Source organism: Neofelis nebulosa, chromosome X, assembly GCF_028018385.1.
Source record: "Neofelis nebulosa isolate mNeoNeb1 chromosome X, mNeoNeb1.pri, whole genome shotgun sequence".
In the NCBI taxonomy this organism is placed as follows: domain Eukaryota; kingdom Metazoa; phylum Chordata; class Mammalia; order Carnivora; family Felidae; genus Neofelis; species Neofelis nebulosa.
This window is the reverse complement of record NC_080800.1, coordinates 82,230,160-82,302,248: the sequence shown is the minus strand read 5'-3', so window position 1 is coordinate 82,302,248 and position 72,089 is coordinate 82,230,160. Positions and strand designations below refer to the sequence as shown.

At 40.0% G+C, this 72,089-nt stretch overlaps 1 protein-coding gene across 4 annotated transcripts; it reads left to right on the top strand.

The window, feature by feature from the left end:
- The first annotated feature begins 17,784 nt into the window (after positions 1-17,784).
- LOC131502689 (nuclear RNA export factor 2-like) lies at positions 17,785-63,351 on the top strand. 4 transcript variants are annotated; one of them, XM_058713587.1, is made up of 21 exons: positions 17,785-17,880; positions 53,443-53,626; positions 53,860-54,013; positions 54,301-54,384; positions 54,505-54,609; positions 54,728-54,808; positions 54,929-54,998; positions 55,146-55,234; positions 55,355-55,462; positions 55,640-55,749; positions 57,628-57,664; positions 58,054-58,122; positions 58,208-58,263; positions 58,389-58,496; positions 58,618-58,676; positions 58,791-58,906; positions 58,999-59,041; positions 59,598-59,670; positions 60,178-60,360; positions 62,890-62,950; positions 63,090-63,351. In XM_058713587.1, exons 1-21 carry the CDS (start codon positions 17,811-17,813, stop codon positions 63,132-63,134), a joined length of 1,905 nt encoding a protein of 634 aa, XP_058569570.1. In that variant the 5' UTR covers positions 17,785-17,810; the 3' UTR covers positions 63,135-63,351. The 4 variants fall into 4 exon arrangements, with proteins under 4 accessions (XP_058569570.1, XP_058569569.1, XP_058569572.1 ...); XM_058713586.1 differs by having other exon boundaries at positions 55,619-55,749; XM_058713589.1 differs by lacking the exon at positions 17,785-17,880 and adding an exon at positions 50,472-50,615.
- The last annotated feature ends 8,738 nt before the right edge of the window (positions 63,352-72,089 follow it).

The following is a 72,089-nucleotide window of genomic DNA, read 5'->3' as shown; positions in this document are numbered from 1 at the left end:
TGGGATGAGCACTGGGTGTTGTATGGAAACAAATTTGACAATAAACTTCATATATTGAAAAAAAAAAGAACAGTAGGCACAGTGCTTAGGTATCATGGCACTTTTAGGGATCCATGGAAATGGCTTAATTTAGGGAAGTGATGTCACTCAAAATGGCAGAGTAGCTGACTCCAGGGCCTGACCCATCTACAAAAACAACTAAGCTGCAAAGGGCTAGTATCCAAAATCTATAAAGAGCTCATCAAACTCCACACCCGAAAAACAAATAACCCAGTGAAGAAATGGGCAGAAAACATGAATAGACACTTCTCTAAAGAAGACATCCGGATGGCCAACAGGCACATGAAAAGATGTTCAACGTCGCTCCTCATCAGGGAAATACAAATCAAAACCACACTCAGATACCACCTCACGCCAGTCAGAGTGGCCAAAATGAAGAAATCAGGAGACTATAGATGCTGGAGAGGATGTGGAGAGACGGGAACCCTCTTGCACTGTTGGTGGGAATGCAAATTGGTGCAGCCGCTCTGGAAAGCAGTGTGGAGGTTCCTCAAAAAATTAAAAATAGACCTACCCTATGACCCAGCAATAGCACTGCTAGGAATTTATCCAAGGGATACAGGAGTACTGATGCATAGGGGCACTTGTACCCCAATGTTTATAGCAGCACTCTCAACAATCGCCAAATTATGGAAAGAGCCTAAATGTCCATCAACTGATGAATGGATAAAGAAATTGTGGTTTATATACACAATGGAATACTACGTGGCAATGAGAAAGAATGAAATATGGCCTTTTGTAGCAACGTGGATGGAACTGGAGAGTGTGATGCTAAGTGAAATAAGCCATACAGAGAAAGACAGATACCATATGGTTTCACTCTTATGTGGATCCTGAGAAACGTAACAGAAACCCATGGGGGAGGGGAAGGGAAAAAAAAAAAAAAAGAGGTTAGAGTGGGAGAGAGCCAAAGCATAAGAGACTGTTAAAAACTGAGAACAAACTGAGGGTTGATGGGGGGTGGGAGGGAGGGCAGGGTGGGTGATGGGTATTGAGGAGGGCACCTTTTGGGATGAGCACTGGGTGTTGTATGGAAACCAATTTGACAGTAAATTTCATATATTAAAAAATAAATAAATAAATAAATAAATAAATTAAAAAAAAAAAAAACAAAAACAACTAAGCTGGCAAAGCTCATTAAACTCAACTTTCACAGAATTCTGCAATCTAGTCAAAATCTTAGAAAAACCAGGGGAAAGCTTAATTAAGAAAGAAGCTGCCATGTTTTAGTAAGAGAGAATAGTGGCATTTTAAATACCTCTTCTACTATTCCCATTCTCTGAATCAGCAGCAGCCATGAAGACTACTGGTACAGATTACTAAGTGGCAGAGGGAACAGTACTGACCTTATTCTCAAAGAATGGTGGTTATGTGTTTTGGCTAGACTTGAAGCTCCTTGAAAGACCATCTCAAAGGCTTATTTTTGTTTCTTATGATTTGAGTTCCGAGTTGGAGTGACTTCCCAGGCAATATTTGTTGACAGCAGTTGTGATGGTTCATTTTAGGTACAAACGTGGCTGAGCCATAGTGCCCAGATATTTGTTAAAACATTATTTTGGATGTTTCTATGAATATTTTTTGAATGAACTTAAGATTTAAAATCAGTGAGTTTTGAGTAAGGCAAAAACCCCTCCATATTGGTGGGCCTCATCCAATCAGTTGATGGATTTAGTAGAACAAAGACTAATCTTCCAGAGCAAGAGGGAATTCTGCCAGTAAACTGACTTTGGATTCAAACTCTAACTCTTCCCTGGGTCTTCAGCCTGCAAACCTATCCACATATTTTTTACATACCAAGCTTCCACAATCAAGTGACTTAATTCCTTAAAACAAACAAATAAACGAACATCCTGTTGGTTTTGTTTCTCTGGAAAATCCTAATACAAATTTTGGTACTGAGAAGTGAGGTGCTACCTTAACAAATGCCTAAAAATGTGGAATTGGCTTTGGAATTGGGGATGAGTAGAAGCTGGGAGAGTTTTGAGATGTATGCTAGAAAAATTCTAGATTGCCTTGAAGAGACTGTTGGTAGAAATGTATACACTAAAAGTTGTTTCTGGTGAGATTTCAGAAAGAAAACAGGAACATGCTATAGGAAACTGGAGGAAAGGTGGCAAAAGACTTGGCCAAATTGTGCTCTAGTATTTTGTGGGAAGTAGAAATTATAAGTCTTGAATTTGAATATTTAGCATAGGAGATTTTGAGCAAAATATTGAAGGCATTTCTTGGTTTCTTTTTAATGATTATAATAAAATGTAAGAAGAAAGAAGTAAATTGGAGCAGGAACCGTTAAGCAAAAAGCACCAGAACTTGACGATTGGAAAATTCTATCCATCTCATTTTGAAAAAATGAGGAAGTGTGTTCTGGAGAGAACACCAAAGATATGATTGGACAATCACTTCATAGGAGAGATTATGGGTATGACTCATAGTGTAACCAGCCATCTCAGCAGAAGCCAAAAATAGAGGTGGGGTTATACCAGCAGAAACACTTCCAGCTTTTACTGAAGAAGACAAAGATGGGACATAATGAAGAAAAGGTATTAGACTTCTGGGATTCTATAGGACAGAACAATAGACCTATCCAGCTCTGAACATGTGTTATCCCTCAAGAAAAAAAATAAGAATGACCCCAAAGATGGGGCTGTCTCTCCCTGGGTTTCAGAGGACAGGGCCACCTCTTTGGTTTCAGTTGGCAAAGCCTTGGGCCTTGGGAGTGGAGCTGCCACCCAGGGACAAGGGGGTGGAGCTACCACCTCAGTGTGCTCAGAAAGTGAAACTTCCACCTCTGTGGGCCTGGAAGACAGAGCATCAAGTCGAAGATAATTATTCTTGAGCCTCAAAATGAACTGGAATTTTCCTGCTAGGTTTTGGACTTGTTTGTGATATGTAATCCATTTCTTCTTTCTGATCTTGTCCCTTTTGGAATAAGAATGCCTGTCCCACCATTGTATTTTGGAAAAAGATTAACTTATTTTATTTCACAGATTCACTACTTAACAGGACATTTGCCTCAAGATGAATCATCTCCTGAGTCTCACGCATTTTTGATTTAGATAATATTTAGGTGAGATTGGGGACTTAGAGTTAATGCTGGAATAGGATAAGACTTTTGGGCTGTTGAAATAAGGGTCAATGTATTTTGCATGTGAGAAAGAAATGAATTTTGGGTATCCAGAGTGTGGGTTGTTATGGACTCAATCATGTGTCCTCAAAATTTATATATTGAAGTCCTAATACCCAGTACCTCAGAATTGACTGTATTTGGAAATAGGATCTTTAAAGAGGTGATTGAGCTAAAATGTGACTTTTAAGACAAGCTCTAAACTGATTTGGCTTGTGTCCTTACAAGAAGAGGAAATTTAGACACACACAAGAGATACCAGGTATATGTGCACACAGAGTAAAGACCATGTGACAACAGAGCAAGAAGATGGCCACCTGTGAGCCAGGAAAAGAGGCCTCAGAAGACACCTTGATCTTGGACTTCTAGGTTCCAGAGCTGTGAAACAATAAATTCCTGTTATTTAAGCCACCCAGACTGTGCTATTTTGTTATTTCAGCCCTAACAAACTAATACAGCATACAAAAGGAAAGTACTGACTGCATTAGGCCAGACTAAAGGGCAAAAAACAGACTGATAAGGCTGGGAGAAAAAGTGGCTGGGAAAAAAACATGTGAGGAAACAAGGGCTTTTAAAAGCTCTTGTGTATATCAAGAAATCCAGAACTTTTTCTAATGCCACTGGCATCAGCACTGTATTTTTTTTCCAGTCAAAAGAGGGCTAGTTAATATAATCTAAAATGTTAATTCAGCTTATAGCTTTCTACAACCTGTTGAAAATTCTAGAGATTTATTTAATATCTTTAGTAAAGACCCACCTACAGTCGTTTTCACATTTCATGCTTTATGCTTGTCTTTTAATTTTTTCGGGAATATGTAGTGATACTTTCATAATTACCTGATAAAATAATCAATTAAAAGGAAGAAGTAGCCTTATCATCATTTCTTCAACCCTTCTGTTAGACCACTCTCATTCTCACAAATATACTATTCCTTCCTTACTGCTGAAAATCTATTTGTGTAGATGTTTCATATATGCACCTGTATTTAAAACTAAGACTGATCCACCTGAACCCTGGGTTTCTAGAAAGGGACTGGAAAACCATGTTCCCATCCATATGTATTAGGAAGTTATGATTCCATTGAAATAGAAACAAATTAGCAGCACAACAGGATCTTATAATAGCATACATTTGTGGGAAAATTTCTTGTGAAATTACCTGAAGTGCTAAGAAGGTTATGAGAGGAAGATTTTTCACCATGAGTCAGACATAAGTTTAGATCTATCATACAACAAACACCATGCCTGACACATAACACATACCTAAAGATCCTGAGATTCCTTAGAAGTGGGAACATGTCTCACAATCTTGCCATGCATCTATAAAAAAGTTAATTAATTCACTCAACAACTATTTCTTGAGCACATTCTAAATACAGATAATATAGGCATTGAGGATATAGTAGTTAAGAAAAAAGACAGAAATCTCAGTTTTTATAAGGGATGAAGACAGAAAATAAATTAAGTACAATATTAGTGGGATAAAGAGTGATAAATGCTAAGGAGAAAATAAGGAAGGAGGAGAGTGAGAGTGGGGGTCAGGGAATGAATAGGGAATCGGGAAGTAATAAATAGAGAATATGAATAAGGAAGCTAGGAAAGGCTTCGGTGATAAAACAATGTTGAAGCAAATATCCTAAGGAGGTCAGGGAGAGAGCCAAGAGGGTATTTTGGAAATAGTATTCCAGGTAGAGAAAATAGCAAATGCAAAGGTCCAGAGGACACAGCACAAATGGCATATTCACAAACCACAGAGAGGCCAGGTTGGCTGGAATAAAGTGAGGGAAAAGAAGCATATTAAGGATGAAGGTCAAGAAGGAAACTGGGGATGAACTCATGTTGAACGATGTTGAAGGTGCTGGCCTGAAATCATGTTCCAGCACTTCAGCCACTCACCTTCTTATTTTCCTCAATTTCCCCACATCCTCCTTGTTCCAATCAGTGATCAGAAATTCCCATCCAACTGTTTGTTTTTTGTCATAGAAAACTTGGAAACAGTGATTTCTGCCAGGTAAATTCCAGAAATGGTACAGTTCAAAGGGCCTATAGATTTAAAATAATTAAATGAGAAGGAATGAAATATGGCCTTTTACAGCAACATGGATGGAACTGGAGAGTGTTATGCCAAGTGAAATAAGTCATACAGCGAAAGACAGATACCATATTTCTTCACTCTTATGTGGATCCTGAGAAACTTAACAGAAGACCATGGGGGAGGGGAAGGAAAAAAAAAGAGAGAGGGAGAGAGCCAAAGCATAAGAGACTTTTAAAAACATAGAACAAACTGAGGGCTGATGGGGGGTGGGGGAAAGGGTAAGGTAGGTGATGGGCATTGAAAAGGGTATCTTTTGGGATGAGCACTGGGTGTTGTATGGAAACCAATTTGACAATAAATTTCATATATTAAAAGAAAACACTGAGGGGCGCCTGGGTGGCTGAGTCGGTTAAGCGTCCGACTTCAGCTCAGGTCATGATCTCGCGGTTCGTGAGTTCAAGCCCCGCGTCAGGCTCTGTGCTGACAGCTCAGAGCCTGGAGCCTGTTTCACATTCTGTGTCTCCCTCTCTCTGACCCTCCCCCATTCATGCTCTGTCTCTCTGTCTCAAAAATAAATAAATGTTAAGAAAAAAAACACTGAGAATAAACTGAAGGTTGATGGGTGGTGGGAAGGAGAAGAGGGTGGGTGATGGGCATTGAGGAGAGCACCTGTTGGGATGAGCACTGGATGCTATATGGAAACCAGTTTGACAATAAATTTCATATTAAAAAATAAATAATAAATACATAAAAATTAAAAAAATAAAATTAAATGGAATAATATCCTTCCTATTTTGTGGTATGACAATTTTCCCAATATAAAAAAAATCCTGGATGCCTCAGTGGTTCAGTCAGTTGGGCGTCCAAGTTTGGCTCAGGTCATAATCTCACAGCTTGTGAGTTCGAGCCCTGAGTCAGGCTCTGTGCTGAAAGCTCAGAGCCTGGAGCCTGCTTTGGATTCTGTGTCTCCCTCTCTCTTCCCCTCCCCACTCACACTTTGTCTCTCCCTCTCCCAAAAAAATAAATAATAACACATTTAAAAAAAATTTAATCCCTATTTGGTATGCACATGATTTATAGCCAAATGACTATGTTACAGACACAAGAAAAGTGGTTTGGGTTCAGAAGGGCCTCAACTCCAATATGATTTTCTAGATTACAGCTGAACTTGGTAGTGTCTTGGGGGGAGTACAGGGTTGGCAATCAGAAAGGCATTTGTTACCACCTCTGTCTTTATTTTCAGTGGCTATATATAAGTCATATACTTCTTGTTTCTCAGTTTCCTCATCTAGAGCATGGAAATGATCATTATCTTCCTCATAGGAATAAATGAGATAACTTATAGGGGGCACATGGTCAGATATTCTTTGGTTCCCCACGGGGAAGGAACTAGGGGACCCACCTACAAGGAGCCATATGCCAGTGGACATTTAAATAACAATAGTATTGATAGCAATGAATTACTAGATCCAAGCCCCTAAACATGTGTAAATTTTAATTATTGGTATAAACTTAGGCAATAATTTTAATGTTTCTATAAAAATAGGAAAATATAAAGAAGCAAATAAAAGTCATTATAAGTACCTCTAATTAGAGATAATTAATTTTTCTTTTAACTTTTATTGATTGTAAACTTGACAATACATATTACTTATTGCCTACTAACTATGGCATTGTGCATGAGCATTTACAAAAACTACATGATCAACTCAATGGAAGCAGAAAAATCTTTGGACAAAATCCAACACCCATTCAGGATAAAATCAAACCAGAAATAGCAAAGAACTTCCTCAACTGGATAAAGGGCCACTTCTATCAGAAAATCCTAAAACTAACATCCTATTTAGTGGTGAAAGACTGAATATTTTCCTTTATTATTAGGAAAAAGGCAAGGATGTTTGCTCTTATCAGTCTTATTCAACATTCTACTGCAGATACTAGCCACTGCAAAAAGGTATGAAAAAGAAATGGAATGCATATAGATTTCAAAGGTGTAAATAAAACTATTTTATTTGCAGGTAACAAAATCTTGTTTGTAGAAAATCCTAATATCTATAAAAGAAATACTGGTGGGACCAAGGGAAGATGGTGGCGAAGGAGGACGCTGGGATCACCGCGCATCTTGCTGATCACTTAGATTCCACCTACACCTGCCTAACTAACCCAGAAAACCTCCAGAAGACTAGCAGAACGGAGTCTCCGGAGCCATGCACAGACGAGAGGCCCACGGAAGAGGGTAGGAAGGACCGCGAGGTGGTGCCCGCTCCACAGACTGGCGGGAGGGTGCCGGGGTGGAGGGGCAGCCTGCCGGCCAAGCAGAGCCCCCGAGTCTGGCTTGCAAAAGCGGAGGGCTGGATGGAGTGTGTTCCCACAGGAAGAGCGACTTAGCATCTAGGAGGTCATAAGTTAACAGCTCTGCTCAGAAAGCAGGAAGGCTTGAGGACAAAGGGAGGGAGAATTGCTGAGCCCCCGGACGACAGAGCTCAGTTTGTTGGGGAACAAAGGCGCTCACCAGCGCCATATCCCTCGGCCATCCCCCAGCCAAAATCCTAAAGGGAACCAGTTCCTGCCAGGGAACTTGCTTGCTCCACACAAACACCCAACACTCTGCTTCTGCAGAGCCAACCCTCCAGCAGCGGGTCTGACTCCCTCCCACTGCCACAGGGCCCCTCCTGAAGTGGATCACCTAAGGAGAAGCGAGCTAAGCCTGCCCCTCCTGCCCCCATGCACCTTGCCTACCCACCCCAGCTAATATGCCAGATCCCCAGCACCACAAGCCTGGCAGTGTGCAAGTAGCCCAGACGGGCCACGCCACCCCACAGTGAATCCCGACCCTAGGAGAGGGGAAGAGAAGGCACACACCAGTCTGACTGTGGCCCCAGTGGTGGGCTGGGGGCAGACATCAGGTTGGACTGCGGCCCCGCCCACCAACTCCAGTTATGCACCACAGCACAGGGAAAGTGCCCTGCAGGTCCTCACCACTCCAGGGACTATCCAAAATGACCAAACGGAAGAATTCTTCTCAGAAGAATCTCCAGAAAATAACAACAGCCAATGAACTGATCAAAAAGGATTTAAATAATATAACAGAAAGTGAATTTAGAATAATAGTCATAAATTAATCGCTGGGCTTGAAAACAGTATAGAGGACAGCAGAGAATCTCTTGCTACAGAGATCAAGGGACTAAGGAACAGCCAGGAGGAGCTGGAAAGTGCTTTAAACGACATGCAAAATAAAATGGAAATGACGATTGAAGAGACAGAGGAGAGAATAGGTGAACTAGAAGATAAAGTTATGGAAAAAGAGGAATCTGAGAAAAAGAGAGATAAAAAAATCCATGAGTATGAGGAGAAAATTAGAGAACTAAGTGATACACTAAAAAGAAATAATATACACATAATTGGTATCCCAGAGAAGGAAGAGAGAGGGAAAGGTGCTGAAGGTATACTTGAAGGAATAATAGCTGAGAACTTCCCTGAACTGGGGGAGGAAAAAGGCATTGAAATCCAAGAGGCACAGAGAACTCCCTTCAGATATAAATTGAATCGATCTTCTGCAGGACATATCATAGTGAAACTGACAAAATACAAGGATAAAGAGAAAATTCTGAAAGCAGCAAGGGATAAACGTGCCCTCACATATAAAGGGAGACCTATAAGACTCGTGACTGATCTCTCTTTTGAAACTTGGCAGGCCAGAAAGGATTGGCACGAGATCTTCAATGTGCTGAACAGAAAAAAATATGCAGCCGAGAATCCTTTATCCAGCAAGTCTGTCATTTAGAATAGAAGGAGAGATAAAGGTCTTCCCAAATAATCAAAAACTGAAGGAATTTGTCACCACTAAACCAGCCCTACAAGAGATCCTAAGGGGGATCCTGTGAGACAAAGTACCAGAGACATCGCTACAAGCATAAAACATACAGACATCACAATGACTCTAAACCCGTATCTTTCTATAATAACACTGAATGTTAATGGATTAAATGCGCCAACCAAAAGACATAGGGTATCAGAATGGATAAAAAAAACAAGACCCATCTATTTGCTGTCTACAAGAGACTCATTTTAGATCTGAGGACACCTTTAGATTGAGAGTGAGGGGATGGAGAACTATTTATCATGCTACTGGAAGCCAAAAGAAAGCTGGAGTAGCCATACTTATATCAGACAAACTAGACTTTAAATTAAAGGCTGTAACAAGAGATGAAGAAGGGCATTATATAATAATTACAGGGTCTATCCATCAGGAAGAGCTAACAATTATAAATGTCTATGCGCCGAATACCAGAGCCCCCAAATATATAAAACAATTACTCCTAAACATAAGCAAACTTATTGATAAGAATGTGGTCATTGCAGGGGACTTTAACACCCCACTTACAGAAATGGATAGATCATCTAGACACACGGTCAATAAAGAAACAAGGGCCCTGAATGATACATTGGATCAGATGGACTTGACAGATATATTTAGAACTCTGCATCCCAAAGCAACAGAATATACTTTCTTCTCGAGTGCACATGGAACATTCTCCAAGATAGATCATATACTGGGTCACAAAACAGCCCTTCATAAGTATACAAGAATTGAAATTATACCATGAATAGTTTTAGACCACAATGCTATGAAGCTTGAAATCAACCACAGGAAAAAGTCTGGAAAACCTCCAAAAGCATGGAGGTTAAAGAACACCCTACTAACGAATGAGTGGGTCAACCAGGCAATTAGAGAAGAAATTAAAAAATATATGGAAACAAACGAAAATGAAAATACAACAATCCAAACGCTTTGGGACGCAGCGAAGGCAGTCCTGAGAGGAAAATACATCACAATCCAGGCCTATCTCAAGAAACAAGAAAAATCCCAAATACAAAATCTAACAGCACACCTAAAGGAAATAGAAGCAGAACAGCAAAGGCAGCCTAAACCCAGCAGAAGAAGAGAAATAGTAAAGATCAGAGCAGAAATAAACAATATAGAATCTAAAAAACTGTAGAGCAGATCAACGAAACCAAGAGTTGTTTTTTTGAAAAAATTAACAAAATTGACAAACCTCTAGCCAGGCTTCCCAAAAAGAAAAGGGAGATGACCCAAATAGATAAAATCATGAATGAAAATGGGATTATTAAAACCAATCCCTCAGAGATACAAACAATTATCAGGGAATACTATGAAAAATTATATGCCAACAAATTGGACAACCTGGAAGAAATGGACAAATTCCTAAACACCCACACTCTTCCAAAACTCAATCAGGAGGAAATAGAAAGCTTGAACAGACCCATAACCAGCGAAGAAATTGAATCGGTTATCAAAAATCTCCCAACAAATAAGAGTCCAGGACCAGATGGCTTCCCAGGGGAGTTCTACCAGACGTTTAAAGCAGAGATAATACCTATCCTTCTCAAGCTATTCCAAGAAATAGAAAGGGAAGGAAAACTTCCAGACTCATTCTATGAAGCCAGTATCACTTTGATTCCTAAACCAGACAGAGACCCAGTAAAAAAAGAGAACTACAGGCCAATATCCCTGATGAATATGGATGCAAAAATTCTCAATAAGATATTAGCAAATCGAATTCAACAGCATATAAAAAGAATTATTCACCATGATCAAGTGGGATGCAGTGCTGGTTCAACATTCGCAAATCGATCAACGTGATACATCACATTAATAAAAGAAAAGAGAAAAACCATATGATCCTGTCAATAGATGCAGAAAAGGCATTTGACAAATTCAGCAACCTTTCTTAATGAAAACCCTCGAGAAAGTCGGGATAGAAGGAACGTACTTAAAGATCATAAAAGACATTCACAAAAAACCCACAGCTAACATCATCCTCAATGGGAAAAAACTGAGAGCTTTTTCCGTGAGATCAGGAACACGACAGGGATGTCCACTCTCACCGCTGTTGTTCAACATAGTGTTGGAAGTTCTAGCATCAGCAATCAGACAACAAAAGGAAATCAAAGGCATCAAAATTGGCAAAGATGAAGTTAAGCTTTCACTTTTTGCAGATGACATGATATTATACATGGAAAATCCGAAAGACTCCACCAAAAGTCTGCTAGAACTGATACATGAATTTAGCAAAGTTGCAGGATACAAAATCAATGTACAGAAATCACTTGCATTCTTATACACTAACAATGAAGCAACAGAAAGACAAATAAAGAAACTGATCCCATTCACAATTGCACCAAGAAGCATAAAATACCTAGGGATAAACCTAACCAAAGATGTAAAAGATCTGTATGCTGAAAACTATAGAAAGCTTATGAAGGAAACTGACGAAGATATACAGAAATGGAAAGACATTCCCTGCTCATGGATTGGAAGAATAAATATTGTCAAAATATTGTCAATACTACCCAAAGCTATCTACACATTCAATGCAATCCCAATCGAAATTGCACCAGCATTTTTCTCAAAGCTAGAACAAGCAATCCTAAAATTCATATGGAACCACAAAAGGCCCCGAATAGCCAAAGTAACAGTGAAGAAGAAGACCAAAGCAGGAGGCATCACAATTCCAGACTTTAGCCTCTACTACAAGGCTGTAATCATGAAGACAGCATGGGATTGGCACAAAAACAGACACATAGACCAATGGAATCGAATAGAAACCCCAGAACTAGACCCACCAACATATGACCAACTAATCTTTGACAAAGCAGGAAAGAACATCCAATAGAAATAGACAAGTCTTTTTAACAAATGGTGCTGGGAGAACTGGACAGAAACATGCAGAAGGTTGAAACTAGACCACTTTCTCACACCATTCACAAAAATAAACTCAAAATGGATAAAGGACCTGAATGTGAGACAGGAAACCATCAAAACCCTAGAGGAGAAAGCAGGAAAAGACCTCTCTGACCTCAGCTGTAGCAATTTCTTACTTGACACATCCCCAAAGGCAAGGGAATTAAAACCGAAAATGAACTACTGGGACTTTATGAAGATAAAAAGCTTCTGCACTGCAAAGGAAACAACCAACAAAACAAAAAGGCAGCCAACGGAATGGGAAAAGATATTTGCAAATGACATATTGGACAAAGGGCTAGTATCCAAAATCTATACAGAGCTCACCAAACTCCACACCCAAAAAACAAATAACCCAGTGAAGAAATGGGCAGAAAACATGAATAGACACTTCTCTAAAGAAGACATCCAGATGGCCAACAGGCACATGAAAAGATGTTCAACGTCGCTCCTTATCAGGGAAATACAAATCAAAACCACACTCAGATATCACCTCACGCCAGTCAGAGTGGCCAAAATGAACAAATCAGGAGACTGTAGATGCTGGCGAGGATGTGGAGAAACGGGAACCCTCTTGCACTGTTGGTGCGAATGCAAATTGGTGCAGCCGCTCTGGAAAGCAGTGTGGAGGTTCCTCAAAAAATTAAAAGTAGACCTACCCTATGACCCAGGAATAGCACTGCTAGGAATTTACCCAAGGGATACAGGAGTACTGATGCATAGGGGCACTTGTACCCCAATGTTTATAGCAGCACTCTCAACAATAGCCAAATTATGGAAAGAGTCGAAATGTCCATCAACTCCTGAATGGATAAAGAAATTGTGGTTTATATACACAATGGAGTACTACAGGGCAATGAGAAAGAACGAAATATGGCCCTTTGTAGCAACGTGGATGGGACTGGAGAGTGTGATGCTAAGTGAAATAAGCCATACAGAGAAAGACAGATACCATATGGTTTCACTCTTATGTGGATCCTGAGAAAGTTAACAGAAACCCATGGGCGAGGGGAAGGAAAAAAAAAGAGGTTAGAGTGGAAGAGAGCCAAAGCATTAGAGACTCTTAAAAACTGAATACAAACTGAGGGTTGATGGACGGTGGGAGGGAGGTGACGGCGGGTGATGGGTATTGAGGAGGGCACCTTTTGGGATGAGCACTGGGTGTTGTATGGAAACCAATTTGACAATAAATTTCATATATTGAAAAAAAAGAAATTTTAATTATGGGTGTAATTTTTTCTATTTGTGTTTTCAATGTAGATGTAATTTTTTCTATTTCCATGCTGTGGAAGTCCTCAGGAATAAGCTCATTATCTGTAGCTGTTGAATTATACATTATGTTGGGGAAGGGGAGCATATTGAGCACTTCGACACTGAGCATTATCTACAACTGGTTCTCTTCTTTCCCATTGCTTGACACTGACAGTAAAGTTAGTTCAAGTTAAATAATAAATTTCTTAAAGGAACAAAGAAAACATGTTTTGATTACAATTTCTATAAAGATATCTCCACATCTGATTAATTCCCTTGTATAATGTTATCAGGTAGTCAATTTTACTTTCTGAAAGTAAATTCATACTTCTAGTTCAGTTGTACCTATTTGTTTTGAACCAAAAGAATTTGAGTATTTATGTTTAATTTAACTGATCACAACTGTTATTCCCCTTTCCCATCTTTCTGTGTTAGGTAAAGCCACTCCTCCAAAAGCCACTAGCACTAACCTCCAAAATGTTCACCACAAAACAGAAATCTAAAAGAAGTAAGAGTTGTTCCCAGTAAATCTTGCCAAATAATGTTCAAAAAGAATAGTTTATCAATCTGATTCACCTAAATAAATTCAGCACCTGATAAATGCAGTGCATAAACTGCCTAGCACATGTAAGCTGTGTTCATATAGATGTTTATCCACAGGCTTAGCCCTCTCCCCAGTGTACATTTTAGAGAGTGCTGACAGGCACCCATTGATGTAACTAATTCTTTTAATCCTAAAAATTCCTGGTAGTAATTTCAGAGAAAAAAATAAATTATATGACTATCAAGTCTGACAGGAGAAAATCTGATTTTTCTGAGGAAAAGCTATAATTAGAACTATAGTGTTTGTCTTTGAAAGACAACTGATCTGAACAACTTTTACTGAAAGGTGAAAGAAGCTGATCTCAATCACCATCAACATGTGTAATTCTCATTTGAGCATAAATAGGCTAGATTTAATTCTTCTGTGTCTTAGACCGTGATTCATCTATCTATAGATAATTATAGAAACTAAGGTTGGGACAAGCATCAGGTCTTGATGTCAGATTCCATCCTGTGACTGTATATAGATGCTTCCTAAATCCAATTTGAAGTGTTATAATAGGTTCTATTGTAAATACATGGCTCCACTTTCATAACCTGCATTTACATGTGTCCCATAAATTTTCAAAATTATCTACAGTGCACCAATTTGCACAAGTATAGTCACTCAAAAAAATCACAACTTCCTTCAGTAATCTTAGAACTACAAACACACAGTCTGTTGTCCTTTCTAAAATATTCAAATTTACCCATGGTGCAAAATTTGGTCTGTTAAATTTTCTTCAGTTTATTTATGTAACTATGCTACATTACAAGGACCCAGCAAAATAATTCCATTGCTTTCATAGCATTAAGATTGCTTTCCAGCAAACTGGAAAGATCACATCAAATTGTCTGTGGATATACATACAAAGCTTCAGTTTTACACAAATCAGCAAAAATGGTATTCATAAAACTGCAAAAAAAACCTACATTGTATATTCTTCTTCCCCTCTCTCTGTTCTTTCTAGGAAAGCTAAAAGTATAAATGCAGTAATACCTAATTCAGATTCCACTCATTTTTAATTTTTGTAATTCAGGCAAGAGCCAGGCATGATTTTTAAACTCTGCAATATTTCTCTTTTGGGTTTTATTTAAAAGATGTTTTCAACTTGCATGTACCATTTTATACCACCTATTATATAAACAAATATTTCATATATTAATACATTTTTATTTCTGTATTAAAATAAATCTAAAGGCCTTAATTAGCTTCAACTTTCTTTGATTAGTTCTAGTAACTGGTAGTACTTGAAATTATTTCAATGGAATTTCCTCCATTATCTCAACTTTTGAGAAACTGTGGATGGCTTTCCAGATAGTCTGAATAAGGAAGATTGAATTAATATTAACTTTCTTTTGAGAATCTGGTGGGTGATCAGAACACAAACTCTGGATGGAGAGTTCCTGGGAGCAATCCTTGTCTTGATACATATAAATTCTGATTTTTTTTAATGTTTATTTATTTTTGAAAGAGAGAGAGCACACACCAACAGGGAAGGGGCAGATAGAGAGGGGGAGACACAGAATCTGAAGCAGGCTCCAGGCTCTGAGCTATCATCACAAATCCTGACATGGGGCTTGAACTCATGAATTGGGAGAGCATGACCTGAGCCGAAATCGGATGCTTAACTGACTGAGCCAGCTAGGTGCCCCTAAATTCTGATTTCTTAAGCAAGTGATTTAACACATCTGTGCTTCAACTTCCTCATCAATGAAAACTGGAATAATATAGTACCTACTCCATACAATTACCCCTATTAAATGAATTAACATTTAAGTCCTTGACATATAGTAATTATTATGCCTTTTTCTCAAATTCACAGCTAAAACTCACCTATTAGGTTTGCTCTCATTTCCTTTACACTTGAATAAAATTGTCACCAATGCTTACCTGTAACCACTCCTTACGCTTTTGAAGTAATCTGTACAATATGACAATTGTTATGGTTTTGTGGAGGACCTATTTCATTGTTATGTATTAACTTATGTGTTAAATTTCATATATTAGAAAAATAACATAGAATTAGCATATTAAAAAGGGATGAGGCAGGTAAAAGCCCAAGCTTGTGTGCTGAGGAAGGTCACTTGTCATCACCACCATCACTAGGGAGCCGAAAAATGTGGGCAATCAGATCTCCAGGTCTCATGAAGAGTATGTTCTCCTGAAACATGCAGATTGGGAGACACTTACTGTCATTGTGCCCAACTGTCAAAAAGCAGTGATCATCGTGGGTTCCTGAGGCTGTGGTCACGTGAATGTTGTCATCATGTGGACACTACAATTATGTGGCAAGCCCAAACCTACTGGTAATGTCAATACCATGGGCTTCTAAACCCTGAGTTTACCCGGTCTCTCTGGACCAGTTGCCACTATGATCATGTGGTAGATTCAGCTCTTCAAGTCACTACAGCATCATGGACTCCTAAATCCTGCCCATCACGTGTATTCTCACTGTCATGTGACCCTGTGTAGCTAATGGCATGTGGAAGCCTAAGCTCTGGAAGTCATGTGGGCATCCTGCTTCCAATGGTCAAATGGAATGCTATGGTCACATGTCCGGTTTAGTTGTCTCTATCACACAAGTTCATGGACTACCAAACTCTTCAGAGCTATGAGTCAGCAGCCATGCTGCTCCTACCATCACATGACAGGCAAAGCCCTTGCAGTCACGTGAACACTGCAGCTATCCAATCACTGTTGGTCGCTTATATCCGATTGTCACGTGAGGCTCAGCGTTCTCAGTCGCGCGAAAATCGAGGGCTCCTGAACCTGAGGTTGCTTAGATTTTTCCGCCAAACGGACCCTGCCAGTCAAGGCCCTGGAAGTCAGGTAGACCCCAACAGTTGTGGGTTACAGGGATCCTGCAGTCATGTGATCCCCCTACGGTCGTGTGCGAGTGTCTGTCTGTGCTTTTAAGTGTGTGAAGAATCTCCTGAAGTGTTATTCAACTTAGCTTTCTGAGAAGTCAGACCTATACACGCAGAAGTCTTTTAAAATTGTGGTTTGCACCCTGACAAATGGGAAACTTTTCGGGAGACTCTGGTTCAGGTCCCAGTGTTTCCCCCAACTTGTATACCGTGCCATGGCGAAAAGTACTCGGGTAGGTGGGGCAGCAGCAAGTACTAGATGTTTACTCGGAGAATTGAAACGAAAGGATGCGGCAGGGGTTCATGGACTGCTCTCAATGGCTACTCTCTAGAAACGCAGTGGGACCTCCTTCACGTTCCTCTTCCCCACCCCCACACCAAAGCCATACTCTTGATTATCGCCCTGCATATTAACTGTGTGTGCAGTGTAATGGATTCATCTGCCATCATCTGACCATATTGTTATCAAAGACCCCGGAGACCTCCTACATGCTAATTTGTATAGACAATTCCAAATCTGATTTTAATTTCTGTCTGTTACTTGATTCTCTAGAAAAGAGGGAAGGAGACTTCTTTTAAGAATTGGACATTTTTTTTAATAAAAGTGTGAAAGATCAAGTATAATCAAAAATATTTTTAAGTGTGAAAGTAGCCACTATATGAAGTTTTAAAATATATTTCTTATATTTATTTTGTAGTTCAGCCGTTTTTCAAAATACATATTGGGCACGTATGTTTTTGTGCTAGGACTTTCTAAATGGCTTAAACTAATCTAACCAGACACTATTAACTTCTGATTTTCCTCCTGATTTTCTATCCATTGCTTGTTAGACTCCTTGAAAACCCTCTCCCTCCCTCGTTTTCTTCATGTAGAAACAACAATTTATTTTAGAAAAGCATATTAAGTAAAATTACAGGTGAGACATTTCATAAAGACAATGTAGGTGTTAGTTAATGAGTTGAATTCAGCAAATAAAGGATTGTGTTTACATTTATGGAGTTTTTAAGTATTGTTTGATAGATGGTTAAAGAATATCTTCACGTGTAATATTTTTATCATAGTATATCCACTTTATTTTCTCTCTCATTTCAGCACTTCCAAGTTTGATCTACAAAACACTATGTCTGAAAGACAGCAACAACAAAAATGTGTTCTTCCATTAAAGAAATGTGAGACATACAGAAATGAAGGTAAAAAGATTTTTATATTGACATATTTTTAGGATAACTATGCTAATATGCAATTTGGTGTTTTTTTTTGTTTTTTTTTAATATATGAAATTTACTGTCAAATTGGTTTCCATACAACACCCAGTGCTCATCCCAAAAGGTGCCCTCCTCAATACCCATCACCCACCCTGCCCTCCCTCACACCCCCCATCAACCCTCAGTTTGTTCTGTTTTTTAAGAGTCTCTTATGCTTTGGCTCTCTCCCACTCTAACCTCTTTTTTTTTTTCCTTCCCCTCCCCCATGGGTTCCTGTTAAGTTTCTCAGGATCCACATAAGAGTGAAACCATATGGTATCTGTCTTTCTCTGTATGGCTTATTTCACTTAGCATCACACTCTCCAGTTCCATCCACGCTGCTACAAAAGGCCATATTTCATTTTTTCTCATTGCCACATAGTATTCCATTGTGTATATAAACCACAATTTCTTTATCCATTCATCAGTTGATGGACATTTAGGCTCTTTCCATAATTTGGCTATTGTTGAGAGTGCTGCTATAAACATTGGGGTACAAGTGCCCCTATGCATCAGTACTCCTGTATCCCTTGGATAAATTCCTAGCAGTGCTATTGCTGGGTCATAGGGTAGGTCTATTTTTAATTTTCTGAGGAACCTCCACACTGCTTTCCAGAGCGGCTGCACCAATTTGCATTCCCACCAACAGTGCAAGAGGGTTCCTGTTTCTCCACATCCTCTCCAGCATCTATAGTCTCCTGATTTCTTCATTTTGGCCACTCTGACTGGCGTGAGGTGGTATCTGAGTGTGGTTTTGATTTGTACTTCCCTGATAAGGAGCGACGTTGAACATCTTTTCATGTGCCTGTTGGCCATCCGGATGTCTTCTTTAGAGAAGTGTCTATTCATGTTTTCTGCCCATTTCTTCACTGGGTTATTTGTTTTTCGGGTGTGGAGTTTGATGACCTCTTTATAGATTTTGGATACTAGCCCTTTGTCCGATGTGTCATTTGCAAATATCTTTTCCCATTCCGTTGGTTGCCTTTTAGTTTTGTTGGTTGTTTCCTTTGCTGTGCAGAAGCTTTTTATCTTCATAAGGTCCCAGTAATTGACTTTTGCTTTTAATTCCCTTGCCTTTGGGGATGTGCTGAGTAAGAGATTGCTACGGCTGAGGTCAGAGACGTCTTTTCCTGCCTTCTCCTCTAATGTTTTGATGGTTTCCTGTCTCACATTCAGGTCCTTTATCCATTTTGAGTATATTTTTGTGAATGGGGTGAGAAAGTGGTCTAGTTTCAACCTTCTGCATGTTGCTGTCCAGTTCTCCCAGCACCATTTGTTAAAGAGACTGTCTTTTTTCCATTGGATGTTCTTTCCTGCTTTGTCAAAGATTAGTTGGCCATACGTTTGTGGGTCTAGTTCTGGGGTTTCCATTCTATTCCATTGGTCTATGTGTCTGTTTTTATGCCAATACCATGCTGTCTTGATGATTACAGCTTTGTAGTACAGGCTAAAGTCTGGGATTGTGATGCCTCCTGCTTTGGTCTTCTTCTTCAAAATCACTTTGGCTATTCGGGGCCTTTTGTGGTTCCATGTGAATTTTAGGATTGCTTGTTCTAGTTTCGAGAAGAATGCTGGTGCAATTTTGCTTGGGATTGCATTGAATGTGTAGATAGCTTTGGGTAGGATTGACATTTTGACAATATTTATTCTTCCAATCCATGAGCAGGGAATGTCTTTCCATTTCTTTATATCTTCTTCAATTTCCTTCATAAGCTTTCTATAGTTTTCAGCATACAGATCTTTTACATCTTTGGTTAGATTTATTCCTAGGTATTTTATGCTTCTTGGTGCAATTGTGAATGGGATCAGTTTCTTTATTTGTCTTTCTGTTGCTTCATTGTTAGTGTATAAGAATGCAACTGATTTCTGTACATTGATTTTGTATCCTGCAACTTTGCTGAATTCATGTATCAGCTCTAGCAGACTTTTGGTGGAGTCTATCGGATTTTCCATGTATAATATCATGTCATCTGCAAAAAGCGAAAGCTTGACTTCATCTTTGCCAATTTTGATGCCTTTGATTTCCTTTTGTTTTCTGATTGCTGATGCTAGAACTTCCAACACTATATTGAACAACAGCGGTGAGAGTGGGCATCCCTGTCGTGATCCTGATCTCAGGGAAAAAGCTCTCAGTTTTTCCCCATTGAGGATGATGTTAGCTGTGGGCTTTTCATAAATGGCTTTGATGATCTTTAAGTATGTTCCTTCTATCCCGACTTTCTCAAGGGTTTTTATTAAGAAAGGGTGCTGGATTTTGTCAAAGGTCTTTTCTGCATCGATTGACAGGATCATATGGTTCTTCTCTTTTTTTTTGTTAATGTGATGTATCACGTTGATCGATTTGCGAATGTTGAACCAGCCCTGCATCCCAGGAATGAATCCCACTTGATCATGGTGAATAATTCTTTTTATATGCTGTTGAATTCGATTTGCTAGTATCTTATTGAGAATTTTTGCATCCATATTCATCAGAGATATTGGCCTGTAGTTCTCTTTTTTTACTGGGTCTCTGTCTGGTTTAGGAATCAAAGTAATACTGGCTTCCTAGAATGAGTCTGGAAGTTTTCCTTCCCTTTCTATTTCTTGGAATAGCTTGAGAAGGATAGGTATTATCTCTGCTTTAAAAGTCTGGTAGAACTCCCCTGGGAAGCCATCTGGTCCTGGACTCTTATTTGTTGGGAGATTTTTGATAACCGATTCAATTTCGTCGCTGGTTATGGGTGTGTTCAAGCTTTCTATTTCCTCCTGATTGAGTTTTGGAAGAGTGTGGGTGTTTAGGAATTTGTCCATTTCTTCCAGGTTGTCCAATTTGTTGGCATATAATTTTTCATAGTATTCCCTGATAATTGTTTGTATCTCTGAGGGATTGGTTGTCATAATTCCATTTTCATTCATGATTTTATCTATTTGGGTCATCTCCCTTTTCTTTTTGAGAAGCCTGGCTAGAGGTTTATTAATTTTGTTTATTTTTTCAAAAAACCAACTCTTGGTTTCGTTGATCTGCTCTACAGTTTTTTTAGATTCTATATTGTTTATTTCTGCTCTGATCTTTATTATTTCTCTTCGTCTGCTGGGTTTAGGCTGCCTTTGCTGTTCTGCTTCTATTTCCTTTAGGTGTGCTGTTAGATTTTGTATTTGGGATTTTTCTTGTTTCTTGAGATAGGCCTGGATTGTGATGTATTTTCCTCTCAGGACTGCCTTCGCTGCGTCCCAAAGTGTTTGGATTGTTGTGTTTTCATTTTCGTTTGTTTCCATATATTTTTTAATTTCTTCTCTAATTGCCTGGTTGACCCACTTATTCGTTAGTAGGGTGTTCTTTAACCTCCATGCTTTTGGAGGTTTTCCAGACTCTTTCCTGTGGTTGATTTCAAGCTTCATAGCATTGTGGTCTGAAAGTATGCATGGTATAATTTCAATTCTTGTAAACTTATGAAGGACTGTTTTGTGACCCAGTATATGATCTATCTTGGAGAATGTTCCATGTGCACTCGAGAAGAAAGTATATTCTGTTGCTTTGGGATGCAGAGTTCTAAATATATCTGTCAAGTCCATCTGATCCAATGTGTCATTCAGGGCCCTTGTTTCTTTATTGACCGTGTGTCTAGATGATCTATCCATTTCTGTAAGTGGGGTGTTAAAGTCCCCTGCAATGACCACATTCTTATCAATAAGGTTGCTTATGTTTATGAGTAACTGTTTTATATATCTGGGGGCTCCGGTATTTGGCGCATAGACATTTATAATTGTTAGCTCTTCCTGATGGATAGACCCTGTAATTATTATATAATGCCCTTCTTCATCTCTTGTTACAGCCTTTAATTTAAAGTGTAGTTTGTCTGATATAAGTATGGCTACTCCAGCTTTCTTTTGGCTTCCAGTAGCATGATAAATAGTTCTCCATCCCCTCACTCTCAATCTAAAGGTGTCCTCAGATCTAAAATGAGTCTCTTGTAGACAGCAAATAGATGGGTCTTGTTTTTTTATCCATTCTGATACCCTATGTCTTTTGGTGGGTACATTTAGTCCATTTACATTCAGTGTTATTATAGAAAGATATGGGTTTAGAGTCATTGTGATGTCTGTAGGTTTCATGCTTATAGCGATGTCTCTGGTACTTTGTCTCACAGGATCCCCCTTAGGATCTCTTCTGGGGCTGGTTTCGTGGTGACAAATTCCTTCAGTTTTTGTTTGTTTGGGAAGACCTTTATCTCTCCTTCTATTCTAAATGACAGACTTCCTGGATAAAGGATTCTCGGCTGCATATTTTTCTGTTCATCACATTGAATATCTCCTGCCATTCTTTTCTGGCCTGCCAAGTTTCAGTAGAGAGATCGGTCACGAGTCTTATAGATCTCCCTTTATATGTTAGAGCATGTTTCTCCCTTTCTGCTTTCAGAATTTTCTTTATCCTTGTATTTTGCCAGTTTCACTATGATATGTCGTGCAGAAGATCGATTCAAGTTACGTCTGAAGGGAGTTCTTTGTGTCTCTTGGATTTCAATGCCTTTTTCCTCCCCCAGTTCAGGGAAGTTCTCAGCTATAATTTCTTCAAGTACCCCTTCAGCACCTTTCCCTCTCTCTTCCTCCTCTGGGATACCAATTATGCGTATATTATTTCTTTTTAGTGTATCACTTAGTTCTCTAATTTTCCCCTCATACTCCTGGATTTTTTTATCTCTCTTTCTCTCAGCTTCCTCTTTTTCCATAACTTTATCTTCTAGTTCACCTATTCTCTCCTCTGCCTCTTCAATCCGAGGTGTCGTGGTTTCCATTTTGTTTTGCATTTCGTTTAAAGCGTTTTTCAGCTCCTCGTGACTGTTCCTTAGTCCCTTGATCTCTGTAGCAAGAGATTCTCTGCTGTCCTGTATACTGTTTTCAAGCCCAGCGATTAATTTTATGACTATTATTCTAAATTCACTTTCTGTTATATTATTTAAATCCTTTTTGATCAGTTCATTAGCTGTTGTTATTTCCTGGAGATTCTTCTGAGGGGAATTCTTCCGTTTGGTCATTTTGGATAGTCCCTGGAGCGGTGAGGACCTGCAGGGCACTTCCCCTGTGCTGTGGTGTATAACTGGAGTTGGTGGGCGGGGCCACAGTCCGACCTGATGTCTGCCCCCAGCCCACCACTGGGGCCACAGTCAGACTGGTGTGTGCCTTCTCTTCCACTCTCCTAGGGTCGGGATTCACTGTGGGGTGGCGTGGCCTGTCTGGGCTACTTGCACACTGCCAGGCTTGTGGTGCTGGGGATCTGGCATATTAGCTGGGGTGGGTAGGCAAGGTGCACGGAGGCAGGAGGGGCAGGCTTAGCTCGCTTCTCCTTAGGTGATCCACTTCAGGAGGGGCCCTGTGGCAGCAGGATGGAGTCAGATCCGCTGCTGGAGGTTTGGCTCCGCAGAAGCACAGAGTTGGGTGTTTCCGCAGAGTGAGCAAGTTCCCTGGCAGGAACTGGTTCTCTTTGGGATTTTGGCTAGGGGATGGGCGGGGGAGATGGCGCTGGCGAGCGCCTTTGTTCCCCACCAAGCTGAGCTCTGCCGTCCGGGGGCTCAGCAGCTCTCCCTCCCTTTGTCCTCTAGCCTTCCCGCTTTCTGAGCAGAGCTGTTAACTTATGACCTCCCAGACGCTAAGTCGCGCTTGCTGTTGGAACACAGTCCGTCCGGCCCCTCCGCTTTTGCCAGCCCGACTCGGGGGCTCTGCTTGGCCGGCGAGCCACCCCTCCGCCCCGGCTCCCTCCTGCCAGTCCATGGAGTGCGCACCGCCTCGCTGCCCTTCCTACCCTCTTCCGTGGGCCTCTCGTCTGCGCTTGGCTCAGGAGACTCCGTTCTGCTAATCCTCTGGCGGTTTTCTGGGTTCTTTAGGCAGGTGTAGGTGGAATCTAAGTGATCAGCAGGACACGCGGTGAGCCCAGTGTCCTCCTACGCCGCCATCTTCCGGAACTCTCTCCGCTAATATGCGATTTGAATATCAAAGAGAGAGGTAGTGTTAGCCCATTCAGGCTGCTATAACAGAACATCATGGAGTTTACAAGTGGAAGAGTTGAAAGTGAGCCAATTCATACTATATTTTACAGAACCAAATCTTTTTGCTATTGTAAATGATATATTCACAATGAAATATTATTTTCTGTTTGTTATAATTCTTTTGTGTATATTAGTATTACATCCAATAACTTGGTTAATCTCTATTCTTTTAATTTTCTGTAGATTCTCTTCAGTCTTTTATGAAGATGGTTTTGTTTCTTCACTATTACACACTTAATAATTTATGTATACGTGTGTGTATGTATTTATTTTGGTTACTGCACTCACTCACTGCCTAGGAGACTCAGTAAGATGTTGAACAGAACTGATTATATGAGTGGTCTTTGCCTCTTGATTTAATATGGAATGCTTTTAATGTTTCACTATCATGTATGGTGTTTGTTCTAGTTTAAAAAAAAACCTTTTATCTGTTTAAAGAAATATCTCTCTATTCCTGGCTAGCTGAGAATTGTTGTTGCTTAATCTTGATTGGTTATTGGATTTTATGGTATGCCTTTTCCCCTGAAATCTTTGTGATGATTATCCTTTTCCTGCTCCTTTATCTTATTAATGTGTTGGATTATATTATGGATCTCCTAATGTTAATCTGACATTGCAAGCTTGGGATAAACACAACTTCATAATGTTGTATTATCTGTTTTAGCCATTGCTGGATTTGGTTTGCTATTATTTCTAATTTTTTGCATTTCTATAGCTAATTAGGATTGAACAGTAATTTTGCCTTTTCATTCATTTTTGTCAAGAATCTGCTTTCTATTAAAAAAGAATACTCTTTAGGGATGCCTGGGTGGCTCAGTCAGTTGTGTGTCTGACTTTGACTCAGGTTATGATCTCCCATTCATGGATTTGAGCCCTGTGGCGGGCTCTGTGCTGACAACTCAGAGCCTAGAGCCTGATTTGTATTCTGTCTCCCTCTCTGTCTGCCCCTCCCCTGCTTGTCCTCTGTCTCTCAAAAAAATAAGATAAAACGTTAAAGAAATTTAAAAAAGAATACTCTTTATATTATTATTTTCTATTTCTTGAATTTAAAATAATATTTTATTACATGTGAAAATTATTTGAAATTCTACATGTCCAGGGCATACATAAAGTTATATTAGAACACAGCTTTTGGCCAACAGCAACAGATTTGACTAGCTCCATCAAAGAGTGAAATGTCGGCAGAGCCTCAAATATTTATGAACTGATCCTTTCCAGGAAAAGTTTCTTGAACTCTGGCTTAGAGCAAGTGTTCTTAAAGCTAGTGCACAGTAACTGGTAAGTGGTTGGAAGTGCCTTTGGCTAAGCCCAGGAAGACTGTAGGGTCTTTTCTCAGGAATCCATTTGTTTATGGTGTGGCTTAGTTGCGGGAACTGATTTTTCAACCATTGAAATATGTAAAAGCCATTATTAGCTTACAGGGCCCACAGAAACAGGCAACAAGATAGGTTTGGTCCATGGACCAGTTTGCCAATTCCCTGCTCTATGTTAATGGAACCACTAGGTCTCCAAAACATCACTGAGTCAAAGATCAGCAAATGAGATGGAAGTCATTCTTAGGATTTTCTGGCAAGCCTAAACCAAAAAACTGATACTTTAACACAGTGGTTTTCAATCTTGGTTGCACACTGCAGTCATGTGGAGAGTTTTAAAAATGTAGTTGCCTAGTCTGATTCCAATTCTGCTTAAAGTGTTATAGGTGTAGCCTGGTGCTAGTAAGTTTTTTCAATCTCCCTTAGTGGCTTTAGCATGTGAACGAGGTTCAGAACTATCTGAATGATTTAAATGATGAGAGAGCAAGTATTTAAAAATATTTAATTTGAAAATATATACTTGTGGTTTTAGAACAATAATATTACATTAATAAATACATATATCATGGAAACAGTAATAAATACATAGTTATGCTGGAGATATGAAGTAAAAATTCCCATGTAAGAAAGAGAGAAGAATCTCTTTTTTTAAAAAAGAAAGGAAATGGGAAAATACAGTGGGAAATCAGGGATCACCTGTGGTGGGTCAGGAAGGAAGCTAAACCAGTGGCAAGGCCAGAACAAGGTGTAGGTGAAAGCCAAGCACCCACAAGCACAATGAAGAATGGCAGTGAAGCTTTCTTTGCAGGAGACAGTCACAATCCAAGGTAAAGGTGGAAGAGACAGAACAAATTCAGTAAATTAAATTATTTTCACTAAGGGAATAAAAAAAATAGAAAAGGCTGAACAGGACCTGAAGATAATATTTTTAGAGAGATAAAGGAGTGGTAAAGGAAGAAGTTATATCATTATAAAATAATAGAAAACTGATCAAGAAAAATTGCTAATTTAATATAAATACTTTGACTTCTTCCTGATATCTCATTAAAACAATATCAAAGGTAAACAGGTACATACAATGGGATATTACTCAGCAATTAAAAAGACAAAAGCATGGGTGAATCTCAAAAACATTATGCTGACTTGAAGAAGCCAGAGACAAAGGCATACAGGATGTATGATTCCATTTACATGAGATTCTAGAGCAGGCAAAACTAATATATAGTGACAGAATGCAGATCAAGGTTTACATGGAGCTAAGAGATGAAGAGACTAATTGGGAACCTCTTAAAGTGTGGAATATGCTTTATATCTTGATCAAGGTGGTGGCTAACTCTAATCGCTGATTTTTACATGTAAGTAGTTTGGGATCAGGATAAATTGGGTGAATCACCCAAAGTGTTGCAGCTTATTAATCACAGAGAAGGAAGGGGGATCTGATTATAAATAATAAATTATTTCTATTGTGCTATGTAATGAGTCAACAGGAGTAGTGCTTCTCCCCAAGCACCTGACAAAACCCAAACCCAGCCTTATGTACAAGTATAGTGTAGACATGAAAGTATAAATATTCCACATTCCAACCACCCATTTATAAACACAGTTGACATTCTTATGTTCTTTTACCTTGACTTCTTTATGTTTTTATTTATAAATCAGAATATAAATTTCCACTAATATTTACTTCTGAGTAATATGATGTACATTTTTTAATTGTGGTGAAAAAACACATAACATAAAATTTACCATCATAACCATTTCTAAGTGTATAGTTCAGTACTGTTAAGTGTACTCACATTGTTGTGAAACCGATCTCCAGAACTTTTTCATCTTGCAAAACTGAAACTCTTTGCCCTCTTCCCCCAGCCCCTGGTAACTACCATTCTACTATCCATTTCTATGAATTTGACTAGATATCTCATTAAGAGTGGAATCCTACAGTGTTTGTCTTATTGTGACCAGCTTATTTAATTTAGCATAATGTTGTCAAGTTTCATCCATCTTGTAGCATGTGACAGGATTTCCTTCCTTTTTAAGTCTGAATAATATTCTACTGTATGTATACAGCAGAATTTGTTTACAGCAGAATTTGTTTACCTATCGATCCATCAATGAACAGTTTACCATCTACTTCTTGGCTTTTTCTGAATAATGCTATGAACATGGGTGTGCAAATATCTCTTTGAGACTCTGCTTTCAATTCTGTGAATATATACACCCAGAACTGGGATTGCTGAGTCATATTGTGGTTCTATTTTTAATTTTTTGAGGAATCTCCATACTATTTTCCATAGAGGCTGTACTGTTTTTGCACTCCCACCAATAGTGCATAAGGGTTCCTATTTCTTCACATACTTTGCTAACACTTTGTGTGTGTGTGTGTTTTTTGTAGCCATTCTAATGGGTATGGGTGATATTTCACTGTGTTTTTTTATTTACATCCCTCTGCTGATTAATGATGTTTCCTTCTATTCCTAGTTTGTCAAATGTGTTTTTTTTTTTACTTTTTTAAACATTTTTTAAATGTTCATTTATTTTTGAGAAAGAAAGAGAGACACAGAGTGTGAGCAGGGGAGGAGCAGAGAGGGAGGGAGACACAGAATCCGAAGCAGTCTCCAGGCTCCGAGATGTCAGCACAGAGCCTGATGCGGGGCTCGCACCCACCCACGAGCTGTGAGATCATGACCTGAGCCAAAGTCGGATGCCCAACCGACTGAGCCACCCAGGTGCCCCCCCTTTTCTTTTACTTTTTTTTTTTTTAACATTTATTCAGCTTTTGAGAGACAGAGCATGAACGGGGAAGGGGCAGAGAGAGAAGGAGACACAGAATCTGAAATAGGCTCCAGGCTCTGAGCTGTCAGCACAGAGTCTGATTCAGGGCTCAAACCCATGAACCACGAGATCATGACCTGAGCCAAAGTCATATGGTAAACCAACTGAACCACCCAGGGACCCCAATGTATAAACCTTTTAATGTGCTGTTGAATTTGGTTTGTTCATATTTTTTTTGAAGATTTTGCACCAGTATTCACCAGGGGTTATTGGTCTATAGTTTCCTTAAGTGTCAGTCTGGCTTTATTATAAGGGTAATGCTGGTCTTACAGAGTACATTTAGAAGTGTTCCTTCATCAATATTTTTGAAAAGTTTCATTTGGCATTCATTCTTTAAATATTTGAGAGAATTCTCTAGTGAAGGCCTCTGGTCCTGGGCTTTACCTTATTGGGAATTTTTTGATAATTGAATCACTCTCTTTGCTCATTATTGATCTGTTCAGATTTTCTTTTTTTTTTTAATTTAAATTCAAGTTAACATACAGTGTAGTACTGGTCCCAGGAGTAGAACCCAGTGATCCATCATTTCCTCCAACATCCAGTGCTCATCTCAAGTGGTGTCCTTAGTGCCCATCACCATTTAGCCCATCCTTCCACCCACCTCCCAAGCAAACTGCTTGTTTGTTCTCTGTATTTAAGAGTCTATTATGGTTTGCTTTCCCCTCTGCTTTTATGTTATTTTTTCTTCCCTTCCCCTATGTTCATCTCTTGTTTCTTAAATTCCACAAATGAGTGAAACCATATGATATTTGTCTTTGTCTGGCTGATTATTTCACTTAGCATAATACACTCTATTTCCATCCATATTGCTGCAAATAGCAAGATTTCATTCTTTTTGATCGCCACTTAATATTCCATTGTGTATATAGATATAGATACAGATATACATATAGATATAGATGATCGTTATAATTCAGCCTTGGTATTTTGGTGTTTTTCTAGGGATACATTTCTTCTAAGCTTTCCAATTCACTGGAATGCAATTGTTCATAGTATATTGTTATAATTCTTTTCATTTCTGTAGTATCAGTTGTAATGTCCATCTTTCCTTTTTTTATTTTAGTTATTGGAATCTTTATTTTTTTAGTGAGTCTTATCTAAAGGTTTGTCTATTTTATCTTTTCAAAAAACTACTTAGTTTCATTGATTTTTTTCTATTTTTCTCAAGAAAGGATCATGGTGAATAATTCTTTTAATGTACTGTTGAATTCAATTTGCTAGTATCTTGTTGAGAATTTTTGTTGTCATGTTGATCAGGGATATTGGCCTATAATTCTCCTTTTTAGTGGGGTCTTCGTTTGGTTTAAGAATCAAGGTAATTCTGGCTTCATAGAATGAGTTTGGAAGCTTTCCTTCCATTTCTATTTTTTGGAACAGTTTGAGAAGAATAGGTATTTAGTCTCCTTTAAATGTCTCGTGGAATTCCCCTGGGAAGCCATCTGGCCCAGGACTCTTGTTTGTTGGGAGATTTTTGATTACTGATTCAATTTCTTTCGTGGTTATGGACGTGTTCAAATTTTCTATTTCTTCCTGTTTGAGTTTTGGTAGTGTGTGAGTTTCTAGGACTCTGTCCATTTCTTCCACATTGTCCAGTTTGTTGGCATATAATTCTTCATAGTATTCTCTTATAATTATATTTCTGTAGTGTTGGTTGTGATCTCCCCTCTTTCATTTGTAACTTTATCTATTTGGGTTCTTTCTTTTCTTTTTAAGAAGTATGGCAAGAAGTTATCAATTTTTTTGTTTTCTTTTCTTTTATTATTTAAAAGAATAATACATTGACTTTATTTTTTTTGGTGTACAGTTCTACAAATTTTAACCCATGTGTAGATTTTATAACCATCTCCACTGGATACAAAACAATTCTGTCACTCCAAAAACCTCCCTCATGCTGTAAGTCTATAGTCATGCCCTCCCAAACCCCAATGCCTGGCAACCACTGATTCTTTATCATTATAATTTTATTTGAGAATGTTATTTAAATGGAATTATATAGCATTTAACCTTTTGAGACTGGCTTCTTTCACTTAGCAAAATGCCTTTGAGATTTATACAAATTGTTACATGTATCAATAGTTTTTTCCCCCACTTATCGTGTATTATATAAAGTAACCATAGTTTATTTACTCTTTGGAGGACATTTATGTTTTAGTGATTATGAGTAGCTCCTTTTAATTTGTACCTAAGTTTTTTTCTCTCTGAGGTAAACACTCAGGAGTGGGATTGCTGTGTCATACGGTAAGCGTATGTGTAAATTCCTAGGAAACTGCTAAACTGTTTTCCAGGGTGACTGTACCATTTTGCATTTCATGAACAGTGTAGGAGAGTTCTGGTTGCTCTGGAACTTCTGAGCTCATGGTATTTTATATCATCACCATTTTAATAGGTGTATACAAATATCTCATTGTGGGGCTTTTTAAAATTTAAATTAAAGTTAGTTAACCTACAGCGTAGTCTTTGCTTCAGGAGTAGAACCCAGTGATTCATCTCTTATTTATCACACCCAGTGCTCATCCCTACAAGTGTCCTCCTTAATGTCCATCACTCATTAGCCTATCCCCCCCACCTGCCTCCCATCCAGCAACCTTCAGTTTGTTCTCTGTATTTAAGAGTCTCTTATGGTTTGCCTCCCCCTCTGTTTTCATCTTATTTTTCTTTCCCTTCCTCTGTGTTCATCTATTCTGTTTTTTAAATTCCACATATGAATTAAAACATATATTTGTCTTTCTCTGACTGATTTATTTCACTTAGCATAATAATTCTGGTTTTCCATCCACATTGTTGCAAATGGCAATATTTGTTCTTTTTCATCAAGTAGTATTCCATTGTGTGTGATTATATATACATATAATCTCCATAGACATCCATGACATCCATGTCATCAGTTGATGGACATTTGGACTCTTTCCATAGTTTGGCTATTTATTGTTGATAATGCTGCTATAAACATTGGGGCGCATGTGTTCCTATGAGTCAGCATGTTTGTATCCTTTAGATAAATACCTAGTCGAGCAATTGCTGGATTGTAAGGTAGTTCTATTTTTAATTTTTTGAGGAATCTCCATACTGTTTTCCACAGTGGTTGCATCAGTCTGTATTCCCACCAACAGTGCAAAAGTGTTCCCCTTTCTCTGCATCCACCAACATCTGTTGTTTCCTGAGTTGTTAATTTTAGCCATTCTGACAGGTGTGAGGTGGTATCTCATTGTGGTTTTGATTTGTATTTCCTTGATGATGGGTGATTTTGAGCATCTTTTCATGTGTCTGTTAAGCCATCTGGATGTCTTCTTTGGAAGAATGTTCATTTCTTCTGCCCATTTCTTCACTGGATTATTTGGTTTTTTGGGTTTATCAATTTTGTTTGTTTTTTCAAAAGACCAGCTTTTAGGTTCATTAATCTGTTCTACTGGAGTTTTTAATTTTGTTCTGGTATTGTTTATTTCTGCCATAATCTTTATTATTTCCCTTCTTCTGCTGGATTTGGGCCTTATTTGCTGGTCCTTTTCTAGCTCCTTTAGGGGTAAGGTTAGATTTTGTATTTGGGACCTTTCTTGCTTCTTGAGATAGGTCTGAATTGCAATGTACTTTCCTCTTAGGACTGCCTTTGCAACATCCTAAAGGGTTTGGACTGTCATGTTTTCATTTTCATTTGCTTCCACGCATTTTTTAATTTCTCCTTTAATTTTCTGGTTAATCCCTTCATTCTTCAGTAGGATGTTCTTTAACCTGCATGTATTTGAGGGCATTCCAGATTTTTTCTTGTGGTTGATTTCAAGTTTCATACCATTGTGATCTGAAAATGTGCATGGTATGATTTCAATTCTTTTATATTTATTGAGGGCTGTTTTGTGACTCAGTATGTGATCTATCTTGGAGAATGTTCCATGTGCACTCGAGAAGAATGTGTATTCTTCTGCTTTAGGATGAAAAGTTCTGAATATATCTGTCAAGCTCATCTGGTCCAGTGTATCATTCAGGGCCATTGTTTCTTTATTTATTTTCTGCTTAGATGATCTGTCCATTGTTGTAAGTGGAATATTAAAGTCACCTGCAATTACCGTATTCTTATCAATAATATTGCTTATGTTTGTGATTAATTGTTTTATATATCTGGGTGCTTTCAAATTGGATGCATAAACATTTATAATTGTTAGCTCTTCTTGATGGATAGACCCTGTAATTATGATATAATGCCCTTCTTCATCTCTTGTTACAACATTTAGTTTAAAATCTAGTTTGTCTGATAAAAGTATGGCTATTCCAGCTTTCTTTTAACTTCCAGTAGCATACCCTAACTTTCAATCTGAAGGTGTCCTCAGGTCTAAAATGGGTGTCTTGTAGGCAACAAATAAATAGATGGATCTTGGTTTTTATCCATTCTGATACCCTATATCTTTTGATTGGAGCATTTAGTCCATTTACACTCAGCATTATTATTGAAAGATACGGATTTAGTGGTATTGTGTTATCTGTAGGTTTCATGCTTGTGGTGATGTCTCTGGTCCTTTGTAGTCTTTGCAACATTCCACTCACAGAGACACCCTTAGGATCTCTTGTAGGGCTGGTTTAGTGGTGATGAACTCCTTCAGTTTTTATTTGTCTGGGAAAACTTTTATCTCTCCTTCTATTCTGAATAACAGCCTTGCTGGATAAAGGATTCTTGGCTGCATATTTTTCCTATTCAGCACATTGAATATTTCTTGCCACTTCCTTCTGGCTTGCCAAGTTTCAGTAGATGGGTCTGCTATGACCCTTATGTGCCTACCCTTGTAGGTTAAGTCCCATTTGTCCCTAGCTGCTTTCAGAATTCTCTCTTTATCTTTGTATTTTGCCAGTTTCACTATGATATGTCGTGCTGAAGATTGATTCCTGTTACATCTGAAGGGAGTTCTCTGTGCCTCCTGGATTTCCCTGTCTGTTTCCTTACCCAGATTGGGTAAGTTCTTAGCTATAATTTGCCGCTTTCTTTCTCTTCTTCTGGAACTCCTAGGAGATGGATATTATTATGTTTTATTGAATCACTAAGTTCTCTAATTCTTCCTTCGTGGTCTGGAATTTTTTTATTTCTCTTTTTCTCAGCTCCATCTTTTTCCATAATTTTATCTTCTATTTCATTTAATTTCCGCTCTGCTTCTTCAATCGTCACTGTCACCAGATCTAGTTTATTTTGTACCTCATTTACGGCATTTCTTAATTCATCATAACTATTGTTTAGTTCCTTGATCTCTGCAGCAATAGATTCTCTGCTGTACTCTATGCTTTTTATCAAGCCCAGTGATTAATCTTATGACTATTATTCTAAATTTTGAGGGGCGCCTGGGTGGCTCAGTCGGTTAAGCGTCCGACTTCAGCTCAGGTCACGATCTCGTGGTCCGTGAGTTTGAGCCCCATGTCAGGCTCTGGGCTGATGGCCCAGAGCCTGGAGCCTGCTTCCGATTTTGTGTCTCCTTCTCTCTCTGCCCTTCCTCCGTTCATGCTCTGTCTCTCTCTCTGTCTCAAAAATAAATAAACGTTAAAAAAATTTAAATTTTGATCAAATATATTGTTTATATCTGTTTTGAGAAATTCCTTAGCTGTCATTTCTTCCTGGAATTTCTTTTGAGGAGAATTTTTCCATTTCATCATCTTGGCTAGTTTTCTGTCCCTTATGTGTTTTAAAAGCTTGTTATGTGTCCTGCACCTGTGAGCACTACTGTATTAAAGAGAGGTCATATGCTGTCCAGGGCCTGGCCCTTCAGGAGCTGTGTTTTGGAGTGTGTTGCATGCTATTGTTGTGACTCTGATTGCTTTATCTCCCTACTCGTAGTGATGTTTTGGACCCTCCACCAGGTGCTCTTTGATTTGTTCATTGAAGTAACCTTGGAAAAAAATTTTTTTTACAAAAGAAAAAAGGTGGGGGCACTGGTGGAAAAGGCCATATCCCATACAAAGAGAGAAATGACAGGGGAAGGAAAAAGAAAAGAAAAGAAAAATGATCAGGCAGAGAAACTATACAGCTTAATCCAGAGAGAGAGAGGAAAATAAAGAAGGAGATAGAGAACAGGTATAAAGAGAATACATTAAATATGTCTGCTGAAACAAACCAACAGCTGGAATAACCCGACTAGAGAAGGGAAGAAATAAGAAGGAGAAAAGGAAGATATATATTAATATATGCCTATATATATCAATATTAGTATTAATATTAATATATATTGTATATAAAATAAGAATTGCCCAAGAATTAAATCAGAAAATGCAAAACCGCTGGGTGCCTTGGAACCCGTGGTAGCACTGATCTGGAGGAGGGGTTGTCTGGATGGTCAGCATCAATCTCATTCATGTAGATACACAGTTACCAGGTGTGGAGGGGCGAGGTTTGGTGTAGGCAGGTCCTGCCTCCACTATGGACATGTTGTCCTTTCCCTGAAGCCCCACCTTGTTGGTGATGGGGAGAAAAACGGCGACAATCCAGTCTCTCCTCAGGGGCTAGAGCGGGCTCTTTTTTTCCCCCACCCACAGTCTCTGGTGCCTCCCTGGAGTTCACCTGGGATTCAAACCCAGATGTCTTAACAGGTTCTGCTCTGCACGCACCCGGTTCCAGGGAAGTGCCACTCACCCAGCCAATAAATGCCCTCTGGCTAGAGGGCACAGGTAGGGTCCTTTGTCCTTTGAACCTGCATACCTTCTTCCCACAGCACTCAAGGGAGGGAATTGCTTTCTCCCACTGCGGACTGTGCCTCTGGACTAGTAACCGGGGCGAGGACTGGCTCCCCTCCTCCCCAGGTGCTGGCACAGGACAGCTGGCCCCAGTCTGAAGAAAGCCCTGCAGTTAGAGATTGGATCTTTCTCCGTTTTTTTTTTTCTGATCCCCTCTCCGTGGTTTTTCTCTTGTCCAAATACAGTCCTACACTTCCACACCTTCTCTTTCTCTTCCCTTTGTCTCTTCACAGAAGGGGATCCCTCCCCTCCATGCCTATGCAGCCCGTTTTATCTCTCCCAATTTGCAAACACCTATAGCCTGCCAGGTTGTCCCCGTGGGTCCCTGGAGACGTCTGTCACTCTGCAGCTAGACTCTCGGAATTCAAAGTCCTCTGGCCTTAACACTGCTGTATTTGAGGGACGACTTCTCTATCATGTTGGTGCATCTCCTACTCTGGCTTTCTTTTGACCTCCAGTTCTCCATCCCCTCTCTTGCAATCTGCAGGTATCATTAGGTCTAAAATGAGTCTCCTGTAGGCAGCAGATAGATGGGTCTTGTTTTCTTATCCATTCTGATACATATCTTTTTTTTTTAATGTTTATTTATTCCTTGAGAGAGAGAGAGCATTGAGCAAGGAAGAGGCAGAGAGAGGGAGACAGAATCCGAAGCAGGTTCCAGGCTCCAAGCTGTCAGCACAGAGCCCGACACAGAGCTCAAACCCACTAACTGCGAGATTATGGCCTGAGCCAAAGTCAGACGCTCAACCAACTGAACCACCCAGGTGCCCCTACCCTATATCTTTTGATTGGAGCATTTAGTCCATTTACATTCAGAGTTATTATTAAAATATAGGAATTTAGTGCCATTATGTTATCTCTAGTTGGCATTTCTGGTGATGTTCTCTGATATTTTGTAGTCTTTGTTGCTTTGGTCTTCTTTTTTTCCCCACTCAGAGAGTCCCCCTTAGAATTTCTTGCAGGGCTGGTTCAGTGGTCACAAACTCCTATAGTTTTTGTTTGTCTGGGAAACTCTTTATCTCTACTTCTATTCTGAATGGCAGCTTTGCTGGATAAAGAATTCTTGGCTGCATATATTTCCCATTCAGCATGTTGAATATTTCCTACCACTCCCTTCTGGCCTGCCAAGTTTCAGTGCACAGGTCTGTGGCTAACCTTATGTGTCTACTCTTGTAGATTTAGAACGTTCTCTCCATAGCTGCTTTCAGAATTCTCTTTATCTTTGTATTTTGCAAGTGTCACTATTGTATGTTGTGGTGTTGACCTTTACTTGTTGATTTTAAAGGGAGATCTCTGTACCTCTTGGACTTGGAGGCCTGTGTCCCTCCCCAGACTCGGGAAGTTCTGAGCTATAATTTCTTCAAATAAACCTTCTGCCCCTTTTTCTCACTCTTCCTCTTCTGATACTGCTATAATATGGACATTGTTTCATTTCATGGAATCAGTTAGTTCTCTAAGTCTCCCCTCATGCTCTTGTAATTTCTTTTCTCTCTTATTTCACCTTCATTATTTTCCATAATTTTATATTCTATTTCACCTATTCTCTCCTCAGCTTCTGCAATCCTCACTGTCACTGTATCCAGTTTATTTTGCATCTCACTTATATCATTTTTTAATTCATGCTGACTAGTTCTTAGGTCTTTGATCTCTGCAGCAAGGGTTTCTCTGGTGTCTTCTATGCTTTTTTCAAGCCTAGCTAGTAGTCTTATGACTGCTGTTCTAAATCTTTGTTCAGATATATTTCTTATATCTGTTTTGAGCAAGTCCCTGGCTGTGAATTCTTCTTGACCTTTCTTTTGGGGATAATTCCTCTGTCTTGTCATTTTGTTTTTGTTTTTTTTTTTAATGTTTGTTTGTTTGTTTATTTATTTATTTTTTATTTTTTTAATATATGAAATTTACTGTCAAATTGGTTTCCATACAACACCCAGTGCTCATCCCAAAAGGTGCCCTCCTCAATAAACATCACCCACCCTACCCTCCCTCCCACCCCCCATCAACCCTCAGTTTGTTCTCAGTTTTTAACACTCTCTTATACTTTGGCTCTCTCCCACTCTAACATCTTTTTTTTTTTCCTTACCCTCCCCCATGGGTTTCTGTTACGTTTCACAGGATCCACATAAGAGTGAAACCATATGGTATCTGTCTTTCTCTGTATGGCTTATTTCACTTAGCATCACACTCTCTAGTTCCATCCACGTTGCTACAAAATGCCATCTTTCATTCTTTCTCATTGCCACGTAGTATTCCATTGTGTATATAAACCACAATTTCTTTATCCATTCATCAGTTGATGGACATTTCGGCTCTTTCCATAATTTGGCTATTGTTGAGAGTGCTGCTATAAACATTGGGGTACAAGTGCCCCTATGCATCAGTACTCCTGTATCCCTTGGGTAAATTCCTAGCAGTGCTATTGCTGGGTCATAGGGTAGGTCTATTTTTAATTGTCTGAGGAACCTCCACACTGCTTTCCAGAGCGGCTGCACCAATTTGCATTCCCACCAACAGTGCAAGAGGGTTCCCGTTTCTCCACATCCTCTCCAGCATCTATAGTCTCCTGATTTCTTCATTTTGGCCACTCTGACTGGCGTGAGGTGATATCTGAGTGTGGTTTTGATTTGTATTTCCCTGATAAGGAGCGACGTTGAACATCTTTTCATGTGCCTGTTGGCCATCTGGATGTCTTCTTTAGAGAAGTGTCTATTCATGTTTTCTGCCCATTTCTTCACTGGGTTATTTGTTTTTCGGGTGTGGAGTTTGGTGAGCTCTTTATAGATTTTGGATACTAGCCCTTTGTCCGATATGTCATTTGCAAATATCTTTTCCCATTCCGTTGGTTGCCTTTTAGTTTTGTTGGTTATTTCCTTTGCTGTGCAGAAGCTTTTTATCTTCATAAGGTCCAGTAATTCACTTTTGCTTTGCCTTTGGGAATGTGTCGAGTAAGATTCCTATGGCTGAAGTCAGAGAGGTCTTTTCCTGCTTTCTCCTCTAGGGTTTTGATGGTTTCCTGTCTCACATTCAGGTCCTTTATCCATTTTGAGTTTATTTTTGTGAATGGTGTGAGAAAGTGGTCTAGTTTCAACCTTCTGCATGTTGCTGTCCAGTTCTCCCAGCACCATTTGTTAAAGAGACTGTCGTTTTTCCATTGGATGTTCTTTCCTGCTTTGTCAAAGATTAGTTGGCCATACGTTTGTGGGTCTAGTTCTGGGGTTTCTATTCTACTCCATTGGTCTATGTGTCTGTTTTTGTGCCAATACCATGCAGAATTGATGATTACAGCTTTGTAGTAGAGGCTAAAGTCTGGGATTGTGATGCCTCCTGCTTTGGTCTTCTTCTTCAAAATTACTTTGGCTATTCGGGGCCTTTTGTGGTTCCATATGAATTTTAGAATGGCTTGTTCTAGCTTCGAGAAGAATGCTGGTGCAATTTTGATTGGGATTGCATTGAATGTGTAGATAGCTTTGGGTAGTATTGACGTTTTGACAATATTTATTCTTCCAATCCATGAGCAGGGAATGTCTTTCCATTTCTTTATATCTTCTTCAATTTCCTTCATAAGCTTTCTATAGTTTTCAGCATACAGATCTTTTACATCTTTGGTTAGATTTATTCCTAGGTATTTTATGCTTCTTGGTGCAATTGTGAATGGGATCAGTTTCTTTATTTGTCTTTCTGTTGCTCCATTGTTAGTGTATAAGAATGCAACTGATTTCTGTACATTGATTTTGTATCCTGCAACTTTGCTGATTTCATGTATCAGCTCTAGCAGACTTTTGGTGGAGTCTATCGGACTTTCCATGTATAATATCATGTCATCTGCAAAAAGCGAAAGGTTGACTTCATCTTTGCCAATTTTGATGCCTTTGATTTCCTTTTGTTGTCTGATTGCTGAAGCTAGAACTTCCGGCACTATATTAAACAACAGCAGTGAGAGTGGGCATCCTTGTCGTCTTCCTGATCTCAGGGAAAAAGCTCTCAGTTTTTCCCCGTTGAGGATGATGTTAGCTGTGGGCTTTTCATAAATGGCTTTTATGATCTTTAAGTATGTTCCTTCTATCCCGACCTTCTCAAGGGTTTTTATTAAGAAAGGGTGCTGGATTTTGTCAAAGGCCTTTTCTGCATCGATTGACAAAATCATATGGTTCTTCTCTTTTTTTTTTTTTGTTAATGTGATGTATCACGTTGATTGATTTGCGAATGTTGAACCAGCCCTGCATCCCAGGAATGAATTCCACTTGATCATGGTGAATAATTCTTTTTATATGCTGTTGAATTCGATTTGCTAATATCTTATTGAGAATTTTTGCATCCATATTCATCAGGGATATTGGCCTGTAGTTCTCTTTTTTTACTGGGTCTCTGTCTGTTTTAGGAATCAAAGTAATACTGGCTTCCTAGAATGAGTCTGGAAGTTTTCCTTCCCTTCCTATTTCTTGGAATAGCTTGAGAAGGATAGGTATTATCTCTGCTTTAAACGTCTGGTAGAACTCCCCTGGGAAGCCATCTGGTCCTGGACTCTTATTTGTTGGGAGATTTTTGATAACCGATTCAATTTCTTCGCTGGTTATGGGTCTGTTCAAGCTTTCTATTTCCTCCTGATTGAGTTTTGGAAGAGTGTGGGTGTTTAGGAATTTGTCCATTTCTTCAAGGTTGTCCAATTTGTTGGCATATAATTTTTCATAGTATTCCCTGATAATTGTTTGTATCTCTGAGGGATTGGTTGTAATCATTCCATTTTCATTCATGATTTTATCTATTTGGGTCATCTCCCTTTTCTTTTTGAGAAGCCTGGCTAGAGGTTTGTCAATTTTGTTTATTTTTTCAAAAAACCAACTCTTGGTTTCGTTGATCTGCTCTACAGTTTTTTTAGATTCTATATTATTTATTTCTGCTCTGATCTTTATGATTTCTCTTCTTCTGCTGGGTTTAGGCTGCCTTTGCTGTTCTGCTTCTATTTCCTTTAGGTGTGCTGTTAGATTTTGTATTTGGGATTTTTCTTGTTTCTTGAGATAGGCCTGGATTGCAATGTATTTTCCTCTCAGGACTGCCTTCGCTGCATCCCAAAGCGTTTGGATTGTTGTATTTTCATTTTCGTTTGTTTCCATATATTTTTTAATTTCTTCTCTAATTGCCTGGTTGACCCACTCATTCGTTAGTAGGGTGTTCTTTAACCTCCATGCTTTTGGAGGTTTTCCAGACTTTTTCCTGTGGTTGATTTCAAGCTTCATAGCATTGTGGTCTGAAAGTATGCATGGTATAATTTCAATTCTTGTAAACTTATGAAGGACTGTTTTGTGACCCAGTATATGATCTATCTTGGAGAATGTTCCATGTGCCCTCGAGAAGAAAGTATATTCTGTTGCTTTGGGATGCAGAGTTCTAAATATATCTGTCAAGTCCATCTGATCCAATGTATCATTCAGGGCCCTTGTTTCTTTATTGACTGTGTGTCTAGATGATCTATCCATTTCTGTAAGTGGGGTGTTAAAGTCCCCTGCAATTACCACATTCTTATCAATAAGGTTGCTTATGTTTATGAGTAATTGTTTTATACATTTGGGGGCTCTGGTATTCGGCGCATAGACGTTTATAATTGTTAGCTCTTCCTGATAGATAGATAGATAGATAGCTCTTCTTCATCTCTTGTTACAGCCTTTAATTTAAAGTCTAGTTTGTCTGATATAAGTATGGCTACTCCAGCTTTCTTTTGGCTTCCAGTAGCATGATAAATAGTTCTCCATCCCCTCACTCTCAATCTAAAGGTGTCCTCAGATCTCAAATGAGTCTCTTGTAGACAGCAAATAGATGGGTCTTGTTTTTTTATCCATTCTGATACCCTATGTCTTTTGGTTGGCGCATTTAATCCATTTACATTCAGTGTTATTATAGAAAGATACGAGTTTAGAGTCATTGTGATGTCTGTATGTTTTATGCTTGTAGCGATGTCTCTGGTACTTTGTCTCACAGGATCTCCCTTAGGATCTCTTGTAGGGCTGGTTTAGTGGTGACAAATTCCTTCAGTTTTTGTTTGTTTGGGAAGACCTTTATCTCTCCTTCTATTCTAAATGACAGACTTCCTGGATAAAGGATTGTCGGCTGCATATGTTTTCTGTTTAGCACACTGAAGATATCGTGCCAAGCCTTTCTGGCCTGCCAAGTTTCAAAAGAGAGATCAGTCACGAGTCTTATAGGTCTCCCCTTATATGTGAGGGCACGTTTATCCCTTGCTGCTTTCAGAATTTTCTCTTTACCCTTGTATTTTGCCAGTTTCACTATGATATGTCGTGCAGAAGATCGATTCAAGTTACGTCTGAAGGGAGTTCTCTGTGCCTCTTGGATTTCAATGCCTTTTTCCTTCCCCAGTTCAGGGAAGTTCTCAGCTATAATTTCTTCAAGTACCCCTTCAGCACCTTTCCCTCTCTCTTCCTCCTCTGGGATACCAATTATGCGTATATTATTTCTTTTTAGTGTATCACTTAGTTCTCTAATTTTCCCCTCATACTCCTGGATTTTTTTATCTCTCTTTCTCTCAGCTTCCTCTTTTTCCATAACTTTATCTTCTAGTTCACCTATTCTCTCCTCTGCCTCTTTAATCCGAGCTGTCGTCGTTTCCATTTTGTTTTGCATTTCGTTTAAAGCGCTTTTCAGCTCCTCGTGACTGTTCCCTAGTCCCTTGATCTCTGTGGCAAGAGATTCTCTGCTGTCCTCTATATGGTTTTCAAGCCCAGCGATTAATTTTATGACTATTATTCTAAATTCACTTTCTGGGGGCGCCTGGGTGGCGCAGTCGGTTAAGCGTCCGACTTCAGCCAGGTCACGATCTCGCGGTCCGTGAGTTCGAGCCCCGCGTCAGGCTCTGGGCTGATGGCTCGGAGCCTGGAACCTGTTTCCAATTCTGTGTCTCCCTCTCTCTCTGCCCCTCCCCCGTTCATGCTCTGTCTCTCTCTGTCCCAAAAATAAATAAAAAACGTTGAAAAAAAAATTTTTTTTAAAAAAAATAAAAAAAAAATAAATTCACTTTCTGTTATATTATTTAAATCCTTTTTTATCAGTTCATTAGCTGTTGTTATTTCCTGGAGATTCTTCTGAGGGAAATTCTTCCGTTTGGTCATTTTGGATAGTCCCTGGAGTGGTGAGGACCTGCAGGGCACTTTCCCCGTGCTGTGGTGTATAACTGGAGTTGGTGGGCGGGGCCACAATCCGACCTGATGTCTGCCCCCAGCCCACCGCTGGGGCCACGGTCAGACTGGTGTGTGCCTTCCTTTCCCCTCTCCTAGGGTCGGGATTCACTGTGGGGTGGCGTGGCCCGTCTGGGCTACTTGCCCACTGCCAGGCTTGTGGTGCTGGGGATCTGGCGTATTAGCTGGGGTGGGTAGGCAAGGTGCACGGGGGCAGGAGGGGCAGGCTTAGCTCGCTTCTCCTTAGGTGATCCACTTCAGGAGGGGCCCTGTGGCAGCGGGAGGGAGTCAGATCCGCTGCTGGAGGTTTGGCTCCACAGAAGCACAGAGTTGGGTGTTTGCGCAGAGTGAGCAAGTTCCCTGGCAGGAACTGGTTCCCTTTGGGATTTTGGCTGTGGGATGGGTGGGGGAGATGGCGCTGGCGAGCGCCTTTGTTCCCCACCAAACTGAGCTCTGTCGTCCGGGGGCTCAGCAGCTCTCCCTCCCTTTGTCCTCCAGCCTTCCCGCTTTCTGAGCAGAGCTGTTAACTTATGACCTCCCAGACGCTAAGTCGCGCTTGCTGTCAGAACACAGTCCATCAGGCCCCTCTGCTTTTGCCTGCCAGACTCGGGGACTCTGCTGGCCGGCGAGCCGCCCCTCCGCCCTGGCTCCCTCCCGCCAGTCCGTGGAGTGTGCACCGCCTCGCCGCCCTTCCTACCCTCTTCTGTGGGCCTCTTGTCTGCGCTTGGCTCCGGAGACTCCGTTTTGTTAATCCTCTGGCGGTTTTCTGGGTTATTTAGGCAGGTGTAGGTGGAATCTAAGTGATCGGCAGGACGCGCAGTGAGCCCAGCGTCCTTCTACACCGCCATCTTCCCTCCCTCTGTTAGAGGATCTAGCCACACCGTGTCTTGTCATTTTGGCTAAGTTTCCATCTTTTCATATTTTAAGAACTTGTTATGTTTTCTGCACCTGAATGCACAACTATATTAAAAAGTAGTCATATATTCTCCAGGGCCTGGCATTTCAGGAAGTGTTTCTTTTTTTTGCTGTGTGCCCTTTGCTGTTGCATTTTGGTTGCTCCTTACCACGAGTCAGTTCTCTGCAGAGCTACTTCTTGCTTCCAGTGGTGGATTATTTGGCTAGTTAAATAACTAGGTGTGCTTTGATTTATTTGTTGATTTAAACCTGGAACAAAAGGAGCTGGGAAGCCTGATTCCATAAAAAGAGAAAAATAAAGGGAACAAAAAAACCCCAGATAATCAAAAAACTATAAGGCTGATTCCAAAGGGGAAAAAAAAGGCAACAAAAAGCAAAAAAAAAAAAAAAAAAAAAAAACAGAAAAGAAAGAAAAAGAAAAGAATAAAAAAAGCCTGGTCCAAAAACAAGAGAAAAGTAAATGACAATGAAAAGTAAATGACAAGGAAAAAAGAAAAGAAAAGAGAATAGAAAAGAAAAGAAAAGAAAAGAGAAAAGAAAAGAAGAGAAAAGGAACTATGCACCTGATTCCAAAAGAAAAGGAAAAAAAGGAGGATAAAAAGAAAAAAAAGAGTTGTCTGTTGGTGCCTGGGAGGTGCTGGCTGTGCTGGTCTAGAGGAGAGGCTGGATGCATTGGCTCAGTCAGTCTTGCACCAGTAAATAAGCAGTTGCCAGGCATGGTGGAGCAAGCTTTGGTGTAAGTGGGTTCCGCCTACATTAGAGGCTGCCGTGTTGCTCTCTGAAGTCCCACTGTGCTCGTATTGGGGGGGAAATGGTGCCACCCCAATCTCTCCCCTGACTGGGGATCTCAACCCCTGCTGTTCAGGCAGTCCTCACAGAATGGCAAGGACAGTTAGCTTGCCCTGCGCCACAACTCTCCTGTTCTTTTACTTTGGCACTCAGCCTGGATTCAAAATCCAAAGTCTTAAAGGACTCAGCATGGCATAGATCTGCTCTCCTCCCCTGGAGTAGAGCCTTGCCACCCTTCTGATGAAAGGCCTTTGACTGGCACCTGCAGGCTCTTTTGTCCTTGAGAAGGCAATAAACCCCCTTCCAAAAAGTACTCTGGGAAGGTGACTGTTCTTTCCCAGTCCACCTGGAGATCTCTACACCATGCTATGCACTCCAGAGCCAGCTCCCTGCTCTCCAGGGGCATGCACCACAGCTCTGCTCTGGAGAAAGTCACATGCTTCCCAAACCTCATTGTTTGAGCTCCAGATGCTGTTTGTAAAAAAGAACTGGGACCCTCAGTACTTCAGTACTTCTTGCTCCCCATTTCGTGGTCCCAGGAGGTTTTCCTGTTATGCTAACTTGATGCAGCACTATCTCAACACCTCCCTTCTTCTCTCCCTTTTGTCCCTCTACAGAAAGGGTTCCCTCCACTCCACAGCAGCACTGTTTTCCTCTCCCCCAATTCACATCCACATACCTCACACTTGCCAAGCTGTCTCCCTCCCACTGTGGAGATCCTTCTGCCACTCCATAGATCAATTTCCTGGGTGCTTCAAGTAATCTGACCTCAATACAGCTTTGTTTGAGGAAGGAGGCAAGTCTAGGGTCCCCCTACATCTACACCATCTTAACTCCTCCTTCCTCTATTGTTTTTGTTTTCTCCATTTCATTATTACTTGCTTTTATTTAATTATTTACTTTTTTCTGCTTGTTTTGGGTTTAGCTTATCCTTTTTCTAATTTCTTGAACTATAAAAGTATGTTGTTGATTTGGGATCATTCATCTTTTTAATGTACACATTTAAAGCTATAAACTTTCCTTTTAGCACTGCTCATGCTGCATCCCATAAGCTTTGAAATGTTGTATTTTCATTTTAATTTGTCTCAAAGTACTTTCTAATTTCCTTTGTGACTTCTTCTTTGACCCATTGGTTATTTATGAATGTGTTAATTTCAATACAATCATGTATTTTCCAGTTCTCCTCATACTATTGATCTCTAGCTTCATTCCATTGTGTTTGAAAGAGATGCTTTGTATTATTTCAGTCTTCTTGAATTTGCTAAGACTTATTTTATGGCCTTACATGCAGTCTATCCTGGAGAATGTTCCATGTGCACTTGTGAAAAATGTATGCTGTTGGGGGAGCATTTTGTATACATTTGGCCCAATTAATCTATACTGTTGCTCAAGTCCTCTATTTCCTTATTGATCTTTTCTCTGACTGTTGTATCCATCATTGAAAGGTAGGTAGTAAAGTTTCCTACTATTGTGTTGCTATTTCCCTCTTCAATTCTATCAGTTTGCTTCATGTATTTAGGGAGTCTGTAGTTTAGTATTTATAACTGTTGTAGTTTCTTGGTGAATTAATCCTTTTATTATTACATAATGTTTTTCTTTGTCTCTTCTGACAGTTTTTGACCTAATGTATATTTTTTCTGGTATTAGTATAGCCATTGCTGCTCTCTTTTTGTTACGATTTGCATGGAATATCTTTTTCCATCCTTTTGCTTTCAACTTATGTGTGTCCTTAGATCCAAAGTGAGTCTCTTGTAGATACCATATAATTGGATCTTGTTTTTTTCAATCCATTCAGCCTATCTGTGTCTTATGATTGGGGAAATAAATACATTTAAATTTAAAATGATAACTTATGGGGAAGGGCTTACTACTGCCATTTTCTTCATTGTTTTCTGTATGCCTTGTAGCTTTTTTGTCCCTACTTTCATTTCTCACTGCCTTCCTCTGTATTTAATTGATGTTTTGTAGTGATATTCTTTGATTACCTTCTCATTTGCTTTTGTGTATATTCTGTAGGTATTTTGCTTGTGGTTATCATTGTAATTACATAAGATATCTTAAAGTTATAGCATTTGTTTTGAGTTGGTAACAGTTTAACTTCAATTACATACAAAAACTCTACTGCTTTACACCTCCACCTTCCCTACTTTATGCTATTGAGATTGCACATCATATCTTTATATATTGTATATTAATCAACATAGATTTTTAGGTTTTTAAAAATATTTTTGTCATGTAAATTCTTATTGTCATGAAATGCACCAAAGTTACAATAGTACAGGTTACTATATTTGTGCATGTTTTAAACTTTACTGCAGAACATATTATTTTCATACAGCTTACTGTTTTCTTTCTACTATTTTTTCATTTTGAATTGGACTCCCTTTAGCATTTCTTATACAGCAATTCTAGTGATAATGAACTCCCTCAGCTTTCATTTATCTGGAAAGTCTTAATTTCTCCTTCACTTGTGAGGGACAATTTTTCCAGGTACAGTATTCTTGGTTGAGAGTTCCTTTCTTATTTACCTCAGTACTTATAATGTATCATCTCATTCCCTTCTAGCTTACAAAGTTTTGGCTGACAAATCAACTGATAATATTATAAAAAGTTCACTTATACATGATGAACTGCTTTTCTCTTGATGCTTTGACTTTAGACAATTTGATAATATATCTTAGTGTAATTCTTTTTGAATTCATCCTAATTTGAGTTTCTTCAGCTTCTTGAATCTTCATGTCCCTTTCTCTCCTCAGATTTGGGAAGTTTGGGGCCATTATTTTTGCAAGTGAGATCTCTGTCCCTTTCTTTTCTTTCTTGGATTCCCCTCCTACACATATTGCTCTTCTTTATAATGTATCATAAGTCCCATATATTCTCCTTACTTTTCTTTATTCTTTTTTCTTCTTGCTATTCTGACTCACTGATTTCAAATGACCTGTCTTCATATTCACTAATTATCTCATCTGCCTGACCAATTCTACTGTTGAACTCCTGTTACAAAGTTTTCAGTTGTTCTTCTATTTTTCAGCTTTAGAATTTCTGTTTTTTTAAGTTTTTATCACTTTATTGATGATCTCATTTTGTTCAGATATTTTTTTCCTGTTTCATCAAATTGTCTATCTGTTTTCACTGTTAGTTCATTGAGGATCTTTCTTACAGTTATTTTATAAGTCTTTGTCAGACAGCTCATGGATCTGCTTTTTGTTTTAGAGTCAGTTTCTGGAGTTTTGTTCTTTTAATTGGGCCATGTTTCCCTGTTTCTTTGTAGGCCTTGTAGTTTTTGCTGAGACTTGAGCATTAGAAAAACAACTATCTCTGCCAGTTGTTGTATACAGGCTTCATCCAGGGGATGACCTTCGCTAAAGTCAACCTTGCTGAAAGTTCTAAGACCTTTCATAACTTTTCTGATCTCTTTTACTCTCCCTATCATCTGCCTGTGAAACTGAACCTCTAACTTACTGCTCACCTCTGTTTTCAGCACTTTCTAAATTCTGATGCAAGTCAAGTAAGTTTTCTAATCTAAACAAAGCAGAAATTAGTCCTGGATCAGCCCCCTAACAAGCCAGAATGTTGGATACATGGTCTACTTTTGTTTCCATACTAATGAAGGAAAGGGAATATGGGGGAGTTTTTCCCAGTCGTTTCATGGTATGTCACATAGGCAGATGGGCATGAACAGTACTGCAAAACAACATGAATTTTCCTACCCCTTTAGCAAAAATCCCTTCTTGGTTTTATAATGACCTGAGTGCCGTATCTTCTCAGTTGATCTCCAGAGTTCTTACAGAGGTATTCTGGTTCGTATATTGCTGTTAACTCAATGTCTGTGTGGCAGAAGGAAGACCTGTAGCTTCCTGGTCAGCCATGTTTCTTACATCACTCTGTAATACAGTTTTATATCCTGATATTTTTTCTTTCCTATAGTGTCATATAAGGTTCCAGAAGTATTCTATCTTACTTATTTAGCCTAACACTTAAAGCTGAGCCATTTTTTGAATAATAATACATTTTTAGCAACAAATGTAGCAACTGGGAATGTAAGACCCCCTTCAAAACTTTTTGTATGCCTGTTTCAGAGTCTAAGCTTTTTACTTTGGTTCTCTTAATCAGTATGTCAGATCATTTCTCACCAGGGCTATCCCGTTTTACTGTTGCTACTTGGTAAAATACATTAATAGATGGCACCACAATCTTTTCCCATACACCCTTCCATTTTCTTTCTCATTTCCCAGAGGACTAATAACAATAAATGCAAATAACACACATTCATCCTTTACTAAATACCAGATTTTGTACTAAGTAATGACGTAGTAGTAGCTAACTTACTTACCATGCTTATTGGGCCACAGGAATTTCTCCAGGTGTTTTATATGTATTTTCATATATTAACTCAATTGTCACAATTATCTTATGAGGCAAAACTGTGACTATTTTGAATGTAAGAGGAAAAAAAATAAGGTGAGTCACCATGAAGTCAAAGTTACTTTCTTTGGACCATAGAATTTAGCACCACAATTCAAATCTTGATTAATCTGACCTCAAATCCTATGCCCAAAACCAATAATGTGTGACTCCATGTTAGGGCTGAAATGAGCACTGGGACAGGACTCAAAGTCCAGTGGGCAATGATGGGTGTCGTGTCTGGGAACAACATGCCCTGAGCTCCAGACTTCTGTCCAAGAGACTCATCACTGCATGCTGTTCCCCTGTACCATCTCTCCTTTCTCTGTCTTTGTGGGAACTATTTCTCTGTGTGGGAACTGTTTGGCTTGAAGATTAAGTAACAGACAAGTTATACATGGAGAGAAAGGAAGGTTTCCAGAGAGGTGCATATTGCCAGGATGAATTCAGGTCCTCAGAGGCTTCTTCCAGTTGTGTTTCATTTTCTTACCAATGATCACCCTCACCTTTCTGGCCCATACATCCATCCCTTGGCTTTTTTTGCTCTGCATGTAGGGTATCCATGTCCCTTACTTCCCATCTGCCCTTGATTCCAGGGACAATCATTTCTACCCCCTCTTCTGTCAATATCAACCACTCTCTGGTCCCATTGTTTTTCTGTGTCAAAGAGCCTGTAAAGCACAGCCATATAATTATAGGCATATATTTCAGCAGAGAATATTTTGTATGATAAAGTTTAAAAGTGAAATGTCTGGGTCAAAGTGTAAGAATGACTTTCGAATGGTTGAGCATACTCTAGGAAATCAGACTCTCCTGCACTATTAGTGGAGAAGTATATTGGTGTAAATATCTGTAGGAAATTGTCTCTTATAATTTAAGATATTTATGTGCTTCTTCTAGGAAGCTGTAGAACATGGACTCAAATCTTGGAACCACCCTAAATCCCAAGCCATGCTACACTGGGTTATTTGGCCTCCACCATTAGGAATACCTTGTATACAGAAATCTAACACTTTAAATTTGAAAATCAATTCAAATGTTAAAATGACAAGATTTAAAAAAAACAAGAAGGAAAAATTGGCCATATATAATGCATAATACATGAAAAGAAAATGTACATTAGGGTCCAGTTTTCTGTGGCAATGCATTTTCCAACATGATTTGAAATATATGTATGTGTAATCTAATTATGCAAATTTAAAACAGATAATATTAACACATGCCCATGCACACACACACACACACACACACACACACACATTCTTAACTTTTTCTCTGAGACAAGGACGATAATGGTACCACAAAGCTTAACACGCACAGACATGCATGTAGGTCCAGAACAATCATACTACACATACCACATACTCAGTGAGCTATCTGTGCTGGATTTAAGGAAAACGTCTCCTCATTTCTGTCACCAGTTATAAAACCCTCCCTTCCTAAGATAAGAAAATCGGTAGTTTTAGCATTAATCAAGAGGGGGGTAATTAGCTCTATTTCTAACTGTATACTAATGAAAAAATACTAATTCTGCATAAGAAAAGTTCAAAAGATGTTAGTTATACAAACAGGTTATGAAACAGTTCTGCAGCCCATTTTTTATGGAATAAATAGATGTGGGTAGAAATGGTTGAGATGTATGGATTCTCCAAAGTGGTTTTGTTGATCCCAAATCTACATTGTTGTCTACATTCATTTAACAAATACTAATTAAGCCCCATTATACACCAGACACTGACAGCTCAAAGTGACTTCTAACCTGTAAAAACTGTGATCTAAAAAAGATTTGTCCGTTTAGTTCAAGACAGATATCTCCACTTGTTCCAAGGCACCTGGACACTCCCCCTCCCAACCCCCAAGCAAGAGTTACTAGATCCTATTCACAAAACATCATCCCTTGTCTGCTCAAAGAAATCTATCCTTGAGGCCCAAAAGTTCACCATTAAAGTAGAGCCAGCATAGTAACTAGAGGAATACTTAGGATGCCAACCAAAAACTTAGGAGGCAGACCAAAATGTGAGGATACAATCTCTGTTCTGACACTAACTTGACTGAGAAATCCTGGGAAATGGACTTAACCCCTGTGAGCCTAACATTTGTGGTCTGAGAAGGAATTGTAGATACAGTCATCGTGGGGTTTCTGTGAGGAGGTCAAAGAAATCTAATGAGTCTGCCCAACACTGAGCAAATGTTGGCTGCCGTAGGGCAAGTTTTGATTTACTTCTCATCCTGTTCTTTACCTACTATAGCAGGGATGCCATTGCCATGTGCTCAGAGGCCTAGCAATGATGTAGGCAGAATTCCAAAATGACATAGGAAGTAGCCATGTGAATACATATGATGTCATAAATGATACTCGCGACCATTTCTCCATGGGAGGGAGGATCAGTTGGTGCTTGGTGGAGCTTGAGGGGTAACTCAGGCAGCCTGGGTGAGAGGTACCAGGTGATTTGTGATACTCCTGTTATTGCCTTTGATTCCCGCAGAGCGATGGCAAGACAGAGATCTTGTTGAGATGAAAACCTTCAGTAAGTGGATATGCGTGTGCACACACGTGTGTGTGCACGAGGTCCCTATGGCTTTTTAATCACGTCCCCACTCTTCCTGTGAGATTCCCAAAACAAGGCTATGCCTGAGATTGCTCTGGTATGAATCACCTTGATGAGCGAGGCCTCCGTCCCTGTTTAGGCACCCAATTTAGCTGGTCGGTCTGGGGATTGCTGTAGCTGTTAGCTAGCTCACTTTTACACTTTCCCATTGTTGATGTTATTTCTGAAGTAATGTCACTTCTCAAAAATGACTCTGATGCCCCCATACACCATACATTGACCACAAGCCCTTATTCCTCCTTTTAATATTTAAGTTTTTCCTTTAATTGGTGGATTTTCAGGAAAACCGGTTGGTTTCCTGACATTCTCCAAGTGTCATTAATAAGGTTCCTCTTTGTTGTTGTTATTGTTTAGTATCATTATGAACTCATGGTCTTTTAACATGTTGATGACATCAAACCATTGTTACATTGTTTTGAGCAGAGGAGTCAAATGATTTGACTTATGCTCTGCTGCTGGTGACCTGGACCTGGAAAGCAGTATAATCCAGAGATAGATAGATGTTGGTGTCTTGGCCAGGGTGGTGGTAATAATGGTGGTGGTAAGAAGTGGCTAGATTCTGGATGTACTGGAGAGAGGGGGCGAAAGAATTTCCTGATCAGTTAGATATGGAGTGTGAGAAAGAGAGCACTCCAGGCTGCTTTCAAGTTTTGAGGACTGAGCCATTGACATTTCTGGGTCAAATGCTCTATCCATGTTTAATTCCACTTCCAGTGCCACACAGGAAAAGTCCCAAAGGTTGTGAGTAGCAGGATTGTCTTGACAGTAAGGCCACAGAGTAAAAGCAATGACTTCCCAGAGGAGTAAATCTGAGGCCTGGTCGTAATCACTACATCAGGGAGCAATCAACAGTGAACAGACTTTTACTCATAAGTGTGCCCTGAGACAACATGGAGTAATTGAGGTACAAAATGTACAACACACAAACCGAGAGAGCCTTAAATATTAGAATCCAAAAGAAAGCTGGTTTCTACCAGTCTGGTTACCTTAATCCTCCCCCTACTGCCCACCCAAACCACTAGTATTATTATCTGCTGGTACAGTGTTTCAGTTTAACATGGTACAAATAGGGGCGCCTGGGTGGCGCAGTCGGTTAGGCGTCCGACTTCAGCCAGGTCACGATCTCGCGGTCCGTGAGTTCGAGCCCCGCGTCAGGCTCTGGGCTGATGGCTCGGAGCCTGGAGGCTGTTTCTGATTCTGTGTCTCCCTCTCTCTCTGCCCCTCCCCCGTTCATGCTCTGTCTCTCTCTGTCCCAAAAATAAATAAAAAATGTTGAAAAAAAAAATTTAACATGGTACAAATAAAATACCCTTAGTGAATCCACTGTGGGAGAGGGAATTGGGACTGATATTTCTGTAGATGCCAGAAAACTCCCAAATGTATCATTTACGTGGTGAATGATATATGTTGGTAGGGAGTATTTGTGGGGGAAGGGGTGAACATCAATACAACAACTAGGGGTGAATACAGGGTGAAATACCACCAAGACATGGTCTAAGTATACCTGTGGCTACAATGTCCAATAAAGTAGGCATCAGAGCAAAGAAAATTGATAAGAGACAGAAAGAGGCTTTACATAATGATAAAAGGATCAATCCACTGGGGAGTCATCATGATCCTAAAAGTGTATGCATCAAACAACAGAGCCTCAAAGTACATGAAGCAAAGCCTGATAGAACTGAAAGAAGAAATAACCACGTATGTAATTATAGTTGGGGGCCTTCAACACCCCCCACTCAGCAAGGGATAAAATTACTAGAGACAAAACCAACAAGGATATAGGACATCTGAATAACATAATAAGTTAACAGGATCTATATGACATAAATAGAGCACTCCACACAATGACAGCAGAGTGCATTCCCACCCCCCCCCAATATCGATGTAACATTCATCAAGCTAGATCATCTTCTAGACCACCAAACAAACCTCCACAAATTTTAGAAGAATTGAAACCACACAGGGTGCATTATCTGACTATAATGGACCTACATTAGAAATCAATAATAGAAAAAAAATCCCTACACACTTGGAAATGGTAGTTGACTTATTCCACTTTGTCATTCAGATCCTTGTTATAGAGGAGCTGAGTTTAGAAAGAGTTGTCTTCTCAGCTGAAAGGCATTTCACGCTGGGCACAAAGAAAGCTCACTCTGGATGTTTCAAACTGAGTATTGTTGACAGCAAGGCTGGAGGAAGAGGGACAACTTAGGAGGCTGTTTACATCAGTCTCTCTTGACGTTAAAGCTTGTACTACACCAGCAAAGGAAACAGCTTGCTGATTGTTAGCAGGATCAGTTTGGTGGCTGATTATATTTGGGAAGCATGAGAGAGATTGACTCTGTGGTATTGGTGTGGTTGTTAAGCCTGAGAGAAGGCACAATTCATATGTCTTCCTGGTGTATGGCTGGTTTCCAATCTAACCCATGGATCACACATTGTTTTTATTTGTTTTTATAAATCCTGTTTCATTCTTTAAAAGGTTCAATATAGTTTCCTCTTCCCCTTCTCCTACTCAGTCACCTCCTTCTCCTCCCCCAAGATTCCTCCCCTGATAGTGCCATCTGTAAAATAAGGTTCTCCTGTCTGGGCAAACAGAGGAGTTTCTTTTCTGGGGGTTGTGGCATTGGACCCTTAGGGCAGGTTGGCATTTTGCTTGCCCTACTATGGTGTGAGCCTAAGACATAGTACATGGTAAGTGGACCACTGGTGTATCTTCAAACTTGTATTTCTGTCCCCCTTTTAGAATCCAACGATGGTGGTAACTCACCTCAAGGAAGACAGAATGTTTGGAGTTCTTTACGAGGTAATTTTGGCAAGAGTAACCCCCAATATGAACATGGTGGATATGAGCCTCAGCTTTCACACCACCAGGAGGATGATGGAAATGTGATGATGAGGAATGTCCAGGAGTACCCCCAAGTAAGACAGTAAGTGACCATACAGCCTGGTTTGCATGTAGCAAACCCCTGGGATTATGCAACTCTTTCACTCTACTTGCTCTTCTTTTCCTTCTCTCACTGGAGAATTGAAGAATGCTCAAAGTGGAATAATGGTTGAGCAATCCTACTTGTAGTCCTGGTGGCAGAGAGGTAAGGGTGTGTAAATGAAGAATTTCTTAGCATTTATGGCCACCATCCTCCTCTCCACTCCCCTTCTGCAGCACTTTCTATAGCAACCAACAGAACAAGAGGAGAGTGAAATGGCATAAAGAAGGCCATATCCATATTACTGTGTGGAGAGATAGAAAACCTCTGAAGAGAGAAATGAGGGAGAACACACAAGATGGAACCCCAGGGAGCTGGTTCAAGATCACCGTGAGTGTCCTGGCAAGATCTTCATTAGAATATCCTGGAACTTTATCAAAGGAATACCACTTTAAACAATTTTACATCGATTATTTGTAGGAGAGTTTTCCAATGGAGAGAAAGAGGGTTTAGAAAATCCGTATTTTGCACAAAAATAAGAAATAATGTTAGTGGTCCCTTCTTTAGAAGCCCTGTACAGCTCAGTAGAGAGTTGGAAAAGAACACTTTTGGGTCTGTTTTCCAGCTTTAATTCCGTGTTGTCTCTCCTCACTCCCATCCCTTCTTTTCATCTTTAGATTCCCTATGGGGGAAAGTATGACAAGACATGGCTAGTGAATTCAATCCAGGACCATTGCAGTGTCCCTTTCACTCCAGTGGATGTAAGAGAGGATGGTGAAGCCAGATGAGTGGACACAGGGAAAGAGGGGCTGGGGCGGGGGGAGCCTACTGAGCAGGTAGACTCTATCCTTCAAAATTATTGTTGCCTCCCTCTCCTGTAGTTTCACTATGTGAAAAACCAAGCTCGGTTCTTTGTCCAGGATGCTGGGATTGCCTCTGCATTGAAAGATGTCAGCTACAAGATATGTGATGAGGAGAACCAAAAGGTATGTGTTGAGGGCATTACCTGTACCTAGTCCCGGGGTGGGAGGACAGCCAGGGTCTGGTGGTCTTCTTTGGAAGCAGAGTTATTGGTGCTTACCTGAGCACGTCACCTTCCTGCAGATATCGATCTTTGTCAATCCCTCTAATGTACCCTACTCTGTGCGGTACAAGTTGAAGCCAGAAGAAATGAAGCAGCTAAAGGTAATGCAGACTCAAGGCCCGTTGCATGCCCACACCCAGACCCACCTCCTCTTTCTCCAGCCCCCGATTTCCCTATCCCTACCAGAGCCTCAGAGTGGCTTTCTCTGCCTTTCTCTGCAGCTGACCATGCACAAACGCTATGATGTCTCCCATGAAGCTCTTGACCTTCAGAGTCTCCGCTTTGACCCAGGTACAGTTGATAGCAGTAATTCTAGGGCAAGTGAGGGCACAGGGATCTGCCTGGGAGGGAGACTAAGGAATGGTAACGTGGGGAGGGGTTGATGCTGGCCCTGGACCCCTGTCAGCCTTCTGTTTGCCTCCTCTTGGCTTCCTGAAGACTTGGTGGGCCATGATATTGATATGATCCTGAATCGAAGAAACTGCATGGCTGCCACCCTGCAGATCATTGAAGAAAATTTCCCCGCGGTAAGGCCTTAGTCCCAGTGCTGTTATCAATAGTAGGGGGTGGAACTCATGAGGTGGAGGACAGATTTGTCTCTGAGGCCCTAGATAGTAACTGTCACTCTAACTCTTCTTCACCAAAAGCTGTTGTCCTTGAACTTGAGCAACAACAAACTGTACCAGCTGGATGGCCTGTCTGACATTATACAGATGGTCCCCACAGTCAAGATCCTGAACCTCTCCAAAAATGAGGTGGGAAGAGGGAGCCAGATCAAAGTTGGGGTTGAAGGTGGGTGGTATTGCTCACCAGAGTGACGACAGGAGGCAAGAGAAGGTACCTATGTGGAAAAGTGGGGGCTGGGGGTGCAAGGGCCCATGTGTCTCTCTTTCCCTGGAACTCCTTCCCAGCTTCCTCCCCATATTTCTCAGCTGACCTTGGTGTGGGAGTTAAACAAGATGAAAGGGCTGAAGCTTGAAGAGCTTTGGCTAGAAGGGAACCCTTTGTGCGACACCTTCCCAGACCAGTCCACCTACATAAGGTCAGTGTGAACCTCTGTCACCCTTCTTGGATAACTTCACCCATGGGATCCTGAACTATCCCTGACAGTGCCCCTCTGCTGATGGTGGCATCCTTAGTCCTCTGGGAGTATCACAAGCCTTGCCTTCTCTGTGTCCCTCACCTTCACTTAAAGATCTTTTATCCCTCTGACCTGCTCACCTCTTTACATGCTCTGGCATCTGTTTCTGACTTTGCACTTAGCTTTCTCTGATACCCACCTATGATGTGCTCCAAGAAGCAGGTCTCCCCCTCCTCACCAGGACCAGGGGTAAGCAGCCTTGAAACAGATGCTGGTGACCTGGACCAAGTAGGGTCCTCCAGCCCTGAGCCTCATGCTGAGACAGGCCTCCCTGCCTCTGTGGTGGTATGGGGCTTTCTTCAACTGTTCTGAGAAGGGCTTTCCTTCTCTTAAATGAAATGTGCCCTATCTGTCCCAGGTTTCCATGGTGGCTTTGTGCCTCAAGGCCCTGGATGGCTTCTCTCGTTACATCTATTTCTCTGGCCATATGCCAGGAGCTGAACCTTCTTTGGGAGAAACTAGGGTTCCCTGAGTCAAGGGGCAAGAACTGGACCACTGCCAGTGAACAGAGGGCTTCCCAAGGTAGGAATGGAAGGGAGAGGGCAGAAGTGCTTGAGAAGACAGAAGGACAGGCCTCTCAGAGGCAGTGCCCCCTATCCACCTCCCACATATGTCACATCATCCGATCTGGTCATTCAGAAGAGCCCTGGGCCTCCTGACATGGGTATAATTCCACAGGCAAGGAATCTATTGAGACAGGCACAGGTGCACAGGGGCCATCAGGAGGGAAGGCAGTGACAATTAGAGGGGGACATGGACCCTCAGGCCCATGGTGAGCTGGGGCTTGACCCTCTGCTCCTTCTGGGGAAGGTCTCCTTCCCCTGTATCTGCCTCATTTCCCATACCCAGCTCCAGCTGAGCTCACACAGGTGACAAAGTTTCAACCAGCATCCAATGGGCCCCCAGCTTAACACCTGCATGTTTTACATTCCTACCTCAGGTGCCAGGGCCAGCCAGGGCAGATGAAGGAGAGGGCTGCAGCTACAGAGCCATTCCCCCCTTCTTCTCTCTTCCTCCCTGGCCCCCACCAACATAATAGAGCTTTTTTTCCTTTCACTTTGCTTTGCTTTCTCTTCCTCCTTTGTCTCTACTCCCCTATGTCTCTCTCACCTTTCCCCTCTTCCCCTCACTCCCTCTTCTTTCTTGAACCCCCGCCCCCTCCTCCTCCTTCCCTGCCTCCTGGGTCTCGCCTCACTCACCTCTCTGCCCCGACATTCTGGGACATCCCTGGGAGGTGTCATGGTCCTGCAGAATGCTGGGCCCCTAGTGAGGTAGCAGAGCCATGGGTTCCCACCTCATTCCCTCTTCTGCCTGGAGTCCTCAGTGGAGACCTGGAGGAAGGAAGGGAGGCAGGGAGGGGAAAGGAGCCCCAGAGGCTGGGCTCCAAATGTTGATCCTGGTGGCACTGGAGGTGGGAGTCAGGACAGTGTAGGTGGGAGATACCCAGCAGGTAGGTGAGAGAGGAGAGAGAGGGAGAGAGAGAGCGAGAGAGAGAGAGAGAGAAAGTGATGGAGGGAAGAAGAGCAGTAGGGAATATGAATGTGAAGCTGTGGAGAGAGATAAGGAGGCTATACCTTCAGAGAGTCCATATGGAAGATGTTTAGTGCTCAGCAGAGTAGTGGACCTAAACCTTTTGAAATCAGAGGCTGAAATGGGAAAAGGGGCTTCTGGATGGGCAGAACATACTGGTCTTTGTTTATGGCATCAGTGTTTTAACACAAATGAAGAATTGCAACTCCAAGCTATCAACCACTTCTTTCTATTTTTGGTCTTGGACAGTGCCATCAGGGAATGTTTCCCCAAGTTGTTACATCTGGTAAGTGCCTACACTCATCATTGTCTTTTACTAACATTGATCGTCTCCATATCTGCCCTCAAACTCATTGGTCTTGTCTAGATTGCATGTATCCATGAGACCTTTATGCACTAGGAAACATGGACTCCTGAAAAAGATAAGGATATTCTTCCTGGAAAAAATGTACACACACACACACACACACACATTGTTGCATATAATAGTAGAGACTTCCAGGACCCCATGATGAAGACACCCATTGTAATCTTGCCCCTGGCAAGAAAGGGCATTTCTAGTGCCCGTTCACACCTGTCTTCTGACCCTCATCCTCTCCCGGGCTCATCCTTTTCCCTAAGTATCCAGGGCCACCTCCCTGGTCTCCACTGCTGACTTCCTCTTCCCTTCTCCAGGATGGCCAGACGTTACCCCCTGAAATTATCATTGACACTGATGCCCCATACTTAATAAAGTCCAGCAAGGTGAGGAAGTAATATCAAACAACATTTGGGGTATTACAAGGGAGACTTTATCAGCTACATAGTCTCAAATGTCTTTTAATTACAGGAAAGCTCCAGAGGATCTGAGAAACTAAAAAGTCTAATCCTGCAATTTCTTCAGCAGTAAGTACTTTAGAGACCACAAGAAATGGGGACTGGATGCTGAGAAAGGTCTGTTCATGGGGGTTCTCAAGTCTCATTTGAGGTCCAGACCCCAGAGATATACTATCCTCATTGCTTTCCCACAGGTACTATTTGATCTACGACTCTGAAGACCGCCAAGGTCTCCTCTGTGCTTACCACTACAAGGCCTGCTTCTCCCTGACCATTCCCTTCAACCCCAAAGACCCAGCCCCGTGAGTAGAAAAGCTCAGACTCTGATCCTGGGTTGTGTGACTCCCCAGTGGATGAAGGATAGCTCCTGTAAACACCCACACTGGCCAGACTATCACCTCCTCTTCCTCTTTGTCTCCCTAGAAGCAGCTTATGCAAGTACTTCAAGGAAAGCAGGAATATGAAGAAGATCAAGGACCCCTGTGCGTGTTTGATGGGGAAGATTGTACAGAGAAAGGGGGAGAGGTGAGGGGGTAATCATAGAGCACAAGGCGTGGCAGCCCCTGACCTTCACTTGTTTCTCTTCCCCCCTATAGATCTGCGTGTTCAGCTGCTGAAGCATACAAAACATGACATTGTGTGCTCCCTCAGCACACTGCCCAAAACTCAGCATGACATCAGCTCCTTCGTGGTGGACATGTGGTTCCATACGGTGAGCACCTGCTTCCTCTCAAGGGCAGCCCTAGAAAGCCACAGATGGGTAGGAAGTTTAGGTGACTTAGCACCTGGGTTATTCCTTTTTAGGAGATGATGCTCTGCTTCTCTGTCAATGGGGTGTTCAAGGAAGGTGAGTATATGTTGGACCCCCTCTGCAGATGCCCCACTGCTCCCTTCCCTCTGGTTGGGCTCCCTCTCAACTTTCTTTCCCCTTCTCTTCCTATTGCAGTGTTCTCTTGCCTCCACTCAGCTCCCAAACCATCCTGATCTGACATGGGTCCATGCCCATCTGCCCTGCAGAGCTCAGGCATTAGGGACACAGGCTATGTAGCTTGATGGCTCTCATCCCAGATCCTCACTCAGAGAAGGGGGGCCCATTAATTAAACTTCCAAGTTTCCATTTTCAAAATGGGGCTAATAACACCCATCTTTTGTGTGCCTGTGAAAATGCATCAAATGAATTCATAAAGTGATTTACACAGGGCCTAGCACATAAAAAGGTCTGTATCACTGGGAGCAGACTGTTCCTATTGCCCTCCCCATTCCCAGAATCCTGACTTTCATAGAACAATTGTACCCTTCAACATGAGTATCAAGTTAAACTCTGACTGGGGAATGCTATGTAAGCATGTGAAGCATGTTCAGTTCTAATGAACTGAACAGTTGCTTGTTGTTTGTTGTTGAAGTGGAAGGAAGGTCTCAGGGTTCTGTTCGCGCCTTCACCCGGACCTTTATTGCTACACCTACCAACAATTCCAGGTGAGTGCTGTGCTGTGTGTAGAAAACCCCATTCAGCTGAGATTCAAGGGTTTGGGAATGTAGCACTGTATGTCCTTGAGGTTTTGTAAGTATTGTGGAAAGTATTATTCTTGCCTAGTGGTTAAGAGCGTGGGCTCTGGAGTCAAAGCATTGTGTTATTTTCCTGACCCCAACATTCACTAGGTGAGTGACCTTGGCCAAATCACATAACCCTTCAGTGAAACAGCATCTTCCTCTGAAAATGGTATTAGACTATCCTGCCCCTTGGACTGTTTTGCATAATAAATGCATTGGGTTTAAACTTACAAATCTAGTGAAGCTAGTAGACAAACTCTCCACAGGTGCATCTGTGGGAGGGCTAGATTTACCACCCAGGGAAGCTATGGGACAGGCACAGTTAGGGGTATGGAAGGAATCTGGTTGCTGAGAGACAGTGGCAGCAGGGTCATTGTTAGGGGTGTGGGATTGTCCATTTGTCAGTTGTCTGAGGGTCCATTTTTCCTCCAGTCTATGCATCGTGAATGACGAGCTGTTTGTGAGAGATGCCAGCCCAAATGAGACTCAGAGTATGTCCTCCATCCCAGTGTCCTCATCCATCTCCAGCTCTGTGTTCATCCTCTCCAAGGAGCAGCAGGAAATGGTGCAGGCTTTCTCCACTCAGTCTGGGATGAAACTCGAGTGGTCTCAGAAGTGAGATTGGGTATCCAGGGGAATAAGAGGGAGCTGGGAGAGTGGGAGAATAAATAATAGGAATGCATAGGCAATTTGAAAAGATAAGTATTTGGATATTTTCCTTCCCAAAAAAGAAGGCCTATGAATAAAGTATCCTAATTTTATGATGATATATATTAAAAACTTTTAAAACATTATAATGTTCCTATGACAAGACCTTGCATATGGAAAATCCTAGGTAATTCACTAAGAAACTATTAGAATATCGATACACAAGTTCATTCAAATATGTTGGAATAAACTGAAGACATAAAAAATGAATAGACATGCTATGTTCATGAATTGAAAACCTTTTTAAGATAGAAATACTACTTAAAGTGGTGTACATATTCAACATAATTCGTATCAAAATCCCAGTTTGCTGTTTTCCAGAAATTGATAAAGTGACCCTAAAATTCACATTAAAATGCAATGAATTCAGAATAGCCAAAACAATATTTAAAGTGAAGAATAAAGTTGGAGGACTCAGAATTCCCAATCCTCACAATTTTGAAATTCATTGGTAAGGTATTATAAACAAGATTGCATGGTACTAAAATTTGGGTAGACATATAGGTCAATGTAATAGAATTAAGACTCCAGAAATAAACCCTGACATTTATAGTCAATTGATTTCCAGCTAAGTGCCAAAAAAAATTAATGAAGAAAAAAAAATCTTCCCAACAAATAATGCTGAGACACCTGGATATCCACATGCAAAAAAAAGAAAAGAAAAAAAAAAAAAGAAATTTGACCCGTGCCACGCATATCAACTCAAATTGATTAAAGATCTAATGTAAGATCTGTAACTATAAAAACTCTTAGAATAAAATATAAGTGTATAACCTTCATGAACTTAAAATAGATAATGGTCTCATATATGACACGAAAGCACAAGCAACCAAATAAAAAACAGACAAATAAATTAGACTTTATCAAAATTAAAAGCTTTCATGCATCAAAGGACACTGCTGAGAAAGTATAAATACAACCTACAGAATGGTAGAAAATATTTGCAAATCTCATATGTGATAAGGTCTACTATCGAGCATACCTGAAAGACTAACAATTCAATGATGGGAAGACAACCCAATTTAAAAATGGGGAAATTATTTGATGAACATTTATCTTAAGATATACAAATAAATGGGCAACAAGTACATGAAAACATGCCTAACATCATTAGTCATTAGGGAATGCAAATCAAAAACAATGAGATACCACTTCACAATCATGAAGATGGCTTTAGTCAGTGAAATGGAAGATCAGCATAGGTGAGGATGTGGGTAAATTAGAACTCTCATATATTACGAGTGTAAAATGGAGCTGTGGTTAGGGAAAACGTTTTGGCAGTTCCTTAAAATGTTAAATGAAGTTACCATATAAACCAGGAATCCCACTGTTAAGTATACACCAAGAGAAATAAAGATATGTTCACTCTAAAACTTGTACAGGAACATTAATAGCAGCATTATCTATAATAGCAAAAAAGTGGAAACAACCCAAATGCCCTTTAGCTAATAAATGGATAAATGAAACTGGTACATTCATATGGTAGAATATCATTCAGTCATAGAAAAGAATACAGTTCTGATGTATGCCATGACATGGATGAACCTTGAAAACATTATGCTAAGAGAAAGAAGCCAGCCTCAAAAGGTCACATAGTGTATGATTCCATCTCTATGAAATGTCCAGTATAGGCAAATCCACAGGGACCAAAAGCAGATTAGTGGTTTCCAGGGCCTGGGGAAAGGGGAGGAATAGGGAGCCATGTCTAATGTCTAGAGAGTTTCTTTTTGAGGTGATAAAATTATTTGGGAATTAAATAGTGGTGATGGTTGAGCAATCTTGTGGATATACTAAGAAAACAATTGTACACTTTAAAATGGTATGTGCACAAAAATAATAACAAAATGGTATGTACATTATATCTCAATAAAAAAAATGATTGGAGGGGTGCCTGGGTGGCTCGGTTGAGCGTCCAACTTCGGCTCAGGTCACGATCTCACGGTCTGTGAGTTTGAGCCCCGCGTCAGGCTCTGGGTTGATGGCTCAGAGCCTGGAGCCTGCTTCCGATTCTGTGTCTCCCTCTCTCTCTGCCCCTCCCCCATTCATGCTCTGTCTCTCTCTGTCTCAAAAATAAATAAATGTTAAAAAAAAACACTTTGCACTTATGACTCTTGTTCTACCTTTAAGAAAAAAAATGATTGGAAACTTGTACTTTTAATAAATTTCCATTTATCTACTCGAATGTTTTTCTTTATCAACATATATTAAACTCCCTTGTTCTTTGGAGAGCTCTAATTTTCTGTTTTGAAGTCTAGTGGGCATGGCATTTTGTGTCAATGTGATAGACATTTTCACTAGGTCTTTCTTCACCATTACACATAGTGCTCATACTGATGGTACATGAATACCAGCAAAAAGGTGGCATACGTTTAGCATCGCATGGTCAGCGTCTCTGTACTGTGGTACTAATGGAGGTCATCTGTCCTCCCACTCCAGGTGCCTTCAGGACAACGAGTGGAACTACACCAGAGCTGGTCAGGTCTTCACTATGCTCAAGGTGAGGTCTGGGATCCATTGGGTTGGTTACAGATGGGTGCTTCTGGGCCTTCAGGAAGGCCAAGAAGGTGGAGGCTGGGTAGCCTGGGAATGAAACACTGGGATCTGGCTCTTCTGACGTCCCAACTCCTTCCCTTCAGAATGAGGGAAAGATCCCAGAGGACGCCTTCAAACAAATCGCCTAAAAGAAGCCTTGGATGTCCACATCATCTTTGTTCTCTTTACTCCAGCCTAAGGCCATGTTCATGGCTGGGGATGGAGGCTGGGATAACCATGAAACCAAAGTTATCTTTAGCAGGCCAGGTGACATAACCACCTGAAGTATTAGTTGTTCTGTGTATTTCCCCCACTCGTGATTTCTGTTTATCTTCATAATAAAGAGTGATGCTGCATGTTGTATAATGTGTGTCCTAGGTTGCTCTTCCCCTGCCCTGACCGTGAGGCAATGGGTCCAGGACTGAGAGGCCCTACCATCTCCTCCACATTATTCACACTGGTGGCCCCTTGCAGGTACACCAGGCTTGACTTCATAGGTAGTGTGTCAGTAAATTCTGATGAGAAGGGACACACACTGCTTTTAGGGATTGGCCTTTGGAAACAGTGTGGCTCAGTGAGATGCTCTACCTGGAGGCCTGCAGAAGCAGCCATGTGACCTGGAACAACAGGGGCTTTGCAAGGGTTGCCTACTGGCTAGTGAGGGCTGTGGAAGGAAGGAAGATGAGGACTCACCTATTTTACTTCTTATTCCTGATCATTTGAATGCATTCAAAGGCATACCATCAACAGTTCTATGATTTGCACACAGGTGAATGGGAAATGGGCCTTTTCACACCTCTCACCATGCTTGCATTTGTCTTCTCATCCATCCACTCTACTGCCCCCTCATCCTTTCTGAAAGTGCACTGTAGAAAGGATCTCACTTCAGCACCTGAGAGTGAGGGAGAGTCAACCTGTCTCCCCAGTTAATTTCTCAGACAGCTGACGAGGGTGCTCTATAACCATGTACTTGGGTGGGGAGGGGATTCAGACATTTTGCTTCATTCCAGACAGACAACAGTAGCATAGAATCTCACATTATGGCCAGTTCTGTAGGACCTTTCTCAACGACTGGCAATTAGAATTTCAGAATTGCAGGCAAGAGTTGAAAGGGACACTTGTACAATTTATTTTCCATGCTTCTGTAACATTTGGACTTTAGACCACCAGCAGGCATTTTTGAAATTTTTGAAATTAATAACAGTACCAAATTTCAAGTTGCCATCCTATAAGTGATGACACAGGTGAGGTACCACCAGTTTACAAATTATGCCTCTATTATCAGGTCTCACACAAGTTATTTCCTACCACTTGCCAATTTACAGTTCTTTATGTACATTTACAGGAGGAACCCATATAGTGGTGTGTGAATTTCTTGGAAATGCGAACTAAGGGAATAATCGCCATTACATAAGGAGTAATTCCATGTTATTCCATGTAGTGTCTCAGTGATCAAAGACAAGAAGTGCAAAGACAGAGACTGCAGTGCACACCTTGCAGCCACATCGTGAGGAACAGAGGCAGGCTCACATGTTAGCAAGAAATTTCAGTATCTGGCTCAAATTAGGCTCTCCAAGCTGAGTCCCCTCGTGGGCAGGGACCATGGTACCCATCTCATGGCCCCTTTACTTATTCTCTCCACATCATTACATATACATCATTAGGTTTCCACATCCTTGGCCTCATCCCCTAGCTAACTCAGATGCCATGGTCCTCCAGTCACTCATTCTTCTGCCAATCCTCCCAATTCCTTTGGTCCCTTGGTACAAAGGCATCAAGTTTATGGACAACTCCAAGATGCACTTATCACAAAAGCTGCTGCTGGAGATGGCTGGTGGACCCCTCACTGTACCCTATGATGACCTAGAAGCCTCTGTGGGAAAGGAACCCCAGAAGCAGCTGCAGGAACTCCAGGAAGAGCAGCCTTGATGATGACTTTTTCTATCTCCAAGTAATTTCTGTGCCTTCACTAAAAATCCCTCTGATGCCAGTTTGTTACTCTGCTTCCAACACTTTGTCCCAGATCTTGCTTTGAACTGATACCCTCATCTCTAGGATCCATGCCTGGGAAGTCCACCCCTATCTCTAGTGTATAACTTCTGCTTAATCGTCCTACATATGGATTCTATTTGCCTCCTTATAAGGCCTTAATGTTACCATTTTTTAATGATCACAAAATTTATCTTCAGGCACTGCTCTTTATTTCTACCACCCTGTAACCTCTGTGCTGGATAAAGTCAGTCATTGGATGTGATCACATCACCCCTTCAGTGACTATACCCAAGAGCAGAAGTCTTAGACCTAGATCATGCAAAATTAGACACTGTCCCACACCCCAGCAGTATAAACTAAAGCAGGAAGAAGTGCTGTGTGTTGCACCCTAACTTGCATCAAATAAAGGTAATAATGGTAAGATGGCATGATTTGGGGGGGGGGGGTTAGGAAAGGCAAGTGTCTGTGGCAGGGTCTGAAATTTTGCAGTTTTAACAGTCTCCCAGCTGTGATGGCTAATTTTATGTGTCAACTTAGATAGACTGTGGTACCCACATATTTGGTCAAACATTATTCTGGATTTTGCTGTGAGGATAGGTATTAGATTAATATTTAAATCAGTAGGCTTTGAGAAAAGCAGGTTACTCTTCATTATGTGGGTAGGTCACATCGAATCATTTGAAAGGCCTGAGAAAAGACTGACCTTCTTCAAGGAAGAGGGAATTCTGCCAAGCAACCACCTTCAAACTTGAACTTCAGCTCTTCCCTAGGTCTCAAGCCTTCCAGCCTCTCCTGCAGTTTTGGGGCTTGTCAGGTTCCACAATAGCATCAGCAAACTCTTTAACTAAAAACAAAGAATGAACAACTATACACCAACAAACTGGACAACCCAGAAGAAATGGAAAAATTCTTGGAAACATACAACCTACTAAGATGGAAGTAGGAAGAAATAAAAAAAATTTGAACAGACCAATTACTAGTAAGAAGATTAAATAAGCATGAAAAAAAATCTCCCAATGAAGAAAAGTTCAGGACCAGATGGCTTCACTGGTGAATTTTACCAGTTATGGAAAAAATAATGTCAATCCTTCTCAAACCCTTCCAAAAAATTGAAGATGAAAGAACAGTCCCAAATTCATTTTATGAGGCCAGCATTACCTTTATATCAAAACTAGAAAAGGACACTACCAGAAGAGAAAACTGCAGGCCAATATCCTTGATGAATTTGGATGCAAAAAAAATATCAATAAAATATTAGCAAACCAATTCCAGCAACACATTAAGGGATAATTCACCATAATCAAATGGGATTTATTGCTGAGATGCAAAGATGGTTCAACATATGTAAATCAGTAAATGTGATACATCACATCAGTAGAACAAAAGAAAAAATTGTGTGATAATAGATGCAGAAAAAGCATTTAACAAAATCCAACATCTATTCATGATAAAAACTCACAACAAATTAGTTATAAAAAGAACTTCACATAACAAAGGCCATATATGACAAGCCCACAGCTAACATAATTCTCAAAGGTGAAAGGTTAAAACCTTTTTCTCAAAGATTAAGAATAACACAAAGGTGACCACTTTGACCACTTCTACTCAACATAGCACAGAAGTCCTTGCCAGGAAAATAAGGTGTTAAAAAGAAATAAAAGCCATAAAATGGAAAGAAATAAGTGAAATTATCTCTATTTGAAGATATTATTTTATACAGAGATAATCTTAAAGATTTCACCCAAAGCTGTTAGATCTAATCAATGAATTCAGTAGTGGTAGTATACAAAATTAACATACAAAATTCAGTAGCATTTCTATACACCAACAGTGAATTCTCTGAAAAAGATATAAAACAATCCCATTTACAGTAGCACCAAAAGCAATAAAACTTAGGAATAAATTTAACCAAGGAGGGGAAAGATCATTACACTGAAAACTACAAAACACTGATTTAAGAAATCAAAGAAAACACAAATAATTGTAAAGGTATCCTGTTTCATGGATGGAAAGAATATTGTAAAAATGTCCATACTAACCCAAAGCCATATATTCAATGCAATCCCTATCAAGATTCTAATGGCATTTTTTTTGTGTGGGGGAAATGGAAAAAACAATCCTCAGCTTTATATGGAACCACAAAAGATACTAAATAACCAAAGCAACCCTAAGAAAGAAGAACAAACTGGGAGATATACATTTCCTGATTTTAAGCTATAGCACAAAGCTATAGCAATAAAAACTACATGGTATTTGGCATAAAAACAGACACATAGACCAAAAGAACAGTATTGAGAGCCCAGAAATAAACCCAAGTATATACAGTCAACCAATATTTGACAAGCAAACCAAGAATACACAATGGAGAATAAGCTATCTCTTCAATAAATGGTGCTGGGAAAATTAGATATTCACATATAAAAGAATAAAACTAGACTTCTCTCTTTTACTATAGGTTTTGTAAGACCTAAAACCATAAAACTCCTAGAAGTAAACATAGGGAGAAAAGCTCCTTGACATGAGTCTTGGCCATGATTTCTTGGGTATGACACCTTAAGGGCAAGCAACAATATAAAAAAATAAGCAAGTGGAACTACGTCAAACTAAGAAGCTTCTGCACACACACACACACACACACACACATAAATAACAAAACAAAAAGTCAACCTATGCAATTGGAGAAAATTTTACAAATCATATATATGATAAGGGGTTCCTATCCAAAATACATAAAATACATTTGCAACTCAATAACAAGCGATCCAATTAAAAAATGAGCAAAGGCCTAAATAGACATTTTCCCAAGGAAGATAGAAGTGGCCAACAGATACATGAAAAGGAACTTAACTTAGAGAAATCCAAATCAAAACCACAATATGATATCACCTCATACATGTTAGAATAGCTATCATCAAAAAGACATAGAAATATAAACGCTAGTGTACACTTGTCTACTCTAGTGGTGTGTATATATAATATATATATTATTATATATATATACATATAATATATATATGAATACTATGTAGCCATAAAAAAGAAGAAACTCTGCCATTTAAGACAACATGGATGTACCTTGAAGTCATTATTCTAAGTGAAATAAGTCAGACAGAGAAAGACAAATACTGTATGGCTTCAATTATATGTGAAAAAAACACACAAACAAACTCATAGAAAAAAGATCAGATTTGTGGTTTCCAGAAGCCGGGGGTGGGGGTAAGGGGTGGGGAATTGGATGAAAGTGATCAAAAGGTACAAACTTCGAGTTATAACATTAAAAAGTAGTGGCTATATAATGTACAACATGATGACTATAGTTAACACTGCTGTATGGTATATTTGGAAGTTGCTAAGAGAGCAAATCCTCAAAGTCTTCATTACAAGAAAAAACATTTTTTTTCTTTTTACAATACCTGTGTGAGAGGATGGATGTTAAGTAAACTTATTGTAGTAATCATTTCACAATATATATGTCAAGTCATTATGCTGCATACCTTAAACTTTACAGTTCTGTATGTCAATAATGTCTCAAACTGAAAGAATAAAGTAAAAAATGTATACTCATACACACATGCATGCACACACATATGATATTGACTCTGTTTGTCTGAAAAACCCCAACTAATACACCACGTAATGCTGAAACTGCTAGTGCATGGATCACATTTTGAGTAGTAAGAAACTAGAGAATATCTGGCAAGTGAGCACATGGTTTCATTTATAACAATGTTCATTTCAGCATTGTTTGTGAGAGAAAACTATAGGAAAAAAGAAAATGTCCATCAAAAGTGGTACAAAAAAATGCATTGTGATTCATTCTTACAGTGTAATATTGTATAGCGGTAAAAATAAATGTCTTAGACCTATAGAAATCAAGCCATATATACATCTGAAAAATGTAATATTATATCAAATTATCAAGTGGAAGATTAATATATATGTATATGTATGTATGTGTATATAACATTTTATTTATTTATTTATTTATTTGTTTGTTTGTTTTGTTTTGTTTCAATATATGAAGTTTATTGTCAAACTGGTTTCCATACAACACCCAGTGCTCATGCCAAAAGGTGCCCTCCTCAATACCCATCACCCACCCTCCCCTCCCTCCCACCCCCCATCAACCCTCAGTTTGTTCTCAGTTTTTAGGAGTCTCTTATGCTTTGGCTCTCTCCCACTCTAACCTTTTTTTTTTTTATCCCTTCCCCTCCCCCATGGGTTTCTGTTAAATTTCTCAGGATCCACATAAGAGTGAAAACATATGGTATCTGTCTTTCTCTCTATGGCTTATTTCACTTAGCATCACACTCTCCAGTTCCATCCATGTTGCTAAAAAGGACCCTATTTCATTCTTTCTCATTGCCATGTAGTACTCCATTGTGTATATAAACCACAATTTCTTTATCCATTCGTCAGTTGATGGACATTTAGGCTCTTTCCATAATTTGGCTATTGTAGATTTTTTAAAGATACTTTCATTCACAGCTAAAGTATAAAGCAATTTATGGAGTGTACAAACACCTCTTTCTGGTTATTAGTTACATCTGAGGGGAAAGAAGGATGGTTCAATCAAGGAGATGGACTCAAAACATTTGTCTAGTTTATTGCTTAACCTGGGTTGTGGGTACACAAGTGGGTTTTTATAGCTCTTTGTAAAATTTAGTATACTTTATATTTTTGATAAGTAACAAAACTTATAAGGTCTGAATTTTTTATCATAAATGATATTCATTTTACCAAACAACTAAAATACAGTTAACTACAGAGATGAAAACATCAATAATCAACAATCCCACCATCACTGAAAAAAAGAGTCACACTTTGCTGTGTTCAATTCCCCTAACGTTAAATTTCTTGCATGTATGTAAATATATTGTATATACATTACATTGGCATTTCATAGAACTGTGATATCATATATGCAGTTTTTATGTTATTACCATCTTTTTTATTTTTGTAATTAACATTAAATCACTTCGGGGCGCCTGGGTGGTTCAGTCCATTCACCGTCCGACTTCAGCTCAGGTCATGATCTCTCAGTCTGTGGATTCCAGTCCCGCATTGGACTCTGTACTGATAGCGCAGAGCCTGAAGCCTGCTTCAGATTCTCTCCCTCTCTCTCTGCCCCTCCCCCTCTCATGCTCTGTATCTCTGTCAACAATAAATAAACATTATAAAAGTCACTTGGTATGAGGAAAGTATTTAACTCTGATTTTTTAAAGACTTTATTTATTGTTTTAGAGAGGTTTTAAGTTCACAACAAAATTGAGGGGAAGTTACCACCTGCTCCCAAACATGCATAAATTCCCTCATTATCAACATCCAGAGTGGTACTTTTATTCCCACTGATGAACCTACAATGACAAGTCATAATCACCCAAAGTACATAGTTTACATTAGGGTTCACTGTTGGTGTACATTCTATGGGTTTGGAAAATGTATGATGACATGCATCCATTTTTTAAATTTCTATTTTTATTGAAACTTTACAACTGTACCTGTTCCAGTTCTTGAACAATGCACTTTAATCCTTAGGCTTGGAAATTCCACACCTGTTTCATATTAAATAATGGAAATACCTGGTCCTGCTCATGAGGTTTCTAGTCTTCCTTAATCTGTATGTCAACCAGTCTGTTTCCCAGCAGTGATGAAATTACAGCACCACAGAACAATCACATTACCTGACAATGTGAAGCCCATCCGCACAATTATCCTTTTGAATGACTGGGAGTAGTGGTAATTAGAATGAATGACACAGAAATGTACTCAACACTAAAGGTGTTGATTGCTTTCATTGCTCATTGCTCTGATTGATTTCAATGTAGTGTTTCCTTTAATCTTCACTACAACTACAACTCTAAGGGACAACTACCATCCAGATTCCGTTTAATACAAGAGAAAAGGTGGGACTCAAAGGAAACTGATCACTAAAGATCACGCATCCTGGAGCACCTGTGTAGTCAGTTGGTTAATTGACCAACTCTTGATATAGGCTCAAGTCATTATCTCGTGGTTGGTGAGATCAAGCCCCACATTGGGTTCTATGCTGACAACATGAAGCCTCCTTGGGATTCTCCCTCTCTCTCTCTGCCCCTCCTGTGCTTGTGCTTTCTCTCTCTCTCTCTCTCTCTCTCTCTAGGAAATAAATAAATATCAGGAAAAAAATAATGCATCCTGCAACTAAAGGTGCCCATGGTCAAATCCATGCCCTGAACCACCGTTTTTATGTTATATTTCTTCTGTGTTAGGGCTGAGGCCAGCACAGGAGAAATGATTCACCCAAGATCCTGTGGTTTGACATGGGCACAGGTCTCCTGAAGCTATTCTTCTGTCCAATAGACATTTTATTGCTTTGTTCCCATATATGCTCTCTTTTCTGAGGCTCAGTTGGAAACTGTTCCACCAGTAACAAACTACAAGGTAAAAGAAAGGGACAGAAAATCACCTGGAATAAAATAAACTTATTTTCTTACCTTTCTCAAAGTTTGTTGGTTAATTCATCCGACAGCACAGGAATGACACCAAAGCTCATACACCAGGTAAATGTCTGTAAATTTATCTTCCTTGGCTACATTTCTGGATACTCTCTATGAGAGATATGCTCTTTGGCTTACTTAAAAGTCAGCCCTTTTAGCCCAGATGTCCATCAACAGATGAATGGATAAAGATGTGGTATATATATACAATGGAGTATTACTTGGCAATCAAAAAGAATGAAATCTTGCCATTTGCAGTAACGTGGATGGAACTAGAGTTGATTATGCTAAGCAAAATTAGAGAAAGACAAATATATGACTTCGCTCATATGTGGAATTTAAGATACAAAACAGATGAACATAAGGGAAGGGAAGAAATAATATAAAAACAGGGAGGAGGACAAAACATAAGAGAATCTCAAATATAGAGAACAAACTGAGGGTTGTTGGAGGGGGTGTGGGTGGGGGGTGGGCTAAATGGGCAAGGAGCATTAAGGAGGACACTTGCTGGGATGAGCACTGGGTGTTATATGTAGGGGATGAATCACTGGAATCTACTCTGAAATCATTGCACTATATGCTAACTTGTATGTAAATTATAAATACATACATACATACATACATACATACATA

Excerpts from the sequence above, each read along its gene's own strand:
- LOC131502689 (XM_058713586.1), top strand. The coding sequence starts at position 17,811 with ATGTCTGAAAGACAGCAACAACAAAAATGTGTTCTTCCATTAAAGAAA. Across the intron at positions 53,627-53,859 it reads GAGTACCCCCAAGTAAGACA|CACTTTCTATAGCAACCAAC; the intron begins GTAAGTGACCAT and ends CCCCTTCTGCAG. Across the intron at positions 59,671-60,177 it reads ACACCTACCAACAATTCCAG|TCTATGCATCGTGAATGACG; the intron begins GTGAGTGCTGTG and ends TTTTTCCTCCAG.